General features: G+C 47.1%; 2 protein-coding genes and 1 pseudogene across 3 annotated transcripts; 1 reads left to right on the top strand and 2 right to left on the bottom strand.

Moving 5' to 3' along the window:
* Window positions 1–7,719: 7,719 nt before the first annotated feature.
* On the top strand, window positions 7,720–26,060 carry LOC129630741 (V-set and transmembrane domain-containing protein 1-like). The gene is made up of 8 exons (XM_055551234.1): window positions 7,720–7,911; window positions 14,324–14,359; window positions 17,574–17,612; window positions 22,218–22,310; window positions 22,416–22,443; window positions 22,591–22,628; window positions 22,734–22,765; window positions 25,608–26,060. The coding sequence occupies exons 1-8, from the start codon at window positions 7,878–7,880 to the stop codon at window positions 25,725–25,727; spliced, it is 420 nt and encodes a 139-aa protein (XP_055407209.1). The 5' UTR covers window positions 7,720–7,877; the 3' UTR covers window positions 25,728–26,060.
* Window positions 10,055–12,458, bottom strand: LOC129632076 (NADH dehydrogenase [ubiquinone] 1 beta subcomplex subunit 4-like; annotated as a pseudogene).
* Window positions 26,061–49,885: 23,825 nt separating the features above from the next.
* On the bottom strand, window positions 49,886–65,073 carry CACNG6 (calcium voltage-gated channel auxiliary subunit gamma 6). 2 transcript variants are annotated; one of them, XM_055553117.1, is made up of 4 exons: window positions 64,736–65,073; window positions 60,420–60,494; window positions 58,614–58,751; window positions 49,920–51,363 (listed from the first exon to the last, which is right to left on the bottom strand). In XM_055553117.1, exons 1-4 carry the CDS (start codon window positions 65,067–65,069, stop codon window positions 51,125–51,127), a joined length of 786 nt encoding a protein of 261 aa, XP_055409092.1. In that variant the 5' UTR covers window positions 65,070–65,073; the 3' UTR covers window positions 49,920–51,124. The 2 variants fall into 2 exon arrangements, with proteins under 2 accessions (XP_055409093.1, XP_055409092.1); XM_055553118.1 differs by lacking the exon at window positions 58,614–58,751 and having other exon boundaries at window positions 49,886–51,363.
* Between the last annotated feature and the right edge of the window lie 3,766 nt (window positions 65,074–68,839).

The raw sequence follows: 68,839 nt of genomic DNA, 5'->3' as shown, positions 1-68,839 counted from the left end.
GCCCGTGGAAAGACACTGAACATCAGTAATTATGAAAGAAATGAAAATTAAAACTAGGTTGAGGTATTATCCTACACGGCTTAGAACGGCCATCCTCAAGAGATTTTCAAAGATTAAACACTCCCGAGGGCGAGGGGAACGGAACCCTCCTACACCGTGGACGAGGTTGTAAATGGGTGGGTGTAGCCAGGAAGGAAAATATTTGGAGGCTCCTTAAAACACAAAATAGAGAGTTACCACTTTTCGGGCAACCCCACTCCTTGCTTTTATCTGGGAAAAGTCCTAATTCAAAAGGGCACGTGCACCCCTATTTTCAGGGCAGCAGTAGTCGCAACAGCCAAGACAGAGCATTAAGGGAGTCTGTACACTGGAACACACTCATAAATCAAAAAAAAAAAAATGAGAGAGAGAAGGAAAAATACCATGGGCAGCAGCATGGATGGACCAAGAGATTATCATACTAAGTGAGGTAAGGGACAGACAAATATCTTAAAATATCACTTAAAGGTGGAAGCCAGAAATTCATGCAAATGAAATAACTTGCAAATAAAACAGACTCAGTTAAAAAAAAACAACTCATGATTTTTAAAAAAATGTTGTAGGAGCGATACACTAAGAGGTTAGGATTAAAATGTATGAATTACTACACGTCAAATAGATAATCTGAAAGGACCTACCGTTAGCACAGGGACGTCTATGGAACACACTGTGATAACCTATATGGGAAAGACTCCGAAGAATAGATACACGTTTGAGTATAACTGAATCAAGTTCCTGTTCACCTAAAACAAGCCCAACTTCAGAAATCAAATCTACTTCAACAGGAAATGTAAATTAAGTTACAAGGGAAAAAAAAAAACCAAACTGGAGCACGAGGAAATGCTGCCGCCTTGTGGCCGCTTTTGGTACAACAACGGAAAAACCTGTCCTGATGGGCACTTAATATTCACCAGGTCTGTGAGGACATTGGGAGGAAACAGCCGTCCTCCACAAACGTCCTGGGATCGGTCCGGAGGAAACTCAAAACAGGGCAGACCGTCAAGAGGACACTCTCGAGGGGTCAGTTTACAGTTTTTTTTTTTTTTTTTAATCATATGGAAACCTTTCAACATGGAGTTATTTTAGAGAAATGTGAATCAAAACTACAACTAGGTATGAGCTCACACTAGTCAGAATGACTTTTGTCAAAAACTCTACAAACAGGAAATGGTGACGTTTTGGAGAAAAAGCAATTCTCCTACTCTAATACTCCAGTGTAACTTGTTAACAGCCAGAACAGAGGACAGCATGGAGGTTCCTTAAACAAGTGAAAAGTGAACCTAATTATGTCCCTCCCTAACCCCGTACAGAAAAAAACACTCCAAACTGATTAAAGAGCTAAATGGAGGGATGCATACTCTAAACTTGAGGAACATATGGGCAGAATAGGATTTGAAATAAACCACAACAAATTCTTCTTGGTTTCACTCAGAATAATAAAAAATAAAACAGAACTCCACAAAAGTAACCTCATTAACCTCAAAATCTTTTGCACGGCAAGGGAAACTCTAAACAAAAGAAAAAGACAATCCTCAAAATGGGAAAAAATGGTTACAATCCAATTTAAAAACAATTTATTCATCTCCAACACATGCAAACAGTTCATTCAGCTCGATATCAAAAACAATCAACTCAAGAGAAAAACAGGCCAAAGATCTAAATAGACCTTCATCTTAAGAAGGCATCCAGATGGCCATAAAGCACATGAAAAGATGCTCAGTATCACTGTTAGAGAAATGTCAATCAAAACTGCAATGAGGTATCATCTCACACTGCTCAGAATAGCCATCCTCCTACGTTTCATTTCATCCTACGAAGATGAAACTCTGCGGAGGCCTAGGGGAACAGGGACTCCTACTCTGGGGCTCAGTTCGGTTCAGTTCAGTCGCTCAGTCGTGTCCGACTCTTTCGACCCCATGAATCGCAGCACGCCAGGCCTCCCTGTCCATCACCAACTCCCGGAGTCCACCCAAAGTCATGTCCATCGAGTCGGTGATGCCATCCAAGCATCTCATTCTCTGTCGTCCCCTTCTCCTCCTGCCCTCAATCTTTCCCAGCATCAGGGTCTTTTCCAATGAGTCAGCTCTTCGCGTCAGGTGGCTAAAGTATTGGAGCTTCAGCTTCAGCATCAGTCCTTCCAATGAATATTCAGGACTGATTTCCTTCAGGATGAACTGGTTGGATCTCCTTGCTGTCCAAGGGACTCTCGAGAGTCTTGTCCAACACCACTGTGGGCGGGGATGTAAAGGGGTGGGTGCAGCCACGAATGAAAACAGTATGGAGCTTCCTTAGGACGGTAAATACAGACTGACCACCTGGTCCAGCAAGCCCACCCCTTGCCTTAGATCTGGAGAAAATCTTAATTTAAAATGAAACATGCACCCCTACTTTCAAGGCAGAACTGTTGACAATATTTAATAGTCTACTGAATACACTGAAAGAACCTACATGGGAAAACCCCCCAAAAGAACAGATATAGGTCTATGTATGACTGATCAAGTCCCCGTAAACCTGAAACAAACACAACAACGGAAATCAACTCTACTCCAGCAGAAAATAAAAATTAAATTAGCCAAAACAAAGCAATCAAAACAGAGGCGCATGAAGAAATGCTGCCGCCTTGTGGCCGCTTTTGGTAACAACAACAGAAAAACCCATGCCGATGGACACTTGATTTTCACCAGGCCCGAGGGGCTGTAAGGAAAACAAACCAGTCAATAAATGTCCCGGGTAGGCCCGGGAAAAAGAAGTCGAAACAGGGCAGACGATGAAGAGGCCAATCTTGAGAGCACAGTTTTACTCGCACTGTGTTTAAAAATATCACATGAAAAGCTTTCAATATCATGAAATGTTATAGAAATGCAAATCAAAGCTACAGTGAGATGAATCAGTTCACACCAGTCAGTACAAACAATAAAGTCTGGAAAGGTTGTGGAGAAATGCGATCCTCCTGCACTGATGCTGGGAATGTGAGTTGTTAAAAGCCACGATGGAGGCCGAGGTGGAGGTTCCTTAAACAGTGAAAAGTGAAAGAATTTACACCTTTCCCTAACCGCTTACAGAAAAAGAAACTCCAAATCGATTAAAGAGTCAAATAGAGGCACGATTCCTCTAAACCACTTGAAAATATACACAGAACAAGGTTTGACATAAATCACATCAAGTTCTTTTTGGATCTATGCTCAGAATAATTCAAAATAAAAGAAAACTGAAAAGAAAAGCACCTCATTTACCTGAAAAGCTTTTGCACAGAAAGGGCAACCCGAAAGGAAAGAAAAAGACGACCCTCAGAATGGGAAAATGTTTGCAATCGAAGTTAAAGACAGGGATTCATCTCCAAACATGCAAACTGCTCATACAGCTCAAGATCAGAAAAACAGTCAACCCAGTAGAAAAACGGGCCAAGATCTAAATGGACACTTGTCCAAGGAAGGCATCCAGATGACCAAAAAGCACAGGAAAAGATGCTGAGCGTCACTACTAGAGAAATGCAAATCAAATCCACAAGCGATATCACCGCACACCGGTCAGAATGGCCTGTGTCACAAAGTCTACAAACAGTAAATCCTGGAGAGGGTGAGGGGAAGCGGGAACCCTCCGACCCTGATGCTGGCAATGCCAGTTGTTAACAGCCAGGTGGAGGTTCCTTAAACAAGTGCAAAGGGAATGAAATTACGTCTCTCCGTAACCACTGACAGAAAGAGAAAACTCCAGATCAATTAAAGAGCTAAATGGAAGGACAATTACTCTAAACTTCTTGAGGAAAATATACGCAGAACACGATTTGATAAAAATTGCAGCAAGTTGATTTTAGATCACTTCTTACAAAACAAAAAATGAAATAAAACTCAACAAAAGGGACCTCATTAACCTCAAAAGCTTTTCAACAGCACAGAAAACCCTAAAGGAAAGAAAAAGACAAACATCAAAATGAGAAAAAAAGGTTTGCAACCGAATTTTAAAACAAGGAATTCCTCTCCAAAACATGCAAACAGCTTATGCTACTCAATATGGAAAAAAACAATCAACCCAATGGAAAATCAGGCCAAAGATCTAAATGGATATTTGTCCAAAGAGGGCATGCAGATGGCCATGAAGCACATGAAAAGACGCTCAGCATCACTGTTAGAGAAATGCCACTCCAAGCTAGAGCAAGGTATCAGCTCAGACCTCACAGAATGACCATCCTCCATAAGATTAAATCCTGCTGAGGGTGAGGGGAGCAGGGAAACCTCCTACACTGTGGGCAGGGAGGTAAATGGGGGCGGGGGGTGCAGCCACGAAGGCAAACGGTATAGACAGTCCTTAAAACACTAAATATAGAGGTTCCACCTGTCCCGGCAAGCCCAGGACCCCTTGCCTGAGATCTGGAGAAAATCGTAATTTAAAATACCTGCTCTCCTATTTTCAGGGCAGCACTACTGACAACATTCAATACCGAGTCTCAGCCTATTTCAGCTGAAAATGATGCCTAAAAGTTGAATAATCAAAAGCTCCGGGACATAGTGAAGGACAGGGAAGCCTGGTGTGCTGCAGTTCGTGTGGCTTCAAAGAGTCGGACACGACTCAGTAACTGAACAACAGCAACAATAAATGAAGGTGTTTTGTAAATCATTAAATTCAAAATAAAATCTTCAGCTGTGCCCTAAGAGTACTGGTAGTGTTTGCTTGTTGAGTAACAGGATAAAAACCAACCTTGGTGTGAGGGAAAGGGAGAGAAAATGACCATCTTGTAAGTTCCCACTCTTCATATACTTTTCACGCACGACACTGTCAATGTCGCGTCACATCCTAGGCGGGGTCCACGGTCCTCAGCATCCCAGGTCTGTGGATTACGCTTTGGGTATACACACAGCCTGGGATCTTTCACAAGCAGCAGCAAAGGCTGAAACTAGGTCTATCTGCATATTAAGAATCAGCCTACTCCTTCCCCCAGGAGTTTGGAATAGACACGCACATGCTGCTGTATTTAAAACGGATAAGCAGCAAGGCCCTACTGCCACAGCCTTTGACTGTGTGGATCACAATAAACTGTAGAAAATTCTGAAAGAGATGGGAATACCAGACCACCTGACCTGCCTCTTGAGAAACCTGTATGCAGGTCAGGAAGCAACAGTTAGAACTGGACATGGAACAACAGACTGGTTCCAAATAGGAAAAGGAGTACGTCAAGGCTGTATATTGTCACCCTGCTTATTTAACTTATATGCAGAGTACATCATGAGAAACGCTGGGCTGGAGGAAGCACAGGCTAGAATCAAGATTGCCAGGAGAAATATCAGTAACCTCAGATATGCAGATGACACCACCCTTATGGTAGAAAGTGAGGAAGAACTAAAGAGCCTCTTGATGAAGGTGAAAGAGGAGAGTGAAAAAGTTGGCTTAAAGCTCAACATTCAGAAAACTAAGATTATGACATCCGGTTCCATCACTTCATGGCAAATAGATGGGGAAACAGTGGAAACAGTGGCTGGCTTTATTTTTCTGGGCTCCAAAATCACTGCAGATGGTGATTCCAGCCATGAAATTAAAAGACGTTTACTCCTTGGAAGAAAAATTATGACCAACATAGATAGCATATTAAAAAGCAGAGACATTACTTTGCCAACAAAGGTCCATCTAGTCAAGGCTATGGCTTTTCCAGTGGTCATGTATGGATGTGAGAATTGGACTATAAAGAAGCTGAGCACTGAAGAATTGATGCTTTTGAACTGTGGTGTTGGAGAAGACTCTTGCGAGTCCCTTGGACTGCAAGGAGATGCAACCAGTCCATCCTAAAGGAAATTAGTTCTGAGTTCATTGGAAGGACTGATGCTGAAGCTGAAACTCCAATACTTTGGCCATGTGATGTGAAGAGCTGACTCATTTGAAAAGACCCTGATGCTGGGAAAGATTGAGGGCAGGAGGAGAAGGGGACGACAGAGGATGAGATTGTTGGATGGCATCACCAACTCGATGGACATGGGTTTGGGTGAACTCTGGGAGTTGGTGATGGACAGGGAGGCCTGGTGTGCTGTGATTCATGGGGTCGCAAAGAGTCAGACACAACTGAGTGACTGAACTGAACTGTGGAACGTAAAAATGAAATCTCAGTGTTTGAAGACGGTATGATAATTTATAAACTAATAAAAGAACCAAAAATAAAAAATCACGTTGGGGAAACAACTTATAACTATGTTGTGGGGAAATATTCATGGGCATGAAACACTTTAAATTGTATAGGTCAGTGACCAAATAAGATAGCAGTTATATATATATATATAGGCTTCCCAGGTGGCTCAGTGGTAAAGAACCTGCCTGCAATGCAGGAGACACCCGAGATAGGTGTTCAATCCCTGAGTCAGGAAGATCCCCTGGAGGAGGGCACGGCAACCCCCTCCAGTATTCTTGCCTGGAGAATCCCATGGACAGAGGAGCCTGGCGGGCTACAGTCCATGGGGTCACAAAGAGTCGGACATGACTATAATAGATAAGCAATAGGCTGTAGAGCATAGGGGATATAGCCATTATCTTGTAATAACATTTTTTAAAGATTTATTTATTTGGTTTTGGCTGTGCTGGGTCTCCGTTGCTGCCTGGGGTTTCTCTAGCTGCGGAGAGCGGGGGCTCCTCTCTAGTGATGGTGCGTGGGCTTCTCTCGTTGTGGACCACAGGCTCTAGGGTGCACAGGCTTCAGTGGTTGTGGTCCGTGGGCTCAGTAGCTGTGGTACACAGGCTTAGTTGTCCCACGGCCTGTGGGATCTTCCCGGACCAGGGATTGAACCCACGTCCTTGCGTTGGCTGGCGGATTCTTTACCACTGAGCCACCAAGGACACCCTATCTTGTAATAACTTTAAGAAAATCTATTTATTTAGACTGCTGGGTCTTTATTGCAGTACATGGGCATCTGTAATTGTGGTACACGGATTCTCCAGTTGAGGCAAGCAGGCCTGGTTGCCCTATGTGGGATCTTAGTTCCCTTACCAGGGATGGGACCTATGTACCCTGCATTGGAAGGCAGATTTTTTACCACTGAAAGTCCCAGTAGTAAGTTTTAATAGAGTATAATTTATAAGAATACCGAATCACTATGTGGTACACCTGAAACTAATATAAGTCATTTATACTTCAATTTAAAAATTAAAGTAAAGCTATTTAAAAGACAAAACATTTTTTTTTTTTCAAAAAAGCTCTTTAGTTTGTATTGGGGTAGAGCCGATTAACAATGTTGAGATAGTCTCAGGTGAACAGTGAAGGGTCTCAGCTGTACATATACATGTATCCATTCTCTCCCAAGTTCCCATATAACACTAAGCAGAGTTCCCTGTGCTCTACAGTAGGACCTCATTGGTTATCCATTTAAAATATAGCAGTGTGTACATGCCCATCCCAAATTCCCTAACTATCCCTTCCCCTCATCCTTCCCCCAGCCCACCACCACAAGTTCATTCTCCAAGTCTCTTTCTGTTTTGTAAGTTCATTTGTATCATTTCTTTTTAGAGTCCACATAGAAAGGATCTCACAAGGTATTCTTCCTTCTCTGAAAAGACCAACTATTTTAAAGGAAAACGTCTTGGGCCGGACTTCAGACAAGATAGGAGGGATCTCAGGGTGGGTGGAGCCACACACACTAGATTTACGAGGAAGATGCTGTCATTGGTGGCTTCTGGCTTCCTGAGTCAGCTGTGGGAAGGAAACTGTACACCAGATGGTGGAGGAGCCAAGGGTCAGGGCTAAACCTCCGGCCACACATCCCCGGGACCAAGAGGGCAGGAGGGGGCTGTGGTCGCCCAGTCCCATGTCTTCCTTTGAACCGCAGAACTGAAGGTGGGATCTTGGTCCGGACAGAAGGGACACCATGATCACGGAATTCCTGTTCCTGCTTTGCCTCAGTGAGTCTCCGGGGCTGGGACAGACGGGTTTGAGGGTGAGAATATTCACCAGGTAGTGGAGGTTACCATGGGGAACGTGGCAAGTACAGAAATGATGGCTTCCATGTACTGGGTACAAGCGACCTGTCAGAGTTTTGCAGGCTGTGGTATCTACATGCCCTGGTTTTGGTGCCTGCACATAAGGGATGAGGAAGCGGAGACATGTGGTAACAGCCTCAGTGTACTCAGCTCAATAATGCAGAGCTCAAGTGGGACCTCCAAGTCTGTATCATCTACATACCACCATCTCGCCTTGAATGTCCCATTGGCATATGGGAGGCAGGGTCTACAGGGTGTGAAAGTCTGAGTTTGGTTATGAACAAGGAATACAGAAAAGACATGTTATTACTGAGTCCAAGCTTGTACTGCTCACTGCATGATGGGCCAATAACTTGAAAGATGAGTTGTTGGAGTGAAAAATAGCACCAGCAGACCAAGAAGATGGTAGACTAATGTCCCAAAGAACCCTCTTGCCAAGGGTCTGGATGCTCCTTACATAAAACAAAGAGGGGGAAGTGAGAAGGTGAAATAAAAAAGGCAACAAATTGCTGCAAATATTTCATACTTCTGGCCAGAATCCAGAAGGGATATGTTAATTTCTTCTTTCCTGCAGCCATTCACACATGGGCCTGGTCAGGATATTTCCCGTGAGCTTAAGCAAAGGTATTCTAGCTCAAGACTCAGGCATGAGAAGCAGGGTTCATGGAGAAGAGCCAGTATGTATACTTTAAGTGTGCAGGCAACATCCCTTTAGTGATCAACTTGTAGCAAAAACAACAGAATACAAAGGTTAAAGTAAAAGAAACAGATCCAACATGGAGTCAGATTTGGATGCTAAAGCTGAAACTCCAGTACTTTGGCCACCTCATGCGAAGGGTTGACTCATTGGAAAAGACTCTGATGCTGGGAGGGATTGGGGGCAGGAGGAGAAGGGGATGACAGAGGATGAGATGGCTGGATGGCATCACCGACTCGATGGACGTGAGTCTGAGTGAACTCTGGGAGTTTGTGATGGACAGGGAGGTCTGGCGTGCTGCGATTCATGGGGTCGCAAAGAGTCGGACACGACTGAGCGGCTGAACTGAACTGATGACACTAAGGTGGGGCTTCCCTGGTGACTCAGATGGTGAAGAACCCGCCTGCAATGCAGGAGACTTGGATTCGATCCCTGGGTTGGGAAGATCCCCTGGAGAAGAGAATGGCCACCCTTTCTAGTATTCTTGCCTGGAGAATCCCATGGACAGAGGAGCCTGGCGGGCTATAGTCCATGGGGTCACAAAGAGTCAGACATGACTGACCAAATTACACTTCACTTCATGATACAAAGGCAGGGAGCAGTGGATAAGAACATTTTCTGACCAGCCGTATCCTGAGCTTGATTTTAAGCTGATGTTCAACTTGAACATAAGGTGATCAAACAGACCTCAGCTTGTAGGAAGGAAGCCCTAGACTATAATCTTGGCCTGGTCTCTCCAGACTTTGCAAAGGCAGCCCCACCCGACTGAGTGCCCAGTTCCTCCTTTGTGAGTGGAGCCAGATTCAGGAGGGGGGCAGTGTGGAGGACCTCAGGGCTTGCCATCTGCCCCCCTCCCACCCCTGGGTTCCTTCCTCCTTCTTCTGGGCTAAGCCCTTCCCTTTGAGGTCACTCTCATCCCACACACACACACACGTAAGCATGAGAGGTGGCTGCCAGTCACCATACCCCAAACCTCCAGTTGCAGGACAGAATAAATGGGGCAGTCAAGAAACAGACTTCATCCTCTCTACACTTATTTCCTTGGGCTGCTGCAACAGATGATGGCAAATCAGGTGGCTTAAGACATCTATTCTCCCACCATTTTGGAGACCAGAAGTCCAAAACCAGGGTGTCGGCAGGGTTGATTCCTCCTCGGGGCTCTGAGGGAGGGTCTGTTCCATACCTCCCTCCTCAACTCTGGCTGGGAGATGACTCAGAATCCTTAGCACCCCTCGGCTTGTAGATCCTCACATAGCCACATGGCCATCTTCCCTCTGCATGTTCTGTCTCCAGGTCTCTTCCCAACCTCTTATTATTATTTTTCTTTAATGATTAATAGATTCATTTAAACAACAGTACATACAGTCATCATTGCCAGAAGTAATATGAGATGTTAAATGTTCGATCCAACTTTCCTTCCTGGATCAGTTTTTCTTTCCTATGTCTGTCAGTTTTGAAAACATAAAACCAGAAGTGGGGGGGGGGGCCCAATCCCAAGCAGAGCTCCTGAGAGCAGGCTCTGGGGGTGGGCCTGAAACTGGGATAGACATTTGCTGACCTTGCTCAGGTCCAGCAAACCAAGGCAGGATCCTCAATAACCCCTCGGCGGCGAGGGTCGTTGCACTGAAGCTGGCACTCCCATTTAAACCGGGATCTTATGGCCAACAGGCTGGCTTGCGCCTTCTGGGTTTTGAGAGATATATCCTATTCAGCTGGGTGGAGGGTAATAGGCAGGGTGGCCAGGCTCATGGCTTGTACTTGGGGAACAGCGTCTTGGCAACCCGGTGCACAACAGTGCCTGCCCGTCCAACTTCCTAGGAGGACATCGGTCATATTGGGTTAGGGTTCCAGCCGACTCCTGTAGGGCCTTGTGTAAACTGTCAGCTGAAAAAAAAATCACACAACATAAAAGTTGAGAGCTGTGTTTTATTCAGTGGATATTCTTAGGACTTCCAGCCCCAGAGACAGCAGCACAAGTAATTCTGAAAGAACTGCTTCAAGGAGGCGAGGGAAGAGCCAGGATGGATAGGGATTTTGCAACTAAGGGCAGGGGGTCTGAACGTCAAAACACTACTACTAATAAAAGAAAACCAGATATCTCAAACTAAGGAATTTAGCGCTTTTCTATGTATGGGAAGACACAAGAGTCTGGGCTGACTGAAATCATTCCTGGGTGTACACCTCAGCTGTCTGGGGCCAGCATCCTGTGTTTTCGCATCCTGAGCTCCCTCGGGGCTCGCCACGGGCAGCGGCTGCAGTCTAATGGCTGCTGGATGGTAGGCGTTCTTTGCTTCCCGCGTTGCCTCAGAGCTCACCAGCTCACTGTCAGAGGTGTGTGCAATCACTGATGGCGGTGACACCTTTTGTTTACTGATGTGGCAGGCAGTGTTTTACTTCTCAGATGTCAGTCAGGACTCTGCACCCAGTTCCGATGTGTGTGAATATGGAGGGGGTGGTTCTTCACACCACCAAGCAGCTGACTCAGCTGTTTGTCCTGCAATTCAATTCCATCATGACATGAGCTACCTGGAGACACCGTCAGATCCCACAGACTAAGGGCTCCGTCCTAGAAGATGACCTCCCTCCCACTTCAGGTGGCAGTCACGAGCCCTATGGCCACCTGTGTTTCTGTCCGACTGGCTACAGATGGAAGGTTCTAAAGAACCACTCCTTGGGTCCATCAATTTGCTAGAACTCAAATTTGTGAGAACATGGAACTCAGAGAAACATTTACTCACTAGATTACCGATTTATTATAGAAGAATTTGGGCTTCCTGGGTAGCTCAGAGGGTAAAGAATCTGCCTTCAATTCAGGTAACCCCAGTTCGATTCCTGGGTCAGGAAGTTCCCCTGGAGAAGGGTTAGGCTACTCACTCCAGTGTTCTTGGGCTTCCCTCATGGCTCAGTTGGTAAAGAATCCACCTACAATGTGGGAAACCTGGGTTTGATCCCTGGGTTGGGAAGATGCCCCAGAGGAGTGCATGGCAACCCACTCCAGTATTCTCGCCTAGAGAATCTCAAGGACAGAGGAGCCTGGTGGGCTACAGTCCATGGGGTCACAAAGAGCTGGACACAACTGAGTGACTAAGCACAGTACATAGAAGGATTTAAGTCAGGAACAGCCAAATGGAAGAGGTGCACAGAGCCAAGTATGAGGAAAAGGCCTTCTGAGCACATCACGCTCGAAAAATCTCCACGGTCCAACATGGAAGCTCTCTGAACCCATCCTTTTGAGTTTCTATGGAGGCTTCACTACATAGATGAGAAATGGAATATTTCCTGCCATATCAGTAAACAAAGAATGTTGCAGTCATCAGTGACTGAAGACACTTGAGGGTGAGCCCCGAGGGAGCTCAAGAAGGAAATAACACCTGCCATCTAGCAGCCATCAAACTGCAGCCACTCCCCACGGGGAGCCCTGAGGGAACTCAGGGATGAGAAAACAGGGATACTGGCCACAGGCAGCTGAGGTCCATATCAAAGGGAGGACTGCCGTGAGCCCAGACGCTTGCATCTTCCCATACTGAGAAATGCGCTAAATTCTTTAACTTGAAACATCTGATTTTCTTTTATTAACAGTAACGTTTTGTTCTGACCTCCTGCCCTTTGTTGCAAAACTCATATATATCCTTCCCACACCACACCCCGCAGCAATTCTCTCAAGGTTACTTGAGATGCTGCCTCCTGGACTTGAAGTCCTAAGAATATCTGATGAATAAAACATAACTCTCAACTTTTAGGTTGTGCATACTTTTTTAGTTGACATAGGCATGATTGATCGAATCACTGGCAATTGGTAATCTCCAGCCCTTCTTCCCTTCCTGGAGGTCGGGGTTGGGGGTGGGATTGGGGATAGGGGGTAGGTAAGACTGACAGTTCCAACCCTTTAATCACTTGGTTGTTTCCCTGGCAACCGGCCACCATCCTTAGGTTACCTAGAGACTTTTCCAAAAGTTATCTTAACATAATAAAAGACACTTTCACCTCTCATAACACTCAGGGAATTTCAAGAGTTTGAGGAGCTCTGGACCTGGACCAGGGACAAAGATCCAGTGTGTTTCTTATTATGTCACAACATCAAAGTAATTTTTCCTCTTCTCTGGGGAACTATAGATTCTAGTGTCACTCTCCTCCTCCCTTTCTAGCTTGGAAGTTGAGCAGCTCTCCACGTGGTGTATTTAAAGGCCATTGTTGCTGTTTAGCTACTCAGTCATGTCTGACTCTTTGCAACCCCGTGGACTGCAGCCTTCCAGGTTCCTCTGTCCGTGAGATTCTCCAGGCAAGGATCCAGGAGCAGGTTGCTATTTCATTCTCCAGAGCCCATACTAAATGTTAAATGGATGATGGCTGGCTGAGTCAGGCAGAGAGGGTAGCTGTATGGTAAATGTCAGTTGTCATAAAGGACCCGCTAGATAATATAAGTGGGTACATGGCTGACATATGTGAAGAGTCCATCAAATGATAGATTCTCACTGATTGGCAGTTATTCACTGCAATTATTTCCAGGTAAATATGCTTACTTGTGTTGCCTACAGCTCTCTACCTCAGAATTCTACTAAGACTTCAAGGTGCTATCCTTTTATCCTTTGCTTTTTCAAGCTACCCTACACGCCAGGGCGTCTCTTCTCCTTAGTGGCAGGTGTCTCCACTGCAGCCAGGTCTCTGCCTATGTCAGCTGTGGTCCTTTATTAAGAAAGATAGGGCTTCCTTGGTGGCCCAGCAGCTAAGCCTCCGCAGTCCCAGTCCAGGGGGCCCGGGCTTGATCCCTGGTCATGGAATTAGATCCCATATACTGCAACTAAGACCTAGCACAGCCAAATAAACAAATACAAAATAAATAGACATTTTTTTAAAAAAGATAAGTTCTGAGGATCTAATGACCAGCATGGTGATGATAGTTAATAACATTGAAATCCGCTCAGAGAATGGATCTTAAACATTCTCCCCCCCACCCCCACCCCCACCCCCACACACATACAAGGTAACTATGTGAGCTGACATTTGTTAATTAGCTTCATGGCGGTGGTCATTGCACAATGCATACGTACATCTAGTCATCACATGTACACATTAATACAATCTTATTTGTCAAAAACAGAGAACCCCTCTGTCAATTTTCACCTACTCCTCAGAAAGGTTTCATGATGGAAAGCGAATCTAAGGCAATCGTGTGCTTATTTAAAAAAAAAAAGAAAGGAAGAATGGGAGTCACTATTGGAGCAGAAGACTGGCTGATAACAGAGCTGAGATGACTTTAGACCAAAAGCAGAGGAGAGAGGGACTCAAAAGAGACCACGAGACCTGGGGACACCCCTACCCCCTGACCCAGAAACCAGTTTCCTGCCTGATGGTGCAGCCGTTGCAGCCAGAGCTAACGGGGGCTCTGTCCACGGCCAGGCTCCCACGTCCCTGCTTCCTGGTGAAGCTTGGGGGCTCGTGTTTTGCGCCCACTATTGAGTGGGAACAAGGGCCAGATCTCCTGAGTCACTCTCATGTCTAGAGGTACATCTGTAGATCTAGATATATAACTGGATCACTTTTCTGTATGCTGAAACTAACACAACAAATCAACTATACTTCAATTAAAAAGAAAAAGACAAGCATATAATTCATCTCTCATGAGTGTTTCTCTTCCAGGGCTTTGTCTGGGCAATGAAGATGAGGAAAATAATGGTGAGTCATCTCCCACCTAGACTCTGTTCCCGCACCCCGAGTTTCATGACCTTTTCCCTTTCATCCTCTGAATTCTAGGAGGGTTTTGGTAGTCACCAAGATGAAGAGTCTAACTCCATATTCTTTCCAGAGAAACTTCCCAAACCCCTCCTCCATGCCTTGCCCAGGTCAGAGGTTGCATGCGGCAGCAACGTGACCCTCATGTGCCAGGGTGATGTCAGGAATGCGACATTCATGCTGGGGAAGTCACAGGACTCTGGGTACAATAAAGGGCAGAACTCAACAGGAAGATGGCTGAATTCCTTCTCACTCACCTGGAGCCTGGGCTTCCCTGGTGGCTCGATGGTAAAGAATCCACCTGCCAATGCAGAAGATGCAGATTCGATACCTGGGTCAGGAAGATCCCCTGGAGGAGGGCATGGCAACCCGCTCCAGTATTCTTGCCTGGAGAATCCCATGGGCAGAGGAGCCTGGCGGGCTGCAGTCCATGGGGTCAGAAAGAGTCGGACGTGACTGAGCCACTAACCCACCTAAGGTGGTCATGGGCTCCTTGACAGGTGGTCTGGGCATATTTTCTCTCTGTCCTTCACCTCGGACAATCCCCCTCTTTATTTCTCAAACAGGTTAGTCTTGTTTGGCAAACAGAGCTCCCTCCGGCCATAAAATCCTCGGGTGCAGTCAGAGAGCCAGTGCCTTTGAACAGGTGATGTCACTGACCCTGGGCACCTCACTCTAAGATGGACCCACGAAACCTGCTGCTGAGAAGCTGCCTTCCCCATCCCAGAGCATAACTGAAAATCTGCTCTGCAAATCGCGCTTTCCTATCCCCGGAGGAGGAAGTGGCAGCCCACTCCAGTATTCTTGCCTGGGAAATCCCACAGACAGAGGAGCCTGGCGGGCTACAGTCCACAGCGTTGCAAAGAGGCTGACATGACTGAAGTGACTTCGCACGTAGTGACTGAACACCACCACCACCTATGGAGTACAGAAAGGGGTCTACGTGGCAGATTAACCGGTGGTCCTCTGGGGGAAGGAGGGGGTCCCTGTGACAGATGACCTCACTGGGGCTGAGCTAAAAATTCCCGACTGACTATTTAAGACAACATTTATGGGCATGGGATTCAAAGCTTCAATTAGATTAGGCATTGATCCCTAGCACAGTCTACACAAATGATTCCATTTTGAGGCTGTGATTTAAAAAAAATAATAACCAAGCAATTAATTTTTGGCTGTGCTGAGTCTTTGCTGCTACACACGGGCTTTCTCTAGTTGGGGTGAATGGGGGCTATCCTTTGCTGTGGTGTGCGGGCTTCTCATTGTGGGGGCTTCTCTTGTAGCAGAGCATGGCTCTACGTGTGAGGGCTTCAGTGGTTGCAGCTCATGGGCTCAGCAGCTGTGACTCTCGGGGCTAGCTTCTCCATAGCATGTGGACTCTTCCTGGACCAGGGATCGAACCCATGTCCCCTGCATTGGCAGGTGGATTCTTACCCACTGCACCAACAGGGAGGTCTGCCATTCTTTATTTTTGTACCCTCACTCCAACAACTAAAATTTGGCACCCATTCGTGAGCAAAAGTGCCTCGTGGGAGCTGTGGGATCCACCACCAGACACCAAAGGGCCCAGGAGGAGCCTCACCCACCTGGGCATTGGATAGCGGGCAGACAGGCCTCAGTACCAGCCATGGGACCAGCAGGAGACTGGGACCTGATTCCAGCCCCTCTTGGCCGTCATCTGGGAGAACTCGGACCTGGTGGTACCTACAGACGGGAGAACGTTTGCAGACATTTACAAACCAATGCTGAAGTATGGAGAAGCGGGAAACTGGAACAGATAAATAACAGATCAAGAGACTGAACCAGCAATCAAAACCTCCCGACAAAGAAAAGCCCAGGACCAGATGGCTTCACTGGTGAATTCCACCAAACATTTAAGGCAGAAATAACACCCGTCATTCCCAGCCTCTTCCCAAAAAGCAGAGGAAGGAACATTCCTGTGTTCATTTTACAATGCCATCATCCCCCTTGACGTCAGAACCAGATAAGGACACTGAAAGAAGAGAAAACTAGAGACCGATATCCCTAATGAATACAGATGTGAAAGTTCTCAACAAAATGTTGGCAAATCAATTTTAACATTACATTAAAAGACTCACACACCATGATCAAGTGAGATTTCTCCTTTGTACCCAATGATGGTTCACTATACAAGTCGATAAGTGTGATACACGCATTAATGGGATGAAGGATAAAAATCATATGTTCATCGTATATGTAAAAAATTTTGATAAAATAGATCATTTCAATATAAAAACTCTCAATAAATTGGCTCTAGAAGGAACATACTTCAACACAATTAAGGCCAATATAACAAGCCCACAGCTAAGGCCATACTTAATGGTGAAAAGTTGAAAGCTTTTCCTCTGGTATCAGGAATGAGACAAAGATTCCCACTGCTTCAATTCAACATAATACTGGAAGTCCTCTCTGGAACAATTGGGCAAGACAGAAAAAAAAAAAAAAAAAGGCATTCAAATCGAAAAGGAAGACGTAAAACTGCCTTCATTTGCAGATATGATCTTATCTACAGAAAATTAGCAAAAATAAATACTTTAGCTACCTGATGCGAAAAGCCAATTCATTATAAAAGACCCTGATGCTGGGACAGATTGAAGGCAAAAAGAGAAGGGGACGACAGAGCATGAGATGTTTAGATAGCATCACTGACTCAATGGACATGAATTTGACCAAACTGAGATAGGGGAGCCTGGCGGGCTGCAGTCCATGGGGTCACCAAGAGGTGGACATGACTTACCAACTGAACAACAATGGTATATCAAACAAAAAAGCTTCTGCACAGCGAAATAAACAACCATCAACACGAAACGGCAGTCTACCCAATGGGAGAGAGTACTTCAAAATGTTGGTGCTCTTTCCTGGGATATGATTGGAAGGTGGGGAATTAGTGGTGTCATTCATAAATATTTTTGTTATTAAAATAATACCAAGCTCCAGCAGTACTAAAAAGACTCACCTAGTGCTCTGGCCTGGGTTTGGGGACCCAGTGGGCACCTGGAGAAAAGAAAAAAAAAAAAAAACCATTCTCCTCTCTGCTTCCCAAAGAGGGCACGAAGTCTGTAAATAGAACATGAGGGTTTATCTCCCCAAGGTTCTCATACAAACACTGTGATTCCTTTTCTCCTTTCCTGTTTTCTAGGGAACCAAGAGGAAAGCAAACCCAGCCCTGCAAAGACAGGTAATATAATTAGAAGGGACTTGTTTCCCCCAATTATATCCACCTCTGAAAACACTGGTGAATAAAGCAGAACAAGGTACATCGCCTGCTGTTTTACATGATGAAAAGCTACGGTGGGGTTTCGGGAAGAAGTGGGGAATCAGTGTGACTGGTTTGGGGAATGGGACCAGGACCTGTGGAGCCTATACTTTGGGATGATGTATGATCAAAGACTTGCTAAAACTTTCAAGTTCTCAAAAACAGTGAATATTATTTTTTTTTTCCTGATACTGGTTTTCTGTGAAGAATTGACTAAGATTCTACCCTCAGAAATTCTCATAAAAACTAGGGCTTTCAGAAGGTTTAGACTGAAACGGGCTTATCCATCCAGGATTCATTTTTGCTGTGCCATGCAGCTTGGGGGATTTTAATTCCCCGACCTGCGCTTCCCAGGTGGCTCAGTGGTAAAGAATGCACCTGCCAATGTAGAAGACTCAGATTCAATCTCTGGGTTGGGAAGGTCCCCTGGAGGAGGAAATGGCAACCCACTCCAGTATTCTTTTCCTGGGAAATTCCATGGACAGACAAGCCTAGTGGGCTACAGTCCACGGGGTTGCAAAGAGTCAGACGCAACTCGGTGACTGAGCACAAACACACAATTCCCCGACCAGGGATCGAACCCAGGCCTCTGGCAGTGGAAGCTGGAAGTCCTAACCACAGGACGAACGGGGAATTTACCTAGCTGCTTGATCGCTTTTTCTTTCAGCAACTCATAACCTTCCTGTAATCTGCTCCAAAGGATCAAAATTGTTCAAGGTTGTCATTAGAGCCTGTGCAAGTATAATAGAAATAGTTTTTAAAAAGACATCCTTGGAAATTCTCTGGTGGCCCAGTGATTGGGACCCCGCACTTCCATTGCAGGGGGCACAGGTTGCATCCCACATGGCGTGGCATGGCCAAAAAAAAAAAAGATTTCCTGCATCCTGTCCTTGCAAAATATGTATTTGTCTTCGAAACATTTTTATTCAGTATTAGCAGGCTAATGACTGCTAGTCTGGCTCTGTGAACACAATGCATGCCCCGGTGTCTTGGAGAGATCTGAAATCTGATAGAGTCGGAGAGCTTGGAAGTGTCAGAAACGGGAGATGGGAAGTTGAAGCGTTTGTGTTTTTAGCTCTTCTGTCACATCTTTTCTTTTTTAGTTGGTATGTTATTCACATCCCATAAATTCACCCTTTTAAAGTATACAAGGCAGAGGCGTTTGGCACACTCACAGGGCTGTACCATCACCGCTATGCTGATTCCCCAAATGAAGTTCCCTTAAGCGTCGGTCTTTGCTCCCTGCTCCCCCGACACGCCCTGCCAATCTGTTTTCTGGCTCTACGGTTTCGCCTCTTGTGGACATTTCATATAAAACGCAGTTCCGCACTGTGAGGTCTGGAGACTGGCTTCTTTCACTTAGCATGGTGTTACCAAGGTTCACCCGTGTTGTAACATGTATCAGTACTTCCATTCTTTTCATGGCTGAATAATATTCCATCATGTGGACAGACCACATTTTGTTTATCCATTCATCAGTTGATGGACATTTGGGTGGTTTGTACCTTTTGGCTATTGTGAGTAATGCTGCCATGAATATAGGTGTACATGTATCTGAACCTCTGCTTTCAATCGGGTATTTGAAAGGAGAACATATTAGTCACTCAGTCACGTCCGACTCTTTGTGACCTTATGGACTGTAGTTCACCATGGGATTCTGTTCATGGGATTCCCCAGGCAAGAATACTGGAGTGGATTGTCATTTCCTACTCCAGGGGATCTTCCCAACCCAGGGGTTGACCCTGGGTCTCCTGCATTGCAGGCAGATTCTTCACCATCTGAGCCACCAGGGAAGCCCCTAATCAGGTATCTAGGAGTAAAACCGCTGGGACACATGGCAAGTTTGTGTTTTCCTTTTTGAGCAACTGCCAAACTGTTTTCCAACGTGACTGTACCCATTTCACATGCCTGTCAGTAATTTATGTAGGCGCCGATGTCTCCACCTCCTTGCCAACACTTGTTGCTTTCCTTTTATTTTATTATAGCCAACATGGTGGGCGTGTATATCACTTCTTTCCTGTTTTTTGGCCACAAGCGGCACTGTGACCTTAGCTCCCCAATCAAGGGTCGACCTGGTGCCCTCTGCTTTGGGAGCCCTGAGTCTCAACCACTGGACCGCCTGAGAAGTCCCTGTATATTGTTTCTTAAAATGCACTATCAGAGTTCACATTTACACCACCACAATGCTGAACAGAGTAAGACATCTTTAAGCACAGACATGCTATCTCTGGAGAAGGAAATGGCAACCCACTCCAGTATTCCTGCCTGGGAAATCCCGTGGACAGAGGAGCCTGGTGGGCTACAGTCCATGGGAGTTGCAAGAGTCAGATACAACTTAGCAACTAAACGGGGACAACAAGAGGCTGTCTCCAGCCTACATACACACGCCTCCGGGCTACTAGAAAGGAACCCTCTACTCTAATTCTGGGCAGAGCCAACAATGACGTTCATCCCCTAACTTTGCCACAAGGCCAGGCTTCCTTTCTGGGACTTCATGCCCTGTGTCACGCTGTATCCCACTGCTCAGTCAGATGCCTTAGATCAGTATCACAGACCTTCTGCAAGTTAATTTTGCCAATATGTGAATAGCTGATGTGAAATTTGGCCAGGATATGTGGCCATCTCAGGGCAACCCAGTTCAGTGGGCGGTGGGCAGTCTCGCAATCCTTTACTTCTCATTTCTAGTGAACTGCACCATGAGATAAACTGTAGGGCCATCAAGAGGAGGGTTGAGAGCATAAGGCAAAGCTGATGTTCCTTTGTTGCCATCCAGGAACGGGTGTTTCTGCCCCACTTTTCCAAGTCCATGGGGATGCGTGGCTCCCACAAATGTCAGCTGTTGGAAAAGGAGTGTCCCCGGGCCCCTTAGATTCCCAAGGCATTTTCCAGGCAGTACCCCCCCCCACCACCGCCAACAAAGACACCAAAGTGCTCACGTTGGGAAGGGGGAGAAACCGTGATTGAGCACGCCTAAGAATGGCAAAGGAATCTGGGGGACCGCGGGCGGAGGAGCGCTGACAGCATCTGTTACAGAGGGAGGTGGGTGGCAGTGGGGTGCTGTGAGAGAACGAGCCTGATCACTGCAATCTCCTAGGCCGACACGTGAGTCAGAGTCTACACTGAGAGCTTCCGAGTCAGGGTTTTTCATCATCACTGCTCTCTTCAAGGGAGCGCTCCTCACCTCCCTTTCCCACACCTCCTTCCCCTCCCCACCAGTTTCATGAAGCTATCACTGACAAAGCGGTAAGATACTTCAAGTGTACAATGGGATGATTTGATACAGGATAGGGGCTTCCCTGGTAGCTCAGTGGTAAAGAATCTGCCTGAAATGCAGGAGACGCAGGAGACTCAGGTTTGATCCCTGGGTAGGGAAGATCCCCTGGAGAAGGAAATGACAACCCACTCCAGTATTCCTGCTTGGGAAATCCCATGAACAGAGGAGCCTGGCGGGCTACAGCCCAAGGTGTCTGTTTTACTCTCTGTTTTTATGAGTTTCTTTTTGTTTTTTAAAATATTTATTTATTTGGCTGCCCCAGATCTTAGTTGCAGCTTGTGGGATCTGGTTCCCTGGCCGGGGATTGAACTCAGACCCCCAGCATCGGGAGTGCACGTGTATATATACCACACCTTCATTATCTGTTCATCTATTGATGGACGCTTAGGTTGCTTCCTTACCTTAAGAAAATGATTCTTGGACTTTGATTCATCTGTTGCTGGACTTGTCTTCACTTCCATAGCATCACAGTTAGTCTGGGTAAATGTGTTTCTCACCGGATTATGACTTCTCTGGAAAAGGTTCAGAATGTCACTTCTCTTGAACGTCCCCACCTGGGGTCAGCACAGAGCTACCCCGACCTTGGGGCAGACTGGCCAGAAAGGTTAGACATAGCAGCATCCAAAGCCCATCCTGGCCATGTGACTCTGGGGAACTCAGTTTAATTCCAGGTACTTGGTTTATGTTTGAATGAAATGGGGATGGCAAACTTACCTTGTGTACTTATTGTCAAGGTGAGAAAGAACAGGGAACTCCCTGGTAGTCCAGTATTAGGACTCCAGGCTTTCATGCTAAAGACCTGGGTTCAGTCCCTGGTTGGGGAACCAAGCTCCTGCAAGCTTCATTGCAAAAAAAAAATAAAATAAAATAAATAATACAAAAAAAGGTTTTAATGAGAAAACACTTATGAGTGCTAACGGCTCACAGTTAATAAGTATTATTCCTGGGGATGAAACGTTTATTGGGTGTTTGCCATCTGCCGGGCACCGTGCTAGCCCTCTCTGTACGCACTGACCCACTCCTTCTCTCGACCAACCAGTAAAGCAGCCACAATTGCTATCCTTGCTTTGATCGGGAAAACAAAAGCTCAAGGAGATGACGCAAATTCCCTCAAGCGATTGGACATTCCAGCTGGGGAATGGTAGCTCCAAGTCTTGAAGCCAGGCTGTCTGGCTCCTTGTAACTCTTCTGCGAAGCGGCTCAGTGCGTTCCTGGAGCCAGCCTGACTCTTGGCTCCGTTCTTCTCCCTCCAGACACCAGGATCATCTTCGTGGCCACCTTCAGCTGCCTCTCCCTCTTTTTCCTCTTCCTCGCCATCTTCTTCATCTACAGGTGCACTCAGCAAGGTGAGTTCAGAGCATCATGGGTTTCACACTCTGAGGAAGGGGACTAAAGTGAAGGATTCTTTAGGGAGATACATTCCTCCTTGTTTTTTTTTTTTTTTTTAATAGATTCATCAGAGGAAGAATCCATCAAGAGGTAGATACACTTGACAGACCTCACGCCCTGCGTTAACTCCCACTCCACTGCACATCAGTGACTCGTAGGCCCAGCCCCACCTCTGTCAGCCCTATCCCCTTTCCCAGATCTCCAGATCCCAGACTTTAACATGTTTTTCTTTCTCAGAACCTGCCATTCCGAAGTGTACAAGCAGAGGGATGCAGGTAAGTGATCAGGGACGAAACCACAAGGAACCTTGGGATGGAAAGACTACAATCTGACTCTTGCCATCTGAGAACTGAGTTTTGTCTCCTTGTACTCACATGCAGATGTACCCACGCTGGAAAGGATATCTGAATCGGTGAGTTCTCCCCCTATGAAATAACCCAAGAGCTCACGTACCACCAGAGGCTGGTCTCTCTGCCTCTTGGCTTAGCTCAAACGCTGGTTATATTCATGCAGCCATTTGATATTGAGTTTAAAAACATCTGAGGAACCCGTTAAAAGAGAGTAGATAGGAGGTTAACAGGGGCTGGGGGTGCAGGCGGGTAGGGTACCTGGGAAGATGACATTTAAGGGAACAAACTTGCAACTTGTAGATGAATAAGTCCTGGGAATCTAACGCACAGCTTGGGGATTATAGTCAGCAATACTGTATCATATACGTCAAAGATGCTAGGAGGCTAGATCATAATTGTTCTCATCATGAAAAAGAAATGATAATTATGTGACAGGATGGAGGTGTTACCAAGGTGGTACACTATATCAATGTATCACATCAACATGCTGCTGCTGCTGCTAAGTCGCTTCAGTCGTGTCCGACTCTGTGCAACCCCATAGACGGCAGCCCACCAGGCTCCGCCGTCCCTGGGATTCTCCAGGCAAGAACACTGGAGTGGGTTGCCATTTCCTTCTCCAATGCATGAAAGTGAAAAGTGAAAGTGAAGTCGCTCCATCGTGTCCGACTCTTAGCGACCCCATGGGCTGCAGCCTCCAAGGCTCCTCCGTCCCTGGGATTTTCCAGGCAAGAGTACTGGAGTGGGGTGCCGTTGCCTTTTCCACATGAACATGAGTACACCTTAAAGTTGCACCGGGTTATATATCAGTTACATCTCAAACAAATAAACAAACAAACAAAAAAACAGGTGCTTTGAATTTCACAGTAGCTGGATTCCAGCTCCCAATAGCTACTATTTATTACTATGTGCTCTGAGACAAATCACAAAACCCCCATGAGAGGGGATACACGTGTTGTACAACTGACTGAGTTTCCTGTGTACCTGAAACTAACACAGCACTGTAAGTCACCTGTACTCCAATAAGAATTCAACAAACAAGACACAAGCCCACAGAACTTGGACCCTTCCTTCCCTGGTGGCTCGGGTGGTAAAGAATCTGCCTGCAATGCAGGAGACCCGGGTTCAATCCCTGGGTCAGGAAGATGCCCTGGAGAAGGGAAAGGCAACCCACTCCTCTCCATAGACAGAGGGGCCTGGTGGGCTACAGCCCGTGGGGTCACAGAGAGTCGGACGTGACTGAGCGACTAACACTTCTTCGCTTCTTTCCTCCTATATCTAAGGGGAATCCAAATCCCCAGTTAAAAGGCTATGAGAGTCTAATGATGTCATAAACGTAAAGGGTTTATTGGTGTTTCTGGCAAATTTTAAGTGTCAAATGGGTGGCATGAAAGCATCATTTAACAAGTGTTAATCAATTTACACCCATCAATTTCTTCTGCTTAAAATACTGCTTGTTGGGTGCATACTCAGTCTGTCAGGCATGTCCAGCTCTTTATGACCCCATGGACTGTAGCCCACCAGGTTCCTCTCTCCATGGGATTTCCCAGGCAAAGAATACTGGAGGGGGTTGTCATTTCCTCCTCCAGGGGATCTTCCCGACCCTGGGATCAAACTGGCGTCTCCTGTGCCACCTGCATTGCAGGCGGATTCTTTACCACTGAGTCACTGGGAAGCCCCCTAAAATACTGCTTATTTGTGATTTAATATTAATAAGCATTATAGCATCTAAAAGCAATAGCAAGCAAAATTCACACCTTTTCCCATAGGTCACAGAGGTTCACTGGCTCATTCTTGAAGCCAAAGCAAGTTAAATAAGAGCATTAGCAGGGAATTCCTTGGTTGTCCAGTGGTTAAGACTTGGTGCTTTCACTGTTGAGGGCCTAGGTTCAATACCTGGTCAGGCAAGTAAGATTCTGCAAGCTACTGGCCAAAAAAAAAAAGCATTAGTAAAAGATTTAAACATTGTTGCGTTTAAAGCAATATTTAGGTACATTGCATTCATTTAGATACATAGAAATATTAAGTTATGGAAAGGCATAGTTTATCACAAAGTAAGTGCCAGTGATTAAATCTGGGCTATTTTAAGTGTTGGCTTGATTAGCACACGGTTGATAATTATAATATTATGATAATATCATGCTGTGATGGAATACCTCCATAAATAGAATACTATTCAGCAGTAAAAGAAAGAAGTTACAGATATAGGTGAGAAGTGACTGCACCTCAAAAACAGTTTGCTAGGTGAAAAAAGTCAGATACAAAAAACTATATATAAAATTGTTCTGTTTACATAAAATTTCCAGGAAAGGCAAATTAGTAGCTGCTTATGGCTGGGGTGGGGGTGGAGGGCAGGGAGGGCAAGGCTTAACTGCAAACAAGCCCAGGGAACTTTTGGGGGGCGATGGATATTCTCCCGCTCTACAGTGGTGATGGTTGCATCGTTCTACAAATTCACTAAAAGCCATAGAACTGTACACTTATCCCAGGGGAATTCTATGGTATATACATTATATCTCAGCAAAATTAGTTTTTAAAATACAATACTATGTCATCAGTAGGTATGCATGTAGGAGGGCAGTTCTTATTCTGAAAACCACACGTTTGCACTGATTTTTAATAAGCACAAGTTACCACTGACGGATGGTATCCTGTTATGAGAGTCGAAAGCACGGCCATCCTAGAACGTGCTGTGCAACAGAACTTCCCGCGATGAGGGCAACGGTCTATAGCTGTGCTGTCCCATACATGTCACAGCCTCCCGAGGCATCTGAATGCATCTGGTGAGACTGAGGACCTCAGTTTGAATTTAGTTGGCATTTGTCTGAAGTGCAATAGCCATGTGTGGCTCGTGGCTACCCTACTGCACAGCTCAGCTCTACAAGCCTGTCTCTCTTCTCCCCAAAGCCTGACGAGCCTGAGGGGGTGACCTACGCCCAGCTAAACACCACCGTGCTGTCCGGGGCAGCTTCTGTCCCCACCGAGGAGACCCCAAGTTCTTGTGACTACACAATGGTGAAGGTGTAGGACTGAGAGAAGAGCTTCGCTCTGGGAGGCAGAGTATGGATTAACACGGCCGGGGTGACCCGACTTGGGAGAATCCAGGTGACTCTGTGTCCTGGGCTCATTCGTTCATAATAATAGAATTACGTCTCCCTTCTTGCTTCCCCTCCTCTCAAAAATCACAGGGTGAGTTTTCACAAGACTTGGAGTGCACCTTTATTATGAAAGTGTTAGTTGCTCAGTTGTGTCCGACTCTTTGTGACCCCATGGACTGTAGCCCTCCAGGATCCTCTGTCCATGGGATTTCCCAGGCAAGAATACTGGAGTAGGTTGCCATTGCCTTCTCCAAGGGATCTTCCGGACCGACCCAGGGATTGAACCTGGGTCTCTTGCATTGCACGTGGATTCTTTACCCTCTGAGCCACCAGGGAGGGTTTGAATGAAATCATAGGCTAAGAATACGTACTGTATCTATAGGCTGGTGGGACTGGGAATAGTCACTTAGGGAGTTCAGGACGACATCATGCAAATAGAAAATGTTACTCAGAGAAGACTAGGTGACCCCACAGACACAGGGATTTCACAAAAGGAGCAGAAAAAATACAGGCCGTGAAGGGAGACACTCGTGAATTAACAAACAGCATCCCTAAGTAGCACACACCTAGGAAAGTAGCTGAAAGTGTTTGGTTCCTGATTCTTTCAAGCCCTCTAGTCTCAAGACCAGTTTCCTCTCAGATAAGAACAAAAGCGTTTTCTTACCGCCATCATATTTCTGTTTTTACTCTTATTATTAAAATCAAAGGCTGCAATAAAGTTAGACTTACAGAATCTACGTGGATTCTGTCACTTGGCACCCATAACTTAATTAATTCACGTGAACACAGCATTTTAAGGGTATTTTTCTGAATGTGGACTTTTTTGCGTAGGTGATAGAGGTACTGAACGACTGCTTCGGTATAAGCACGGGGATGTGAGCTTTGCTTCCAAAGTTATGTCACTCAGTCAGGTTTGCAAGTCATTTTAAAATATATGAATGGATGAAAGTGTAAATATTTGGAATGCATATACAAATATTCTTCACTCAGTGGCATACACTGGATAACTCTTTTTTTTTTTTTTGGACGTGCCTGCAGCTTGCAGGATCTTAGCCCCTCTCCCAGGGATTGAACCCAGGCCCTCAGCAGAGAAAGCCTGGAGTCCTAACCACTGGACTGCCAGGGAATTCCCTAGATAACTTTTTTTCCCAAGTTTTTAATTATGAAGTATTTCTGTCATAAAGAAAAACACCCCAAAATATAAGTGGAAATAAGCACACTGACCTTATTTTCAAACCATGAACACTTTGCTGTATTTTTATTCTGCCCCTCCCAGTCTATTTCCCTCCCTCTTTTTCTAGGCAACATTACTCAGAGTAGTATGTATTATACTGATGGATTTTTTCATGCTTTTACTCCTCAAGCATCTATCAACAGTCAATATATTATATTTTACTGTTATTACATTCTACAAACATAAGGAATCATCATTACAATTCTGTCACCTTTTTTTATTGCCATCAAGATTATGCTTTTGAAATTCATCCAGGTGATTTTTGAAGATTTATTTCCTTGTTTGCTGCACAGAATTCAGTTGTTAACCATACCATGGAACATTACTCAGCCCCCAAAAAGAATGAAGCGCTGGTACATGCCATGACCTGAATGAAACTTGGAAACATTATGCTAAGACACAGAAAGCTGTGCATCATAGCATTTTATTTATAAGAAATATCCAGAAAGGACAGATCCTGAGAAAGTGGATTAATGGCTGCCGTTAATGGTTGCCATTAACTGGGGAGAAGGAGAAATGGGGAGTGACTAGAAACAGGTATGGGTATCTTCTTGGGTTGATGACAATGTGGTGGAATTAGTCAGTGGTGATGGTTGCTCAGCCTTGTGAATAAAGACCACTGAACTGCACACCTTAGAAGTGTAGATTTTATGGTATGTGATTACATGTCAATAAAAGAAAAATTTAAAAAGCACTTGGTTGTATGCACAAGCCATGGTTTCTCTTTGTTCTTTCCTGGACTGCTAGGTATTTGGGTTGTTTTCCTGCTTTGCTGTCAGCAAAATGCTGCAGTTAAACATCTTTGGAACCTGCCTTCTTGCTCACATGTATGATCTCTCGATGTTTATATTTAGGAGTAAAATCTGTCTTCTGTGATGTCCACAACTTTCATCCCACTGGAAAAGGCAAATTGATAACTCAGGTGGTTTCCCCCATTTATTCTTCCACCAAGGATGTATAAGCTTCCAATTCCTTGAGTCATTACCAATTCGCACACACACACACATACACATAACTTTGTTATTTTTGCTGATTAAAATATGTGAACTGGTAACCTATACTTTGGCCACCTGATGCAAAGAACTGACTCATTGGAAAAGATCCTGATGCTGGGAAAGACTGAGGCCAGGAGGAGAAGGGGACGACAGCAGATGAGATGGTTGGATGGCATCACCGCCTCAATGAACATGAGTTTGAGCAAGCTCTAGGAGATAGTGAAGAACAGGGAAGCCTGGCATGCTGCAGTCCACAGGGTCACAGAGAGTCAAACATGACTGAGCGACTGAACAACAACAAACCTATTTTAAGCTGCTTATTTAAAGATACCTCATTGTTGCTTTAATGTGCATTTTCCTGATTATGAATGAGGAATATTGACCATTTGGGGTTTCTTTGCTGTGAATTGATGGTATCTAGCCATTATTCACTTTTCTATTGAATAGCTGGTATTAATATTTTCCTCACTGACTTAAAGGGCATAATTACACAGTTGGCACACCTGTCCTCGATAAGCTACACATTGCAAATACTCTCCTTTAAATCTGACTCATATTTTCATTCTTCTTTGTATTTTTTAATATTAGTTACTGTAAGTAATTCATCTTTTTATTTATATTTTGAGAGACTTCTTTGTGTCTGGAAGCTTCATTCGAGAATATACTCTCTTATGGTGGTGGTGGTTTAGTCACTAAGTCGTGTCCGACTTTCACGACTGCATAGACTGTAGCCCACCAGGCTCCTCTGTCTGTGGGATTTCCCAGGCAAGAATACTGGAGTGGGTTGCCATTTCCTTTTCCAATACTCTCTTATATGTTCTTCTAAATTTAAATTTTCAAAAGTTTGTTTCTCATATTTAATCCATCTGAAATTAACTTTTGCCAAGGACTGGGGTAAAGGTCTAATTTTTCCATCTGGATAATCAACTGTCCTGGTACGTCTTGTTATTTATTCATTTATTTTAGATTTTTGATGCACCGCACAGCATGTAGGATCTTAGCTCCCCTCCACCCCCAGGAATCAAACGAGCTCATCCAGCAGTGAAAGTGCAGAGTCTTAACCCCTGGACTGCGAGGGAAATCCCCCAGGATCATTTATTAAAAGTAGTGATGTGGCCTCCAGGACCCCTTATTGAAAAGCTTGTTCCTTTTCGTTCTAGCTGTGCTTTCAATTTGATGAAATATGACCGTTTCTGTTTCATCTGCACCACCTTCCATTGCCAGCATAGCTCAGAGACTCGGATGGAAATGACAAAATGAAAAACCTAACTTGAAAAGACTTTAAAACAATAAAGAGAGGAGGAAGGAAGGAAGGAGGAAAGGAAGGCAGGAAGGAAAGAGGGAGGGAAGAAACTGAGTCACGTAACCAAACTAAGGGAAAGACAGCTAGAGATATCCTCAGACAACTATATCCACATACCCAAATGCTATTTTTTCCCTTACGTCTCTCATCTATTCTATTTCTGTGTTATCATTATTATTCATACCAGCTGTCCCTATGCGTCTGGAATTGATAGTGACGAGTCTAGGCTCACAGCCTTGCAGACTCTCAGCCAAAGAGGTAAGGGCTGGTGGTGGGGGCGGGGAAAGGGCTCCTACTTACTGGATCAATTTAGAAAAAGATAATACCGGCTATCTTTGGAAGATGCTAGAAACACAACTTAAAAATTTTTTTAAATGCCAAAGAAAGAAAGCAAGCATTTCTCCTGCCTTTCATTTATAACCTGTACCTCAGGAAAAGCAAACAGATGAAGAAGCCAAGATTCTGCTCATGCAGTTACTACAGCTAATACATAACGGAGAAAACCCCCAAGCCTTATCTTTGCTTAGTGCATGGCCAGTTATCAGGAATAATAAGAGGGTGTAGTTAGTATCTTTCTGTCCAGAAACGGTAGCTATGTGATAGACAGAATATCCAGAGATGGAGCAGAAGGGACATCAGATGGTCAGAATCAAAGGGATGTGTCTTTTTCAAAGAAGCACTGATAGCAGGGGCAGCTCTGGTTTAAAGTTGCCACCGCTGGAGACGTAAGAAACATGGTATTCCCCTGGGGGGAATATCCCTGGAAGACGGCACAACAACCCACTCCAGTATTCTTGCCTGGAGAATCCTAAGGACAGAGGACCCTGGTGGGCTATGGTCTATAGGGTGACAAAGAGTTGGACATGACTCAAGCAACTTAGGAAGCATGCATGCACCGATCTCTAATAATTAACTGAAATACAGATGGATTAGAAAGTACTGAACTGTAATCACCTACAGTATTTTGATGTTATTGTTGTTTAGTGGCTAAGTCATGTCCGACTCTCTGTGACCCATGGACTGCAGCACACCAGGCTTCCCTGTCCTTCACTGTCTCCCAGAGTTTGCTCAAACTCACATCCATTGAGTCAGTGATGCCATCCGAACATAGCATCCCTTGTCGTCCCCTTCTCCTCTTGCCCTCCATTTTCCCCAGCATCAGAGTCTTTTCCAATGAGTTGGCTCTTCGCATCAGGTGGACCAAGTATTAGAGCTTCAGCATCAGTCAAATTACATCTGATGTTATAATTGTCGCCATATAAAAATAACAACAGCAGGCATAACAATACTGCTTGCCAAAGGGCTTCATTAAGAAAAATTCAAACACGGGGCTTTCATAAATTACAAATAAAAGACTTTTTCTGTATGGACTTGCCCTGTTAACTATATCTAAACTATGACTTTGCTTTTGAAAAGGAAAGAAATAAACAAAAAGCCTGTTGCCACATTGGTTTACGTTCTCTGTAAGACAGAAGGGAGAAACATAAAAAATAGAGCTTTCCAAACACACTCTTCTATATAGACCTCCACCGGGCGAGCTACACAGAGCCTCTACACATACACAATCACACACCAGAGCACACTGTCACGGGCTGAATTTTGTCTACCCCCCGAACCCACATCTTTAAGTCCCAAAGCCCCAGTAGCTCAGATGTGGCCTTACTTGCAGAGGGGTCACTGCAGATCAATAAGAGGATGAGGTCATGCTGGAGTAGGGTGAGCCTTCAACCTGTATGACCATGTCCTTGTCAAAGGGGAACCCGGGGCACATATGCACACCTGGAGAGACCGCCATGCGACGATGAAGGCAGAGGTCGCGGTGATGTGTCTAGCAGCCAAGAAACGCCAACGCTCCCCCCGGGACCCACCAGACGCGAGAGAGGCGCGCAGAACACGAGGAACCAACCCTGCCCACATCTTGACTTCGGACTTTTGTCCTTAGAACTGTGAGAGAACAGACGTCTGTTGTTTCAGCCTCCCCACTCTGCGGCATTTTGCTAAAGCAGCCCGAACAGATGAATACGGGGAAGCGAGGAGGCAGCGGAGGCTAGGGGATGCAGACGCTCTCAGCATATGCTCCACAGTCCCGTCAGAACCCGCCAACAAAGCACAGTGACGTATGATTAAGAACTTCACCATCGGACTCCTCTGGTGGTCCCGTGGTTAAGAATCAGCTTTGCAATTCAGACGACGACGGTTCGATCCCGGGTGTTGGAACTAAGATCCCACATGCTAGCGAAGCAGCTAAGCCCTCGAGCTGCAACTCCTGAGCCCACACGCCACAACTAGAGAGTCCCTGTGCCAGAGCAGAAGATCCCGTGGTGAGGATCCCACGGGCCACAGCTAAGACCCAACACAGCCAAACAGATAAATACACGTGCAGTTCAGTTCAGTTCAGCCGCTCAGTCGTGTCCGACTCTTTGCGACTCCATGAACTGCCTCACGGCAGGGCTCTCTGTCCTTCACCAGCTCCTGGAACTTGCTCAAACTCATATCCATTGAGTCAGTGATGCTATCCAACCATCTCATCCTCTGTCATCCCCTTCTCCTCCTGTCTTCAATTTTCCCCAGAATCAGGGTCTTTTCCAATGAGTCATCTCTTCGCATCAGGTGGCCAAAGTATTGGAGCTTCAGCTTCAGCATCAGTTCTTCCAGTGAATATTCTGGGTTGGTTTCCTTTAGGATTGACTAGTATATATATTTTGGAGAAGACAATGGCACCCCACTCCAGGGCTCTTGCCTGGAAAATCCCATGGGAGGAGGAGCCTGGTAGGCTGCAGCCCATGGGGTCGCCAAGAGTCTGACACGACTGAGTGACTTCACTTTTACTTTTCACTTTCATGCATTGGAGAAGGAAATGGCAACCCACTCCAGTGTTCTTGCCTGGAGAGTCCCATTGACAGTGGAGCCTGGTGGGCTGCAGTCTGTGGGGTCGCACAGAGTTGGACACGACTGAAGCGACTTAACAGCAGTAGCAGCAGCAGTATATATATATATTAAAAAAAAAAAAAAAGGCAGCATAAGAAGAAGAACTTCACGATGGCTGGGACTTCGCTAGTGGTCCAGTGGCTAAGACTCTATGCTCCCACTGCAGGGGGTCAGGGTTTGACCTCTGGTCAGAGAATAAGGACCCAAGTTCTATCCCAGGGTTGGAAAGATCCCCTGGAGGAGGGCATGGCAACCCACTCCAGTATTCTTGCCCAGGAAATCCCATGGATAGAGGAGCCAGGTGAGCTACAGTCTATGGGGTCACAAAAAATCGGACATGATTGAGTGACTAACACTTTCAGGGAACTAAATCCCACATGCTGTCACCAAGACCTGGTACAGCCAAATAAATAAATATTTAAAATATTAAAAAAGAAGAAGAAGAAGAAGAACATGATTGCGACTGCAGAGTGTCAGGACCCAAGCGCGGGTCACCTTCTGAACTCGAGGTCCCCTTTGCCCTGAAAGCTGGCCCTGTGAGCATCTCAGTTTCAACCTCCATGGATGGTTCATCTGAAGAACTCACTCAGCTCCCCTCCCCGCCAAGCCACCCAGCCCCGGGGTGCCAAGGTGCTGAAGTCACAGCGGGGATGATCAGGATGGAGGTGGGGAGCGCCTCCCCGTTCCTCTTGCCCCAAAAGTCATCCTCTTTGAAACCTGGGAGCTCTGGGAGACCATCTGTCTCACCATGTGGAGGAAGCCCGTCTCTAACAAGAAACATGAGGATGACTCATAGAACTTCGGAAAAAGGAAACGGAGTGATTGTGCCTTCAATTATGTATCTGGCTTCGGATGGCTTTCAAAACTCAACATTTCTTCCCACCTTACTGCTTTCTTGGTCAACCATTCCGGGAGCCTTCTGAGCCAACACCAAAACCAAGAAAAACCCAAACAACCCAGAACAGTCCTTTGCATCTAAGCGAGTCTGAGAAGGGACTGTTGTTCTGATCAAAGAATCTTGACAAATATAATTAGAATCAGTGACCCCGGAGCAGGGCGTGGGAGGCAGGTTGCAGGGGGAGGGGATATATGCACACTTGTGGCTGATTCACTTTGCTGGGCAGCAGAAACCAGCACAACATTGTAAACCAATTACCCTCCAATTAAAAAAAAGAAATCAGTGACCCTAATAGATATCTTTTATGGACATCTGCTCTGGTATTTATCCTCCTTAAATTTCCACGTGTGTTTAGTCATTCAGTCGTGTCTGACTCTTTACAACCCAGACCCTTTGGACTGTGGCCTGCTAGTCTCCTCTGTTCATGGGGTTCTCCAGGCCAGAATACTGGAGTGGGTGGCCATTCCCTTCTCCAGGGAATCTTCCCAACCCAGGGATTGAATCCGAGTCTCCTGCACAGCAGGCGGATTCTTTACTGTCCGAGCCGCCAGTCTTTAATTTAAATGGAGTGATTCTTGACCTTTTATTTTCCGGGATCACAAATGCCGTAGCAAGTGCAGTCCAGTTTTGTTTTCTTAACTCGTGTCTTCCATGTGGGACACGCTGGAGAAGAGGCCAAGATACAGGGGGCACAGGTTCCATCTGTGGTCGGGGAGCTAAGATACCACGTGCCTCGGTGCCAAAAATCCAAAACATAAAATAGAAGCCATATTGTAACAAAGTCAGTAAAGGTTTTAAAAATGGTCCACATAAAAAAATAAGCTACTATACACAAAATTGATAAGCAACAAGGATTTCCTGTATAACACAGGGAACTGTGAGGCTTTCCAGGTGGTGCTGGCAGTAAAGAATCTGACTGCCAAGGTAGAAGAGGTAAGAGGGATGCGAGTTCGATCCATGGGTAGGGAAGATCCCTTGGAGGAGGGCATAGGAACCCACTCCAGTATTCCTGCCTGGAGAAGCCTGGCAGGCTATAGTCCATAGGGTAGCAGAGTTGGACAGGACTGAAGTGACTTAGCATGCACGCACAGACAATTATACTCAATATTTTATAATAAACTACAATGGAATATGGGCTTCCCTGGTGGCTCAGATGGTAAAGAATCTGCCTGCAGTGCAGGAGACTTTGGTTCAATCCCTGGGTTGGGAAGACCCCCTGAAGAAGGGAAAGGCAACTCATTCCAGTATTCTTGCCTGGAAAATCCCGTGGACAGAGGAGCCTGGTGGGTTACAGTCCATGGGGTCGCAGAGTCAGACCTGACTGAGCACACACTCAGGAATGGAGGAACAATTAAATATAATCTGAGAAAAAAATAACTGAATCACTTTCCTGTATTCCTGAACCTAACACAATATTGTAAATCAACTATGCGTGCATGCTCAGTCACTTCAGTCGTGTCCGACTCTGCAACCCATGGACTGTAGCCTGCCAGGCTCCTCTGTGCATGGGATTCTCCAGGCAAGAATACTGGAGGGGGTTGCCGTGCCGTCCTCCAGATCTTCCTGAGTCAGAGATGGAACCCATGTCTCTTATGTCTCCTGTGTTGGCAGGTGGGTTCTTTCCCACTAGGGGCCACCTGGGAAGCCCAAATTTACTTCAATTAAAAAAATAAAAAATCTGACACTCACCCTCTACGATGGCCCATACTCTGTGTATGGAGTGTGCTTCTCTCTGTATCTGAATAAATCCACTTCTTATCTATTAAAAATAGAAAAGTAAAAATCTGAGTCAGAATTTAAAAAAAAAAGTCTCCAGGGCTCTGTGACCTCATCATAGAGACAAAGAGTTGAAAATAGCAGGACTAGCCAAGCCAGTTTTCCTGGAACAGGTTGGGGGGCGGGGTGGGTGGAGGAGTCGGGGTTGGGAATGAGAAGTTTCCTAGGACATGAAAATTTCAGGGTTAAAACTGAGAAATTCCCGGGCAAATCGGAGTTGGTCACCCTGGTTGTAAGTATGCAAGTGAAAGTCGCTCAGTCGTATCTGACTCTTTGTCACCCCATGGACTGTATAGTCCATGGGATTCTCCAGGCCGGAAATCTAGAGTGGGAAGCCGTTCCCGTCAACAGGGGATCTTTCCAACCCAGGGATCAAAGCCGGGTCTCCTGCCTTGCAGGCGGATTCTTTACCAACCAAGCTATCAGGGAACAGTTGTGAGTACACGGCCTTGTAAAGACATAGGTGTGACAATCACAAGACTCAGAGAACAACTTTCCCCTCTTCCTCTTGTTCCCCTACAGCACCCACCTCACCGGTCTAATTTTCTTATCTGTGTCCTTGCTGCTGCTGCTGCTAAGTCACTTCAGTCGTGTCCAACTCTGTGCAACCGCATAGACGGCAGTCCACCAGGCTCCTCTGTCCCTGGGATTCTCCAGGCAGGAATATGGAGTGGGTTGCCATTGAGGGACACATAAAACAAATCTCATGACTTTTACAGTCATCTTAGACGATAAAGACTTTCAGTCCTTTTTTTTTTTTAACTCACATGCAAGGAAAAAATTGGTGTCAGTTCAGTCATTGCAATGCATTTGGCAAGTTGCCTGCAGCTCCCGCGGGCATGGTCAGCTTTTTATTTACGTCCCTACCTGGAGCTTCTGCTCCTCTTCCTCCTCGCTCTCGAGGCTGCAGTTTCCTCGTCTGACGTCTGTAGGTGCATCTCCTCCAGGGAGGAAACCCTCGGTCTTGGCGGGGGCGGGGGGCCGACCGTCGTTGCATTTCCAGCCTGTCTCTGGAGACTTCACGTCTCACCTCCAGGTGGCGCTCCTGTAAAGGTTATAAGACCTCTAGTTTATATTCTCTCTCCTTCCCCTTGCCTCCTCTTCCCTTCCCTTCCCTCTTCTCCAGGCGGCTGTTCCCCCTGAACGCTTTCCAGGCCATTAGCACACTCTGGAACTCCTGAGATAGTTCGGACATGAGCGAGATCCTATTCTTCTCTGGGTTCTGAGCCTCTTCCCGTATTCAGTGCTCTGAATGATCCAGGTGAAGCTTTTCCCCTCTTGAAGCTTGAAATGAGTAACCATCAACCTCACCACACTCCTATGCTGAAGAGAGAATGGGACCCACAGCTCTGCCAAGAGCTCCTGTAAAGGAATGCGTGAAAACAAGACAAGGCAACTCTTCTAGGGACTTCCCTGGTGGTCCAGGGGTTAAGACTATGGGCTCCCAATGTGGGAAGCGTGGCTTCCATAGTCAGAAACTAAGAGCCCACAAAACAACTCTTCTAGGAATTTCCCTGGTGGTCCAGGGGTTAAGACTCTGAGCTCCCAGTATGGGGAGGGTAGCTTCCGTGCCCAGTCAGGAACTAAGAGCCCATATGCCCCTGGTGCATGCGTGCTCAATCTCTTCGGTCAGAAAAAAAAAAGTCTCTTATAATTTTACCACCAGGTGGACAAGGAACCAAGGATGAGGAAATCGGCTTTCTAGCTTAAGTCATAAATGGATGGTCCTACTTTGGATTCTGGCCTCACTGACACCTGTAGTCTTTGAGCAGAAACTGAGTTTATAATGATTCTACTAGAAGGTTCTGTTATGCTGTTGTTGTTGTGTGCAAACACCTTGCAAATATTGCACAAGGACTACACACACACGAATTCATGAATTGGGACTTCCCTGGTGGTCCAGTGGCTAAGACTCCTTCCTTTCAATGAAAGGGGTGCAGGTTCGATCTCTGGTTGGGGAGCTAAGACCCCACATGTCTCACAGTCAGAAACCCGAAGTATAAAACTGAAACAATGCGGTTCCAACAACAAAAGAAATTTAATAAAAACTTTAAAACTGAAAAAAAAAGTTTCTTAAAAAAATGAATTCATGAATAAATGCGCATGAAAATGTAAGGCAAACTCCATCAAAATGGTAACAAAGGCGGGGAACTTGAGTAATTTCTTCTTTTAATTGTGTGGGTGTGCTGTTTCTTTTTTAAAATAATTAATTAATTAATTAATTTTATATCTGGCTGCACTGGCTTTTCCTTGCTGCTCATTGGGTTCTTCTAGTTGCGAGCGGGGGCTACCAGGGAAGTTCAAGGAGGGCTTTGAAGGAAATCTGTTTTGACTGAGAATTAAAGGCCATGAACTGGGACTTCCCCGGTGCTCCAGGGGTTAAGAATCCGCCTGCCAATGTAGGGGATGTGGGTTTTGTTCCTGGTCTGGGAATTAAGGTCTCACGTGCCATGGGGTATAAATCTGCATGCTGCAACTATTGAGCCCGTGCGCTCTGGAGCCTACACATCACAACGGAGACCCAACACGGCAAAAAAAAAAAGCCCGTGAACTATCTAGCCGTGAGAAATGTAAGTGGGATGACATCTCAGGCAGAAGATACAGTCAGTGCAAAGCCCTGAGGCAGAGGTGAGCCTGGCACATTCTAGTCCTAAACTTCTAGTTCTTGGCACATTCTAGTTCTAAACTTCTAGTTCTTGGTACATTCCAGTTCCAGCCAATGTGGCTGGAGCAGAGAAGGCTGCTGAGAACCTAGCACAAGAGAAGAAGGGATATGTGTATGTGTGTGTGCTAAGTTGCCTCCAGTCATGTCTGACTCTTTGCGACCCTATGAACCATAATCCACCAGGCTCTTCTGTCCATGGGGTTCTCCAGACAAGAGTACTGGAGTGGATTGCCATTTTCTCCTCCAGGGGATCTTCTTGACCCAGGGATCAAACCTGCTTCTCTCACATCTCCTGCACTGGTAGGAAGGTTCTTTACCACTAGCACCACCTGAGAAGCCCATGTATATGTATGGCTGATTCACGAAGGAGGAAACAGATAGAGCTGGACTACATCTTAGGCCAGGCTGCGAACTTCAGGCTACACGCATGGTCACCCTCCCAATGGACTCTGAACTTTGTGCCCGGCGTCTATAGAAGCGGCATACCAATGGGAAACCAGACCCCCTGGATGAAAGAGCCCCAGGACTTGTACTTGGACTCTCCGTTGCCTAAAACAATATGCTAATTATCTCTGTAACAGAACAAAGGGGTAAATTCCATTATGTTTATTGGGATATGACCACAGTCCTATTGATAAATGTCCACTGTTTATCTAGTCTTGTGACACATGAATCATGGGTTAACTTTGATCATGTGTCTCTTTTACCTTGTCCAGACTAGTTTCAGGGAACTTGGGGAGGTGGGTTTGAGCATGTACACTTAGGGTATATAAGACTTTCACAAAAACTGGTGGGGGTCTTTGGCTAAGAGGAGACTCTGCCTTGGGCCCGCCGGTGTAATAAACTGCACTCCACTATCTGCATTGGCTTTCTGAGTGAGTTTGTTTCCTGGAACGCGTGGCTACATCATAGAAACTGACACAACATGGTAAATCAACTACAACAAAAATATTTTTTTAAAAAAGGAGCTTAGCCCGAGAAGAGGGCCAGGGCAAGCCACGCTAAGAAATTTGCATTTTTATCTAAGCGGAAAAAGAAGTGCAGTGTGAGAAATGCATCTTAACAGCAATACGGGAGCCATGCAAATTCCCAAGCCCAGCTTATCTTGTGACTTTTTATGTCTCACATTTCAGTGTTTTTCCTTGCACGTGAAAATGAGTGGGCAGGGAACATTTCTTTTTCCAGCTGCCCTTGTTGGATCCTGCAGTGTATTTCCTCCTCTTCACTAAGACTGTGCAACAGCCATTAAAGCAAGGGGAAGGGCAGGGCTGGGCGGGGTGGGGGTAGGGTGGTCTTCAGCCTCTACAGGTATCCTCCAGCCTGAGCCACCGAAATTCCTCACCCAGATTATCATGATGGCCTCCGAAATGATTTCCCTGTTTCTGCCTCACTCACCACCTCAACCACGTGGTCTCAACACAGCAGAGAGAGTCTTTAAAAATAGAGTTGCCAGATTTAGCAAATTAAAACTCAGAATATCCAGTTAAATTTAAATTTCAGATCAACAACAACAAACATTTTTTAGCATAAGTATGTTTCAGGGAGATACTTAATACTAAAAAAAAAAAAATATTCATTTATCTGAAATTCAAAATTAACTGGGAAGCCTGTATTTAATTGGCCAACCCTATTTTTTAAATTTATTTTTGGCTGCAATGGGTCTTAGTTGCAGCAGGGGGGCTTAACTGCCCCCAAAGCAGGTGGGATCTTAGTTCCCTGACTAGAGATTGAACCCTCGTCACCTATGTTGGAAGGTAGATTCTCAACCACTGGACCACCATGGAAGTCCCAGGGCAACTTTATGTTAAAACCTGAGTCAGATCACACCCCGAATTTTGAAACAGCTTCCTATTTTACTCAAAGAAAAAGAGCAGCCCTAAATCCTCAGAATGAATAAAAGGGATCCTAAAAAGCCTCATTCCCCACTTTTTTTTTCTTATAACCTCATCTCCTACTTCTTCTCCAACCACAATGGCTTCCCAGGTTACTCCTCAAACATACAAGGTGCTTTTCTGCCTTAGGTCTTTGAAGTGGCTGTTTCCTCTTTCTAAAATGCCCAGCCTCCAGATAAAGGCATAACTCTTAATAACTTTCTCGCTTCCTTCAAGTCTTTGCTTAGATATTGTAACCAATGAGTGAGCTGTGGGACCTTGTGTGGGGGGAGGTGAGGACAGGTCTTCCCCGGTAACCTCTGCTTCAGCTCCACTCTGAAGTTTCCAGATAACAGTACTTGAGGTACACTTCCTGAGCTGTTTTGCAGATGTGAAAACCCTCCACCGAGTGGAAGATGTTCATTGTTTGATGGCCATGAGCACAGAACTCCAGGCCTCCTGGAGCCCGAGGACTGATAAAGTAAACCCCGGCAACACCGCCCTGTGACCTCACCGTCAGCCAATCAGAGAATTGTGCAGGAGCTGGTCACACACCCTGTGACCCACCCCCCTCACCTGGCTTTTTAAAAAACTTTGCTGAACCCACTCCAGGATTCTTGTCTGGAAAATCCCATGGACAGAGGAGCCTGGTGGGCTACAGTCCCTGGGGTCACAAGGAGTCAGACACAATTGAGCATGCAACATATAATATATAATTTTTACTTCTGTGTAAAGCAACTACAGTTCTGTAGACTGCAGTCCATGGGGTCGCAAGAGTTGGACATGACTTAGCGCCTAAACCACCACCAAAGCAACTAAAGATCTTTCTCAAAGTATTCTATCTTGAATAAACAAAAAGCTTTGCCAAAACCCTTTCCAGAGCTCAGGGCTTTTTAGGACATGAGCCACCCCTTCTCCTTGCCTGACCCTCTAGTTAACCTTTTCCTGCTCTAAACTCCGATGTTCCTGTTTGTTTGGCCTCACTGTGTGCTGTGCACAGGAATTTACACTAACATATTCCCTCCTAATGGGACTCACTCTTCCTACTGGTGGTAGGCAGAAGAAGAGTCCCTCAAAGCTGTCCACTGCCTTGTCGCCAGAGCCTGTGAATACATGACCTTCGCATGGTAAATGAGACTCTGCAGCCGTGATTAGTGAAGACTCCTGAGATGAGACCATTGTTCTGGATGATCCCGAAGTGCCCGTGGCAGTCGCAGCGGTCCTTGTAAGACAGGCAGGTGTGTCGGAGTCAGAGAAGGAGATATGACACCAAGAGATTTCAGAGTGACTTGGTTTTTAGGAGGCAAGGGGTGCCAGCAGTCTCCAGAAAAGCTGAGAAAAGGCAAGGAGTGGATTCTCCGCTTGAGCCTCCAGGAGGGATCACAGCCTGCCAACACTGTGATCTTGGCCCAGCAGGACCCACTTTGGACTGATGCCCTCTAACTGGAAGATGGTAAATCTGCGCTGCTTTGAGTCACTGAGGATGTCGCTGTCTGTATAGGCCGACTGCTGTCATTTCAGGGGGGCTTCAAAGAGCTCTGGTACCATAGTTCTTCATGTCTCAGTGCAGAGAAGAATTCAGTGAGAGCTAAGAGGTAGATAAGAAGAGATTCATTAGACTAGGATGATTGTGGGGCTTTCAAACAGCCAGACAAAGGGGTGTTGCCCCCAAGAACTTTATGGGCTTCAGTTTTATAATCAAAGGGAAAGTGGGGAGGGGGAGAAGACCTTTCTTGTCTTTCTTGAGTAGGTGTGACGTTTCCATCATCAGCCTACTCCAGGTTGAGCAGGGGAATATTCTTGTTCCTACATGGTGAAGCTGCTGCTGCTGCTGCTGCTGCTAAGTCACTTCAGTCGTGTCCGACTCTGTGCAACCCCATAGACGGCAGCCCACCAGGCTCCCTCGTCCCTGGAATTCTCCAGGCAAGAACACTGGAGTGGGTTGCCATTTCCTTCTCCGATGCATGAAAATGAAAAGTGAAAGGGAAGTCGCTCAGTCATGTCCGACTCTTTGCGACCCCATGGACCGCAGCCTTCCAGGCTCCTCCATCCATGGGATTTTCCAAGCAAGAGTACTGGAGTGGGGTGCCATTGCCTTCTCCAACATGGTGAAGCTAGGTCCACAAATTATTGTTTGTTGTTTGCTTATGTGTGCAGAGAGCATGTCCCACAGATCATTAAGTTCCCGAGCTCACAGGGCAGGATGTGGGGCTCATGCCACCACTGTTTTATTGGGAGGGGCAGGTCTCCTCCTTCTGTTGAATGGCTTTGACCTGCTTGGTTAAGCGAACCTGCTTTCTGGAGTCATCATTAACTTCCAGGGGTCTCCCATATCTTTCCTACCTACAATCCCCTAGTGGGATAAACTATTTAATTGCCTATTTTGTTTCTTCATTCTGTCCCTATCAGTTAGCAATCAGAAGTTTATACACTATCCTATTGAAATTTGCCACACACTCCAGTAATTCTGATCTTCCCTTCTTTGCATTTTTTCTTTTTCTGCCACACTGCTGAGCTTGAGGAACTTCCCCTACCAAGGATTGAACTTGTGCCCTCTGCAGTGGAAGTGCAAAGTCCTAGCCACTGGACTGCCAGGGAAGGGCCTGCAGCTTTCCTAATCCTTGTCTTACTTGCACTTTCTAGCTTCTACAATAGAGAACTATCAAGGAGATAAGAGCTGTGGATGGGGGTTGAGCTGACCTACAGGTTCTGCTAAGGATGGCGCTGGGGACACTTCCATCACCGATCTTCCCTCCAGGTGCTGAGCCAGGGAGTGGCACCCACTGAGGGTCTACAGTCAGACAGGAAGTAAAGAAACAAGATATTCACTTGCTCCTGTGTCATCATCTCGGGGCTCATCTGAGGAGACAAGGAGAGTGTGGTGAGGAATGCTGGAAGGAAACCGGCACCTGGGGAGATGAGGAGGATATGAAAGCATCTACCTTCTTCCACCTGCAAAAGGTAATTGTTGAGACACATGGTCTCTCCAGCTACGGAGCCCTAGAGAAGACCCTAGTCCCCCAGTCAACTTCTGCCTGTTCAAGTGCCCTGTACTGAAAGGAGACATTTCACACTTTTACCCCTCTCTGAGCCTCTCCCCTCTCTAATAAGACTCTAAGCTATCAAAAGAGGAATGTGGCAAATTAAAGAGTCTTCTCAGAGGCATCCTCTTCACCTGTAGTCATGGGCTTTGGTTCCTCACCAAGTCCTGTCCCTTGGCAGGATCATTCCATCAGCTAAGATAAGCTCAGGTGCAAGGAACTGATTACCTAACGCTGGCTTAAGCAACGAAGATCTTTAATCATCTTGACCAACAGGAAGGTTTTGTACCAACACTCGAGTGTGCCAATGAGGACCAAGCCCTTTCTGTTTTACCGCCCTGACGTCCTCAATGTTTGGCTTGCAGCCTCCAGATGGCATTATGTCTGGGGCAGCTCCAAGCATCTTGTCCTGGCACAAACACACTCAAGAATAAAATACCATCCCAACTTGCCTTCTGTGTTCTCATCAGGGAGTGATGTGCACCCCAGAACCCCAGCTGGCTTCTTTCTATCTCACTCTGGCCATACTGCCCTTTGCCTATCCTCAGACGTTATTCTTATTGTGGTAGAATCACTCATAAAATCCACCACTTCAGGCATTTAAAAACCTACAAGCCAGTGATGCTAGAAGAACATTCGCAATGCTGTGCAGCCATCACCGCTATCTAGCCCCAGATATTTTTCATCACCGCAAAAGGAAACCGCAGAACCATTAAGTGAGCATGCCCGATTCTCCCCTTTCCCCAGCTCTGGCAACAACTCTGGGTTTTTGTCTCTGTGGATCTACTTATTCTGGGTATTTCATCTAACTGGAACCATATGGGGGACTTCCCCACTGGCCCAGTGGTTAAGAATCAGCCTTTCCATGCAGGTGGCTTGGGTTTGACCCCTGGTCAGGGAACTAAGACCCCACATGCTACAGGGCAACTGAGCCCGCTCTCTGCAACTAGGGAAGCCAGCATGATGCAACAAAGACCCAGTAGAGCCAAAAACATAAACAAATAAATAAATGGAACCATAGGCTACGGGTCCCTTTGTGTCTGCTGCTTTCTCCGAGCATCATGTGTCTGTAGACCATATGGTAGCATGTATGAGTACCTCAGTCTTTTTACAACTGTATAATATCCCACTCTATGCCCAGACCACATTCGGTCTACCCATTCATTAGTCGATGGGTGTTAGGGGTGTTTCCACCTTTGGCTATTGTGAATGGTGCTGCTATGAACATGTGTGTACGTGTGTTCGTTTGAGCCACTCCTAGACATTGAAAAGGAAATGGAAGCTGTGATGACTGGTTCAGGTGAATCATTCATGCCTGGGCCACTGGGGCTTATCAGCAAGCAGAGGGAAAGGCTACAGAGTAGGGGATACTTAAGGGTAGGGGATACTTAAGGGTAGGGAATACCGGCTCTCATAATTGTCCAGAATCATCAGGCAGTTGAACTGGCTCTGGTTCTTGTACAGCCTCACTCTTGCAAGGTCCAGAGGTTCTCTTCCCCCTCAGACCAGGAATTACATTGTGCAGAAGTGGCAGCAACTTGGGGTCCTGTGACACCAGGAGTGCTGGGCCAGGCAGGGCGGGGCCCCACAGGAGGTTCCTGAAGGTCAGACTCTCCAGTTAGGGTTAGCATTCATGCCAGGGCTCCAGCAACGCCCGCTCGAGACGACAAGAATCTCTGGATAACCGTGAGGTGTGGTTCTGACCATTTTCAGCTGGGCTCCCTTGAACTGGCTGTGCCTTGGTTTTCCTCATCTGCTCAGTGGGATAATAGGAGGAGCATCTCCCAGGGTGGTGAGGCTCAGATGCTTTCATGCAGAACGCTGGGGACAGTGCCTGGTGCGGGCGAGGCACTCAGCGCATGTTTAGCTGGTATTATTTTCAGTGATAATAGTAAGAGAAGAGGCAGAAGGAGGAGGAAGAGGGAAGGAGGAGGGAGGAGGAAAGAAAGGGAGAAGCAGGGAGGGTGAGAAGCAGAAGAGAGGAGAGCGTGATGGGCCTGGTCCAGGAGCTCTGGGAGCAGGACTGCGACGTTCCTCAGAAGCCGACACTCTGGGTGGCCCTTGTCAATCTCCTCCTGTTTTGCCTCAAATAGATTCAATCCTGCCTACGTTCCTCCTCTTAGGGAACCACTCAGGGATTTGCTGCTGTCCACCTAAACTCCTCTGTTGCTAGGAAACCTTCTACTACATCTGCAGCGCTCAGCTCTCATGGATCAGTGGGCCTCCGTCCAATTGTGGCTAAAGTTAGAGTCTGGTGCCTGCCAGAACCCTCAGAGGACGAGGTACGGAGAGATTAAATGATGGACTATGACACGAAAAAAGCTACCGCTTACACACTTATTATATACAGCACTATGCATTACCACCGTCAACGGTTAACACTTATTGGGACTTCCCTAGTGGTCCAGCGGTTAGGACTCTGTGCTTCCACTGTGAGGGATGCAGGTTCGATACCCAGTCAGGGAACTGAGATCCTATCTGTTGTGCATCGTGGCCAAAATACTAAAAAAAGAAAAAAGTTAACAATTATTGAGCACTTACTATCTGAGAGGTCTTCTACTAAAAACTTTACAAGGAAGGGATTCCCAGGAGGGCGGTCCAGTGGGTAGGATTCCACACTTTCACTTCCGAGAGTGCGGGTTCCATCCTTTGCCAGAGAACTAAGATCCCACAAGCCATGTGACCAAAAACAACAACAATAACTTTACATGGATTAACTCACTAATTTTGCCAACAGCCCCATGAAGTAGGTAGTAACACTATTAGCCCTTCTTATCAGATGAGAAGACTGGGCACAGTGAAGCGAAGCGACTTGCCTGAGCATGCACAGCCAGGAAGCCAGGCTGCTTCACGAGACTGGGGCGGGGTCTTCCTCTTTTCTCACCACTGTCTGAGAGGGCCTGGACCCACCACAGACACCGGACACCAAAGCGCATGGGAGCGCAAGTCTCTCATTCAAATGGTACGGGATTCACACATAACCTACACAAATCCTCCGTTATCCTTTAAATAATCCTTAGATTACTTATTATTACCTGATGCCGTGTAAATACTATGTAAAGAGTTGTAAATACAATGTAAATGGTATGTAAATACTTGCCTGCCTTGGCAAATGCAAGTCTTGCTTTTTGGAACTCTGGAATTGTTTTCCCCTCTGAGTGTTTTGCAACTGTGTTGCTGCTGCTAAGTCACTTCAGTGTGTCCGACTCTGTGCAACCCCATGGACGGCAGCCCACCAGGCTCCCCTGTCCCTGGGATTCTCCAGGCAAGAACACTGGAGTGGGTTGCCATTTCCTTCTCCAATGCATGAAAGTGAAAAGTGAAAGTGAAGTCGCTCAGTTGTGTCCAACTGTAGTTGGTTGTAAATAAAAAACTTCGTAAACATTCTGAAGGCTAAATAAAATGCTTCTGTGGGGCTTATCAAGCCTTCTGGCCATGAGTTTGAATCCTCTTCTTTGGGCCTAAAAAAAAAAAAAAAAAAAAACCAGACAATTACACAGAGAAATACATATAAAATGATTCTATTTACATAATGAAACAACACCTTTTAAAAAATAATAGAATTTTGGCTTGTTAAACTATAAAGAAAAGTCAAGAAATGATTTAGTCAAAATTCAAGTTGTGCTTGTTTACCTATGAGGCTTGTGCCTTGAATGGGGGATGTTAGTGAGGAAATACTAGCAGTTTCCAAGAGACTAGCTCTTTTTCTCAGCCTGGGTTCTGAGATTAGCAGTTCCTTGCTGCTGCTGCTGCTGCTAAGTCACTTCAGTTGTGTCCGACTCTGTGCGACCTCATAGACGGCAGCCCACCAGTCTCCCCCGTCCCTGGGATTTTCCAGGCAAGAACACTGGAGTGGGTTGCCATTTCCTTCTCCAATGTGTGAAAGTGAAGACGCTCAGTCGTGTCCGACTCTTAGCGACCCCATATATTGCAGCCTATCAGGCTCCTTCGTCCATGGGATTTTCCAGGCAAGAGTACTGGAGTGGGTTGCCATTGCCTTTTCCAGCAGTTCCTTGACCAGGGATCAAACCTGTGCCCTCTGGTGTGGGAGCACAGAGTTCTAACCACTGGACTGCCAGGGAAGTCCCCTAGTAGGCATTTTTTAAATTTTAATTCTTTCTATGTAATATTAAGTCTGCATTTAAGAGAATCAAACTCAGACTTTTCATTCACTTGTATTCATAAGTCAGCACATATATGGTGCATTTCACATTTAAAAATAAATGCTTGCTGAATAAAAAAAAATCACACCCCCCCAACACACACAAACCCCACACATTTGGACGTAGGGTAAAATGTTAGCAATAGGCGAATCTGAGTAAAGACTATATGTCTCTAGGGGTCTTCCCAGGTGGTATAGTGGTAAAGAATCCATTTGCTAAAGCAGGAGATGCAAGAGATGCAGGTTCAATCCCTGGGTCGAGGAGATCCCCTGGAGGAGAAAATGGTAACTTACTCCAGTGTTCTTGCCTGGAGAATCCCATGGACAGAAGACCCTGGTGGGCTATGGTCCGTGGGGTCCCAAAGAGTCACACATGACCGAACACACACACATGCACTATTTTGATTCTTGCAACATCTCTGGAAGCTTGAAATTGTGTTCCAAAAAGTCAATACAAACAACATGTAAACAAAAAGGACGGAAAAGGTGGTAGACTTCAAGAAACTTCTATTTTCCTTCACTTCAAAGCATATGAGGTGATGAGATGCAAGTGAACAGTTTGATAAATTATCCCATAGTATAATGTGATTCCAGGTATTTGTCTATTTCCTTCTCTCACTTTGGAAAAGCCACAAAGACCCCAGGTGGGAAGAGGGTACAGGGTGCAGAGCCCACTGGACAGAGTCATTCCCCACGGAGACCTGAAGACCCCGCCCTCAGGGCAGACTTCTCTGGGCTTCCCTGAACTCTCTGGGCACATCATCAAGTAGGGGGGGAAAAAAAACCAACACAACAACTATTCATGATCTCTTTTCCCAGTACTTATCTCAGTTTATAATTACACATTCATTAGCGTGATTACGTGATTAATATCTGTTTCCATCGCTGGACTGTCAGCCCAACAGGGGTCCCTTTTTACTCTCCACTGTACGCCCGGCCAAAGTGCCACTCGATAGATAGTAGTAACGGCAAGACTGATGGAGTTGGGACTCCGAGCCAGGCGGTCTTCCAGGGGCTTTGCAGGGATGACTGCGGCGTTCCCTCCTCACAGGGACTCTAGGAGACACGCACGGACATGAGCGTGCGGGAGCTGAGACACGGAGGGTGAGCAAGCCGTTCCAGCCGTGAAAGGGGGGGCCAGGTACCACACCGGACAGTCGGGGCCCAGCGCCCCCACTCTCGGCCACAGCCCAGCGCTTCTGCTGCTCCTCCAACAAGAAGGGGCAGCACCTGCCCGGCTCTGCACCCAGTACCCTTTGCACGATGCTGAGTTCAGTGCATAAGGAATGCGGAGACCTATCCCCGAGCAGGGCGCAGCCGCAGTTAGTCCAGAAAGGGTTACCCCGCCCCTCCCGGATGACAAGCGATCTCCTTGAAGAAGCGGGTTCCAACCCTGGGGCAAGTCATAACCACATTATGAACATTATAAGACTTATGCAGTATAATTATCATGGTACCTATATGTGTTATATGTGTATAGACTACATCGTATACATATCATGTCATATATATAGGTATTATATGTATATAGGTTATATTGTATCAATAACATTACAAATATAAGTAATATATTCATATAAGTTACATGTTATATATTACATTATTTATATAATACATTATGTTGTAGAAATATTGTTACATATATGTATCTTCTGAATGCTCTATTTATATGACAGAATATTAATATATTTATATAAAACTATAATGTTATAATTATGTATGATTATATAACATAATTGTATTTATAATCTATAATTATAGAAACATTTATATGAATATAAAATATGTCATGATATCCATAATATTAATATAACAATCTGCTTATTATGATATAATATATATAATACCGGTATATATTGTATATAATTTTATATTATGTTAGAATTTTATATTATATTATTTTTCTTTTTATATTAAATATATTTAAATTACAATGTTTCTGTAATTATATATATTTATCAACCCAGTCCAGTCCATTCTGAAGGAGATCAGCCCTGGGATTTCTTTGGAGGGAATGATGCTGAAGCTGAAACTCCAGTACTTTGGCCACCTCATGCAAAGAGCTGACTCATTGGAAAAGACTCTGATGCTGGGAGGGATTGGGGGCAGGAAGAGAAGGGGATGACAGAGGATGAGATGGCTGGATGGCATCACTGACTCGATGGACTTGAGTCTGAGTGAACTCTGGGAGTTTGTGATGGACAGGGAGGCCTGGTGTGTTGCGATTCATGGGGTCACAAAGAGTCGAACACGACTGAGAGACTGAACTGAACTGACTGATCAACCCACTCCAGTACTCTTGCCTGGAAAATCTCATGGACGGAGGAGCCTGGTAGGCTGCAGTACATGGGGTCGCTGAGGCTCAGACATGACTGAGCGACTTCACTTTCACTTTTCACTTTCATGCATTGGAGAAGGAAATGGCAACCCACTCCAGTGTTCTTGCCTGGAGAATCCCAGGGACAGGGGAGCCTGGTGGGCTGCTGTCTGTGGGGTCGCGTAGAGTCGGACACGACTGAAGCGACTTAGCAGTAGGAGTAGCATACATATAAAATATATACTGTTAATATATTTAACTGAACTTATAGTAAATAAATTATATGTAATGTTTTATGTATTACATATATTATATATAATCACATTATAATTTATTCTTAAATATAGAAGCACTTAAGAGACTCACACTCACAATATTTAAACATTTGTAGTCATAAGCCAGCACATATTCCATATTTAAATATTTTTAAACTTAAATTTAAGAGACTTTGGCCTCTGAGCTCAGCTTCAGCGATTCCTACCTAACTGAAGAATTCATTCTTCTTTCGAGTTGAGATTTCTGAGTTGAAAGGTGCACAGTGGTCCTCCCGGGAAGAGGCTGGGCCCTCGGGCTGAAGGGCTTGAACGTGATGCCCTGGCCTGCTCCCTGAGAGCTGTGGGGGACCGTCTTCCACCAACATACCGCTCATGATGATCCGAGTGTTCTCTGAGATGGTGGACGCTTTCTCCACAGCTCTCTTCCCCTCTTCCCGAGTCCGCCTCAGAATTCCTTTCACGTCGTATTCCTACCAATGGTCTCGTCGAGGCAATCTAGGCTGATTCTAGAATGCACCTCAAAGCACCTCCAGCTGCTGCCCATCCCCACTTCCAAAGTCACTTGTACATTTGTAGGCATTTGTTACAGCTGAAGCCCCCTGCCAGGCACTGACAAGTGTGCCAGCTTGCTGGGGTGGCCCTGACAAAGCCCCCACACTGGGGGCTTAGACCCTGAAATGCTCTGTCTCAGGGTGCTGGAGACTAGAGGCCCGAGGTTAGGGCGTCTGCAGGGCTGAGGCGGGAGTCTCTTACAGGCAGCTCTCCTAGGCTTGGAGATGGTCATCTTCTCCCTGCGTCTCTTCACCTCGCCTGCCCGCTGTCCGCCCTCAGTCTTAGTCTCCTCTCCACATGAGGACACCAGGAGACTTTCTGGGAGGCTCAGTGGTAAAGAACCTGCCTGCAATGCGGGAGAATTGGGTTCAATCCTGTGTCAGCAAGAGCCCCTGGAGGAGGGCATGGCCACCCGCTCCAGTATTCTTGCCTGGAGAAGCCCATGGATGGAGGAGCCTGGCGGGCTATGGGCCACGGGTTCGCAGAGAGTCAGACAGCACTGAGTGACTGAGCGCAAGCACCTACAGGACTAGGGCTCGGACTAATGACCCCCTTTTCACTGGATCACCTCTGCAAAGGCTCCATGTCCAAACGAGGTCACATTCTGAGGTCCTGGAGGTTCGGACCCCAACACATACTTCCCGCAGGGACCCCATTCAACCCGTAACAATGTCTGTGTTCCATACTGGGTTTTCCATCACTCACTATGGGTTCATTGACACGTGACTTTGGGGCTGACGAGTAGCAGGCAGAGGTTTTCTGAAGAGAACGGTGACCCCTTTTCCCTGCCCTGGAATACACAACTCACATCACAACGGACTCCAAAGCTGTTAAATTTCCAAACCTTTAATCCCAAATCAGACCACAGCCAGGTCAGACCCAGATTCTCCCCTCCCTGCTCTCCCCAGAAGAAGTCTCTCCCACAGCTGAATACAACCCAATCTGGGCAACAAGAAGGTCCAACTCCCTCCTAGCACCCCCTGACCTTGCCCATCCACCCTCACCCGCTAGTTACCCCATCAGGTCCCCAGCAGTCTTCCCTGGGGACCCTCGTTTGCAAAAAAATCCTCTCCCCGCCCCACTCCCAAGCAACCCAAATCCAGCCATAGAGAAAAAAGAAAAACATATTTACAGAGGAAAAAGGTATTTACGAGAGGGAGGGGCAGGTTTGTGCAAACAGCGTGGGCCCCAGAGTCCAGAGAACACAGTCTCTCTGGGGCACGGGGTGATAGATGCAAAGGGGATGGTGGGGAGGGTGGAGGGGCGTTGGGAAGTTGCTGAGAGAACGCACGGGATGGTGACGGTGGCGCTAGGGGGCCCTCTGGCCCCACTTGGGACAGAGGGGACTCCAGGGTCCAGGAGGCAGGGCGAGCAGCAGAAAGCAGCCACCTCCCAGCATCAGGATCAGGCCGGCCCCCACGCCACAGCCCAGGGACCAGGAGTACTCGTAGGTCAGGGCCGGGGCCACGGGGGGCTCGGGGCTGACCCTTTGCATTAAGGCTCGCACGGAATGCCGGAAGACCTCCAGGCTGACCAGGACCAGCAGGCCTGCGGGGAGAGAACAGATGTGGTCTTTAGGCCCTGGGGGGTCCCCCGCTGAGGTCTGAGCACCTACCCCAATATAGCCCCCCCAAACATGCTTCCTCAAGCCGGAAACCTGTGAGGCCCCTCCTAGTGACAGAGCGAAGGGACAAAGGAGGTGATTAAATAGATAATCCTGCCAAGGGGTCAGGAGTAAAGGAAAATGTTCGGGAGACCCCTGTAAGTTAACGACCATTCAAGAAGATGTGCCAGGGAATTCCTTGGCGAGCCAGTGGTTAGGACTCCATGTTGCCACTGCAGGGAGCTGGGGTTCAATCCCTGGTTAGGGAATTAAGATCCTTGGGTGCTGTATGGCACGCCCAAAAAAAAAAAAGCAAGTTTGCTTAACCACAGAACCAAAACCAAACAGGCTTGCTTAGCAATCAACCCATGCAGCTGAGACATGCCCTCACACAACGAAACAGTGATGGCATGAGACCCACATCCTGGCCAGTGGGCTCAGTAAGCTACTGACCCCTAGGACGCGCTTCTCCGGGCATGTGCACTAAAAACAGAAATATAAGGAAAAGGGGACGTTATGCTGAAACCCAAGAGGATTTACCTTATTTTAGTTATTTTATGTTGCCACCTTTTTGCTCATTTCCATTGCACTGTGACAGTCCTAGTTTGACCGTGTGTGTGTGTGTGTGTGTGTGTGTTAGTCGCTCAGTGTCTGACTCTTTGCAACTCCATGGACTCTAGCCTGCCAGGCTCCTCTGTCCATGGGGTTCTCCAGGAAAGAACATTGAAGAGGGTTGCCATGCCCTCCTCCAGGGGATCATCCCGACCCAGGGTTTGACCATGTATGTAGGGACAGGAAAACTCCCCGCCTGACATGGAGGAGTTGCTGATGATGGAAGCTGGATGTGGACTTAAGAATGAGGGAGAAGGGGATCCTCTTCCCCTCCCCACTTTTCTCTTGTTTATAAAACCGCAGCCCACTAAGTTCTCAGCACAGCACCCTCTCACCTGCCCACTTACAAGCGTGCTATTCTGATAGATCACTTCTTACCCATCACTTTGCCTCTCACTGAATTCCTTCTGTGCTGAGATATCAAGGACTGGAGCCTCCCAGTGCCCCCCAACCCGAGACATATTTCTATGGTTTCACTAGCACCCCTTCAACGATCACTTACTAAGCACTTGCTCAATAGCAAGCACAATTTTGGAAGCCGGAGAGAAAGAACAAGACCCAAATTCACAGAGACAGGGTAAAAGGTGGGTGCCGGGAGAGAGAAAGGGTGAGCAGAGAGTTGGTGTTTAATGGGGAGAGAGTTTTAACTGGAGAAGATGTTAAAGTGCTGGAGATGGGTGGTGGGCATGGTTGCACGACTGTGTGAATGAACTTAACGCCACAGAAAGTGAAAGTGAAGTGAAGTTGCTCAGTCATGTCCGACTCTTTGCCACCCGACTGTAGCCCACCAAGCTCCTCCATCCTTGGGATTCTCCAGGCAAGAATACTGGAGTGGGTTGCCATTTCCTTCTCCACAGAAGGGGGCACTTAAAACGGTGCAGGGTTCCCTGGTAGTTCAATGGTTAAGACTCATGCTTTCAATGCAGGGGGCATGGGTTTGATCCCTCGTCAGAGAAATAAGATCCTGCATGCTACATTGCATGGTCAAATATAAAATAAAGGTATTTTAAAAAAAGGGTTCAAATGGTAACTTTTGTGTCTTTCACTGCTTAAAAAAAAAAAGAATAAAGCAAACCAAGGAATCAAGAATCACAAAAGGCAAATTAAGACTCCATCAAGGGACTTCCCTGGTGGTCCAGTGGTTAAGACTCCAAGCTCCCAGTGCAGGGTGCCTGAAGTTGGATTCCTCGTTAGGAAACTGGATCCCACATGCTGCAGCTAAGACCTGTCACAGCCAATAAATGTCATTGTTGTTCAGCCGCCAAGTCGTGTCCGATTCTTTGCGACCCTGTGGACTGCAGCACACCAGGCTCCCCTGTCCTTCACTATCTCCTGGAGCTTGCTCAAATTCATGTCCATTGAATCGGTGATGCCATCCAACCATCTTATCCTCTACTGCCCCCTTCTCCTTTTGCCAAATAAACGAGTAAAAATAATTTTTAAAAAGAGAAACTCCTGGAGAAGGAAATGGCAACCCACTCCAGTATTCTTGCCTGGGAAATCCCATGGATACAGGAACCTGGCAGGCTACAGTCCATGGGGTCACAAAAGAGTCAGACACGACTTAGCAACTAAATAAACAAAAATAATTTTAAAAAAATAAAAAGAGAGACTCCATCAAGACTTTAGTAAAGAGTGATGATGGAATCTAACTTAGTTGAAGCCACTGACGCAGAGAGCAGAATGGTGGTTGCCAGGGACTGAGGGGACGGGGAAATGAGGAGATGCTAATCAGAGGGTACAGACGTCCAGCTGCAAGAGGAATCAGTTCTGGAGGTCTGCTGTACAGTATGGTGACCACAGGCTTCCCTGGTGGCTCAGATGGTAAAGAATCCGCCTGCAATGCAGGAGACTGAGTTCGATCCCTGGGTTGGGAAGATCTCCCAGAGAAGGGAAAGGCTACCCACTCCAGTATTCTGGCCTGGAAAATTCCAAGGACTGTATAGTCCATGGGGTTGCAAAGAGTCAGACACGACTGAGCGACTAAGCACAGCACATGGTGATTATAGTTAATATACCATATACATAAACTTGCTAAGAGAGTAGATCTTAAATGTTCTTGCTACCAAAAAAAAAAAAAAAAAGGTTAGTATGTGAGGTCATGAATGTGTCAGCTAGTTTGACTGTCATGACCATTTTATGATGTGTATCAAAACATATCAAAACATCGAGTGGTAGGGGAGTTCCTTGGTGGCGTGGTGGTGAGAACTTGGCACTTTCACTGCCGTGGCCCAGGTTCAATCCCTGGTCAGGGAACGGAGAGATCCTGCAAGTCACACAGTGTGGCCAAAAAACAAAATGAACAAACGAAAACCCAACAACATCAAGTGCACACCTTATATACAATAGTATGTATATATATGTATGTGCCGTGTCGTGTGTGCTCAGCCATGTCTGACTCTTTGCGACCCCTTGGACTGTAGCCCACCAGACTCCTCTGTCCGTGGGATTCTCCAGGCAAGACTCCAGTGGGTTGCCATGCCCTCCTCCAGGGGATCTTCCTGACTCAGGGATTGAACCCATGTCTGTGGCATTGCAGGCAGATTCTTTACTGTTTGAGCCATCATGGAAGCCCATATATGTGTATATGTATATATGTAAGTGTGTATATGTATATATGCACACAATTTATACTTGTCACTCATATGCCAATGAAACTGAAAAGAAAAAAGAGTGATGGCAGATTACAAAATGAAAAGACAATCAGGCAAGTTGTAATGCGATTTGATAAAAAAAAGAAAAAAGAAAGGAACAAGACCAACAAAGACCCTCACAGAACCTATGTTCTACTTGGAGAAGACAGATGGTAAACAAATAAACCCAGGCTTGCAAAACTCAGAGGCCTCCAGGGGACAATGAGAAAGTACAAACAGATGAGCAGGCAGGTGTGGTGGGGACAGTGACAAAGGGTGGCCCAGACCCAGCTTCAGCCAAGGGCAGCTCATCAGAAGCAGGGACTTAACGGACTAGATTTTCTGGTTTTCTAAGAACAGCTGGAATTTTGAAAACTGATTATTATTTCTTGGGGGGCATTCACCCAAAATATTGGGTGAGTTTAAATATTGGCTCAGAGAAACCTCTATACACTGCCTGCCAAACAAAGTACATTTATGGGCTGTTGCTGGCCTGTGGGCAGCCAGGCTGTGACTCTCAAAGTAAACACATGAGAAGATGGGGTAATTTCAGACAGTGATGCAGGCTAGGAAGGAGATAAAAACAGAGTGATGGGAAGGGGCGTAGCATCCAGGGGCGGGGGCTGGGACTCGAGATGGCGTCATCAGAACAGCCACTCGAGCTGAGACCCAGATGGACGAAAAGAAGCCAGCCGTGCACAGAACTCAGGGGTAGTGGCTCCAGGCAGAAGCAAGGCCTCTCTCATATGACCTAGAGGGGTCCATGGGACCCAGACCCAGCCTACTTCTTCAACCTCCTCTCGAGCTGCCCTTCCCGCCCTACAGCCGCATGGTGTACGATTTCTTTCAGGACTTGAGTGCACCTAATTTGTTCAAGCCTGGAGACCTTTATGGTGCTTAGAATAACTGCTTCCCCGCCCTAAACCTACATTACACATGCTTATTCTCTACATCCCTACTTAAGTTACATTTCTTGCGAGAAGCCTTCCCTGACCACCACCACTTAAGTCTCTGTTGGGTCTACCCAGTTACAGGTTTCCATTACACACTTTACTTTTCATTTATAGCATTAATCACAATTGGTAATTATTAACATACATTAATTTATATGAGTGTTATTTATTTGCCTGGTTTCTATCTCTCCCAATAGAATATAAACCTGTGAGGGCCAGGAACTTGTTTGTTTCATATCCCTAAAACATAGGAAACCTGACACATATACTTTATGGAGAAAAACAATATAACCTGAACATGTTTGAGGTCTAGGGAGACCTCGAAACCCCCACCTGCCCCGATATCCAGTATAAGAAAAATAATTACCGAGTCAAATCTACCCTTCACTTTCATTTGGTTGTACAATCTGCAGAGCATTTTTGTGCCTGAAACTTTCATAAAACACTTTAATGTCTGCACTTTCATGGCACCCTCAGGAATAACACAGGCATGAGTTCAATAATAACACCAACACCAAATTCCTACCAAGCTAAAAATTCCATGACAGCAGAAATCATCTTAATCTGGTCTTCATTCTGTCCCCAGTAGTACCTAACACAGCACCCAGCACTTACTAGATATTAAAGACACACTGTATCATTGAATGAATGGGTGGATGGACAGATAGATGAATATATGAATGGAAGGAGAAACAGAAAAATGGGGGGAAAAGGAAGGAAGAAAAAGCAGTGGGGAGGGAGCTGATTGATGGATCAGTGTAAAGATGGGTGGATGGATAGGATAAGTACTTGACAAATAGATACTTGAATGCATGAGTTCATAAATATGAAATTTAAACTCAGAGAAGGAGAGCAATTTCCCCAAGATCACTCATCTCTTAATAGTTACTTGCCTGTGCTGGGTCTTCCATTGCGGCATATGGGCTCTTTATTGTGGCATGTGAAGCCTTAGCTGTGGCTCGTGGGATCCAGTTCCCTGACCAGAGATCAGACCCCAGTCCCCTGCATGGGGATTATGGAATCTTAACTACTGGACCACCAGGAAAATCCCTCCTGGTTTGTCTTTTACACCAGTTATCCTCGCTCTCCATGTTCCAACCTCACGGGCTGTCTTTCAGGACCTGAAATTCACCAAGCGTTTTTCTAGCTTGCTTACCCAGAATTTGACATAGTAACTGTCACCTCCTCCAAGAGGCCTTCTCTAACTCTGCTCTAAATCAGCTGCCCTCATTAGGCACTCTCACAGGACTCTACTTTTTCTTGGGCACTTACTGCCATTTATAACTGTGTGATAATTTGTATCATTTCTATGTCCTTAGCCAGATGATAATTTCCTTAACCTTTCTGTCTTCTATAGTCTTACTATGACACACATGTTCACACATATACATAGTGTAATGGGTCTGTGTGCATAGCAGTGATTTAAGTGAACTAGTGGATAAATGAAACAGAGGAAAGGGAGTGACTGACGTTCTCCCCTTTATTTAGGAAGCTCTCTAAGGCAAAAAACAATAATAAGAATGTGATTATTGGGACTTCCCTGGTTGTCTGCCTTGCAATGCAGGGGATATGGATTTGATTCTTGGTTGGGGAACTAAGACCCCATTTGCTGCGGAGCAACTTAGCCTGAACGCCAGAACTAGAGCGTGCATGAGCTGCAGTAAAAGATCCCAGGTGCCACAACTATGACCTGACACAGTCAGTGAGTGAATAAATATTTTTTAAAAGAATGTGATTATTAATCATTTCTATTTGAGTGTGCTCTTGACCATTTGAATCTCACTTGCCTCATTTTTCACCAAGCCTCTACTTCATCTGTGGATTAAGGTTACCTTATACATTTGTGCAAATTTTGCCCTGCTTTATGCTCTGATCTTCATTGTATCCCTCAGACTTGCCAAATATTTCACAGACTCCACACATCCTGTTTATCATCACTGTTACCGTATCACCAGCATCACCAGCGCACAGTCCCACAGTCCCCACCAACATGGCCGCCAGTACTGCCAACACCACACTCTGGGTACTTTCTGTTCCTCATTTGATTATTAGCTTTAATACCACTTTCTCAAACTTTCCCTGACACACCTCCCACCCCAGTGTGTACCCCTTCTATGCTTTATCATAACTCTCATCACAACTATAGTTGAATTGCTGGTTACTGTCTATTTCTGTCAGAATCTAGGCTTTATGAGGGCAGACACAGTGTCTGTCTTATGAATCTTATATCTCCAGCCCCTCGCCTAATGTCTGAAACACAGTAGGTGCTCATTAGATCCATGAAAGATAAATGAAACTTTTATAATGAATGACCTATCTATCCACCTTAGAAACCATCTGATCCAATGAGGGCTACATTTCACAAGATGCAGACTTTTTGGACCGTCAACTCCAAAAATGCAACAGTTCTTACAGACCCCAAGTGCCAATCTAAAAGAGTGTCTAGAGAACCTTCAACTCTTGGCCAACAACGGCGCTTGGAATTTTCTCACATTTAAGACTACTATAGCCCTTGTGCTTCCCAGAATGCAACCAGTGCTTAGAGAACTTCTTCAACCTCCCAGCATGCAACAGCTCATGGGGCTCTCCCTCACCCTGTGAGCAGGCAACAGAGCTTGGAGACCCTAGATTCCAATCTAAAAAAGTGTTTGATTCAGCAGCAGAACTTAGAACTCTCCCATCTCTGAGAGTTCTATAGCACTTGAGCTTCTGCCAACTCCTAGCACACAACAGTGCTTGGAGACCTGATCTCTCAACATGCAACAGTGCTCAGAGACCTCCCTCGACCTCCCAGCATGCAACAGTGCTTGGAAACACAACTTCCCAGCATGCAACAGGGCTTTAAAACCCAACCTCCCAGCATGCAATGGTGCTTGGAGACCCGACTTTCCACCATGCAACAGGGCTTGAAGACCTAACCTCCCAGCATGCAAGAGAGGTTGAAATCCAGATCTCCTAACATGCGGTGTCCTTGGTCTGCAGGCTCTCAACCCTCACCTGAGAGGCCAAAGCAGACGGCTCCAACCCGGAGCAGGAACTCTGCACCTTTGCTGAGCACCATGATGATACAGAGGCACCCCAGGGCCATAAATGCCAAGCCTAGTACCGCTATCACTGCAGCTGCCTGATTCACCTCTGTGAGGAGGGGAAGGGGAAATGGAGAACACTGGATGTAGGAAGTGGAGAGAACTCCCCTATAGGGACTCAGAACCAGGAATATGAAAGATTCAGGACTACAGAAGAATTTTCAAGTAGCAGATCATCCAGTCCAATATTTTACTTATACTGTTCAAGGAACTAAGACTCAGAAAGGGTCAGTTATTTGCCTAAGGTCACAGAGCCAAGAATGGGCAGAGCCAGGATTAGAAGGAGATGGGAACTACCAATTATCATTTATGATCTGGTCACTGTTTGTTTACTAGTGGAGAAACTGAGGCAGTGGGTTGTGTGTGTCTGTGGGAGACAACAGAGAAGGCCGTACACTACAGTGGGATGATCCAAGTTGGAATTCTCCCTAGCTACTTTCTAGCTGGAAGGTTCTGCTAAAGCCACTGAACTTCTCTGAGCCTCACTTTCCTCTTCTAGAAAAATCAAGACAAAAGTCCCTATTTGGTCTGCTGTGAGGATTAGAAATGACACATGTAATGTGCCCAGAGCACAACGTGGTGCACAGCACTTGGTCCATAGCCGTGCCCTGAAGGTATTTTACTATCCTGGGGCGGGGGTGCACAATGACTTGCCCAAGCCCACTTAGCACCAAGGTAAGAAAGAAAGGAGCGGAGAAGACAGGAAACCACTGTTTAATGAGGGCCTACTATATGTCAGGCACCATACTATGTTTTAGCTGCACCGTCTCATTAAATCCTTATAAAGACTAGATAAGGTTGATGACATGACCACAGTTCCTTTACTGGTGAGGATACTGAGGTACTGGGGTGGTGGAGAAGCTGTGTTAGGGTAGAAAGGGTGAAGTCTTAAGAGTTTCATTGTTTAGTATGTAGCCACTACCCACAGATGGTGTTTTCATTTGAAATGGATTTAAACGGAATGAAATTGAAAACTCAGTGTCTTAGTTGCACCAGCCACATCTGGTCAGCGGCTGCCATACTGGTCAGTGCAGATTCAGAAACATTTCCATTTTCACAGCATGGTTTATAGAAGAGCGCTGAGTTGGAGTCGGAATTATTTGGCTTTAAATTATGCCTCTCTGCCACTTCCTGGGGAAAGAGACCATTTATGGGCTTCCGTTTTCTCATCTGGTAGATTAAGATAAAGGCCCTGCCCTGCAGAGTCATGGAAAGGACTGGAAGTCTTATAAATTAAACTCTCAGGGCTGTGCTTAGCATGTGGGAAATGCACACTTGTGAGATGTTATTGTACTACCCACAGAGAGGGGCTGGGACTTGCCCAAAATAACACACCTGAGGCAGGGACACTGGACAGAGGGCCCTGAAGAACCACCTCTCCCCAAAGGTGAGACCTCCCAAGACTTAGGAGCTTGTGCCCATCCTGCAGCAAAGCAGAGAAGAGCATGATGCTATCAAGAACTCCTCGGGTACTAACAGATACAAACTACTGTACATAAAGCAGATAACCAACAGGACTTATTGTCTAGCATGGAGAAGTATGATCAATACCTTCTAATAAATAAGGGAATATCATCAGAAAAAATAATGGAATCGTTTTGCTGTACCCCTGAAACAACACAGCATTGTAAACGAACTCTGTGTCAATTTAAAAAGAAAGAAAAGAATTCCTTTGGCGTGGTCATCCCATCCCCTCTGCCGGGTGAAATGTTCTTACCTTTCTTCGTGGTTCTCTGGAAGATGTGTGCATTCTCTCCCGTGGTGAAGAATTTAAAATAAGTGCAATTTGCTTCTGTAGGAGGAGCAGGGGAGAAAAAAAGAGAGGTAATGACATGGAGATCCCTAGTGTAAGCTCAGGGCTGGACATTTAGCATAGCTCACAATAACCCAGAAATATGACATTAGCATCCCTGATAAACAGAGAGAAATGATGTCCAGAAAAGGAAAACCACCTGCTATCACACAGCTATCCAGGAGCTGGGACTCCAATCCAGAGCTGAGAAGTCCAGATCTGTGGCCGTGAGAGGGCTATTGACCTTTCTGAGCTTCTGACTCTTCCTCTATAAAGTGAGTTAATAGTCTCTTCCCTGACTCTGTCATATGGACTTGTTTAGGGTCAAATGAGATTAGAAACAGATAACAGCTTTATTCAACAGAGCACACCAAGATCCAGGCAGAAGGTTAACACGTTCAGAAGAGATTCTTTATCTCAGAAAGGGCTCCTGTCTACACAAAGAACTCCTGCTGATCATCAAGAAAAGAGAGATAACCCAGTTGAAAAATGGGCAAAGGAGATGAATAGTCAGTTCATAGGAGAAGAAGCCCGGATTACTCACAAGAACATAAAGAGATGCTCCATCTCACCATGGATCAAAGAAATGCAACTTAAATCAGCAGGGAGACACCACTTTAGATCAATTAGATTGGGAAACATTAAAAGGATAATATTAAGCACTTGGAAGGATAAGAGGAAACATCTGGGGGTATAACAGGTACTAGTCTTTTTTGGAAAGCACTCTGGAGTACTTTATGAAATGAAGTATGTTTATACTCTATAACCCAGCAATTTTACTTCTGGGTATACATCCAGAAAAAAACCACATGCAGGAAAACATATGTATTGCCTGATGTTCATTGCAACACTGTTTATAAAAACATGGAGTCAGAATAATCAACCTGGTGCCCATCTCTATGGGAATAGACAAGTAAATGTGATGGATGCTCCCCAAGCAAGCCTCTGCAGCACACAGTAGCCACGAACTAGAATAACAGAAAGTAGACTGGAGAGATTTGAGAAACACAGCATTGAGAAAAAAAAAATCACAAATAGGAAAAAAATCTAGAGCATGATATCATTTATGTAAATTAAAATACATATATAAAAAACACTGTATATTTTCCAGGTTAAAACACATATCCAACGCATTAAAGAGATGAATTAGGAAATTTTTTTTTTAAAGAAGGTAAAATAATGCACAAGAAAGAACCAGCTAAGGCTGGTAATGATTTTGTGACACAAGCTGAAAAGTTATGATTCATCTGACACTGTGTACTTGAAGTTTAAGGAACCCCACACTTCAGGGGGGAGAAAAGATGCTTTATAAACTGCATTTTAAAGCCAGAATTTCCCATAGAACACACCTAGAATCAGCTTTCTCATTCCACAGATGGGGAAACTGAGGATGATGAAAGGGGAGGAGAGAAGTTGCGAACAAGAGGGGGAAAGGAGACAGAAGAGAGGTCAGGTGGTCTTGGGAAGTGGTAAGGAACTTTCCAAAGTGAAGAGGGATGCTGAAGGACAAGAGGTAAGCTCCCGAGTCAGGTGAGGGGATGTGGACACTCCACCTGGTACTCGGAGGGAAGGAGAAGGGCATGACGTATCCCGGCAGGGGCAGTGAGTCCTGATTCTGCAGCAGTAAGAAGCAAACGATGCTTCGTGCAGCAGAGCAAAGGGTGAGGATGCTGTCTGTAGTGGCTGGGGGAGAAACGCGGTCTTCTTCTGAAAGGGAAATGGAAAGTCTCATCTAGAGAGTGAGAGGGGGTGGTACATCTTTCTGAGAGAGTGTGTGGTATCTGGCACCCGATTTTGGCTGCTAATGATTTAGGTTATCTTGTCTCTTATCTCAGAGGATGTGGTACATCTCATTTGGAAAAAGAGTGGGATATGGGTCACCCCCGCTTGGGGATGTCCTTTTATGGGCCATGAGATGGGTGGGATATTTCTGAAACCTTGAAAGCTGGGAGATGCCCTCTGAAGGGTCAGGACTGTGGGCTGATGGGGATGGTCCTTTAAGAAAGTTGAAGCCCTTTCTGATCATTAGAGAGACATCGAGGGATATGAAGGACCCCAGAGTATGCAGTTAGAGGAGACGGGACATCTCGTCCAGTGCAGTGAGGACCTCTGGGGCATATTTATAGACTAATGAGATGCAGTATATTGTAGTTGTTAAGAACTAGATGACCAGGGTTCAAGCCCCATGTGACTAGCCTGGGTGCTTAGACAGAGCCATTCATATTTCTTTCTCTCTCTGTCTTTTAAAAAAACTTCAGTTCTTTTCAAATTGCATATACTTAACTTTAATTTCTTTTTTGGCCGCATTACAGTGGTGTGTGGGATCTTAGTTCCTCAAACAGGAATGGAACCCATGCCCCCTGCATTGGCAGTGTGGATTCTTAACCATTGGACCACCACGGAAGTCCGGATCCATTTATATACACTTCTTGCTTTCTGTTTTGGGGATGATAATAACTACTTACAGGGTTGCTATGAAGATTGATAAGTTATTGCAGACAAAATACTTAGGACTGAGCCAGGCACTACATAAGCATCTAATACATATTTCTGACTTTATCTTTATTAAAATTTTTTATTAGAGCATACTTAATTTACAACATCTAACACTTTTTTTTTTCACCAGAGCATCCCATTTCTCAAAAATTTGGGAACATCTGCTTGAGGCTCTGAGGGGTGAGCATGAGCCCATCTGCACACTGAGTGGGTGGGTATCTCAGATCAAGGGCACATGGCACCCCATTTTGCTATCAAGGGTGTGTGTAAAGAATCTGCCTGCAATGCGGGAGACCTGGGTTCGATCCATGGGTCAGGATTATCCCCTGGAGAAGGGGATGGCAACCCACTCCAGTATTCTGGCCTGGAGAATTCCATGGACAAAGGGGTCTGGCAGGCTACAGTCCATAGGATTGCAAAGAGTTGAACACAACTGAAGCAATGGAACACACATACATAATAAGATAATAAGACATCCTTTGGAGAGGAAAGAGGAGGGTTGGCGATGCCATGCAGGCAATCAAGCATGCGACATCCTAAATGGGCTCTGAGGGGTGTCAGATAGTTTCCTTGGGTCAGTAGAGGTGGAGTGAGATCTCATCTCTGTTCCCAGGGGGTATAGGGTGTCCCACTGGTATAAGTTTAGGGCATGGCATGTCCCGTCTGGGAGAGTGAGAGGTATGGGATAGCTCTCTGGCAGGGCTGGGGGTGAAAGAGCCACTCTGTGGGAAATTGAGGGCTGTGGGGGTGTCTGGAAGAGACAGCGAGGAGGGCTGGAGTGTCCAGTCTCAGGATATGAGGTGAAACGGGGAGGGAAAGAAGATTTCCCAGGAAGCAGGAGGGCTGCCCTGGGATGTGGGAGGTGTCTCCTGAGAGCTCTGTTTTGGTGGACTCGGTAGGAGGGAACAGCAGATTGTACTCTGGGGTAGGCGTCAAGGCGGGCTATCTCCCCAGGGCCTGCAGGGTCGGGCTGCAGGCTGTCTCCAGAGTGGGAAGAGCAAGCTGACACCAGGAACCCAGAGTCTTTCTCTAAGGGAACAGGCTGTCTCAGGGGGGCGGGGGGCGTTTCTGCGGGGACCAGACTGTCTGAGGCACCAACTGTGTCCAGAGTCACCATCTGGGTCTCACGCCCCAGGCTGTGAGCAGAAACACAAGGTTTCTCTAGGGACACGGGCTCTCTGGGACTTCCCTAGTGGATCGGACAGTCAAGAATCTGCCTGTAATCCAGGAGAGCTGGGTTGGATCCCTGGGTGGGGAAGATCCCCTGGAGGAGGGCATGGCAACCCACTCCAGTATTCTTGCCTGGAAAATCCCAGGGACAGAGGAGCCTGGTGGGCTACAGTCCATGGGGTCGCAAAGAGTCAGACACGACTATTATCTACCTTTCTATCTATCTTATGGGTTCTCTGGGGGTACAGACTGGTCCAGGGGCACACAAATGACTGGGATCACGGGTTGTGCTGGGGGTCTGGGGTTTTGGAGGTCCTGGAGTAGTCTGGGGCTGGCCTGGGGACCCAGGCTAGTTTGGGGATACAGACTCCCTCTCTGCACGGTGTGCGCCTGGGGCAGTTATTCCCGGGAGCACAGGCTGAGGTTGGCAGGGTAGGGGGCGCATTCTGAGGGTGCCAGCTCGCTTTCCTGGGGCGGGGGGCAGGCTCTCTCTGGGGCTCGGCTTTCTCAGACAGCCGCCTCTCGGCGGCTTGCGGGGGTCCCAGCCCCCGCGCGGGGGTGGGCGCCGGCCTCACCTCCGGGCAGCTCGGCAGGCCCGCAGGTGTCTCTGCCCGTGGGCACGTCCGCCTGCCACAGTCGTTTGGTGCACATCTTCCAGAGGCCCAGGTGCGCCGCGTCGCAGACGGCGCTGCCGTTGTCCCGGTAGGTGTTGAGCTCCACCCAGAACTCGGTGCCGACGGCCAGCACGGCCAGCGTGGCGCCCACGGAGGTCAGCAGCAGCGCCAGCTTGATCTTGCCCTCGCGCTCCGGGGTCATCTGGGCCTTGGGCTGCCCACGAGCCCGCCGCCGGGCCGCGGCCCCCCGCCGGCGGTTCTCCTCTTGCAGGAAGAAGTTGGACCACATCATCATCGCGCCTGGCGGGTGGTGGGGCTCAGGGGCCGAGAGGGCAGAGCTGAGGCCGGCTCCTGAGGGGGAGGTTGGCGGGGGAGGGGCCCGCCTGCGGTCTGGCAGCAGGGGTGGGAGGGCTACAGAAGGAGGAACTGAGGGTCTGCAGAAGCTCTGAGGGGCTGCTCTGGGGTCCCCACTGGGAGGAATCTGTGTTTCCACAGAGAAACTGTGTTTCCGGGGGCGGGGGGAAGGACCCAAGCTTCCTCCTAAGGCTCAGAGTTTGGGGTCCTCAGGAAGGGGAGCTGAGGTCCTCCTGTGTGTGTGTGTGTGTGTGTGTGTGTGTGTGTAGGGTGGGGGATGCTTCCTGGCTTCTTTTGGGCTAAGAGTCTGAGAAGGAGATGGATCCAGTCTGGGGTTCAGAAGAGGAAAAACTGGGGTGCAGGGGGTTCCGAAGAGGAGGTTAGAATTACTTCTGGGTCTCAGAGAGGCAGTAGGAACCCCCCTAGCTTTAACAGAGAGAGATCAGCAAAGTCCTGACTGGGGTTCAAAGCAAGGAAGCTGGGGACCAGCTGGAATTCCGGAAAGTGGGGGGCGGGGGTGTTCTCCCTGGCCATTCAGAGAAGAGAGCGGAGAAGATCTACCCGGGGCTGCGAGGGGACCGGGGGCTGAGGGGACCGTGGAGCCCAGAGAAGGGGCCTAAGTGATACCTCCCACCCCGAGACTCGGGAGGGGGGCCTGGGGTCCGCACTGGGGCTCAGATGAAGGGGCTGTGGTTCGCACCGCGGCTCAGGATGTGGGGACCACGTCCCGCCGCGGTTCGAAGGGCGGCTGGGGCCCGGAACTGACTGGGTGTCCCTTTGCGACCGCTCGCCTCCCCTCCCCCGGGCTCCCAGGGCTGGCCGGGCCGGGCCCGCTCCAGGCCGGGCGCCTCCCTCGGGCTTCCCACCCTCGGCTCTCGGGCAGGGACCCCGCGGGCTCTCCTGCCTCCGCGCCGCGCCGCCCCCAGCTCCGCGAGGCCTCCGAACCGCCGGCTCCGCGCGCCGCCGCCCGCCGGCCCGGCCGCTCCGCGCACTCCAGGCCTCGCCCCCATCCGCCGCCCCCTGCACCCTCGCCGGCTATTTCGGGCTCGACCCGTAAATAACACCCGCACCTGTCGCCCGCGCCCGTTGCCATAGGGACCCCGGGTATTTTAAGGGGACGAAGGGCGGGAGGAGGAAGGCTGCCCGAGGAGGAGGGCCTGGGGGCGGGTCCCGACCCCAGAGGAGCCCGCAGGGACATCTGATTCCTTAAGGGGTGCAGGAGGGAGCGGAGGGTCTGGTCTCCTGGGGGCTGGCGGGCGGGGAACGGGCGGGGAACCGGGACCGAGCGCGCCCGCCTGGAACCCCGACTGTTGGGTCTGAGGGAGGAGAAAGCTGCGGCCAGGGTTCTCGAGTCTCTGAAAGAGAAGAAACCTGGGGACTTTGACTCCTGAGGCTGAGAGAGGGGGCGGGGGTCTGGACCCCCGGGTCTGAGGGGGGAGGGGCCGGGCCCCCAATCCCTTGCATCTTGAAGGAAGGAAGCACAGCGCCCCACGCTGGGGGCCTCGGCTCCACAGGAGGGAGAAAGGGCAGGCCTCAGGCAGAAGCTGGTGCCTGGGGCACGGGATCCAGAGTCGCAGTCCTCTTCACCGAGTTTATTAGACGGGGCACCCCCGGGGGACCGTCCATGCAGTTCCGGCTCCCCCGGGGACAGGACGGGACAGCCGTGTGGAGTGGCAGCGGGGACGGATCATCACCCCACTCCCCCCCTCAGGCCCTCGGGGACCGCCCAGTGGGACCCACCTCTCCCAAGCTCCTTCGACCCCGGCTGGCCGCTCCCGCCGACCCCGTGCACCCTCACCCTCTCTGTCAACCCTGTGCCGCTTCCGTTGGGGCACCCATCGCCCTGGGATGTGATTCAGATCGTGGGCATGTGTGTCCGAGCCTTGGGCAGGGCTCGAGTGCCAGAGGAACCATCTCACCATCCTCAGCACCGCCCAGCCCAAACTGCAGCCCAAGGGAAGCCTTAGGAAGTGTGCATGGGTGATCTGAATGAATGAATGAGCAGATGGACGGGTGAAGGGAGATAGTGACACACAAACATCCAATCCCAAGCTCGGGAAGCACCCCCCAACTTCAGAGCACACCTCCCCCTGCATTTGATGGATCGCACTGCCTGTCTATGGATCTGAGCTCCCAGCACTGAGATTGTGTGGCCTGCTGCCTGGAAGGCCTCAGGGACTGTTTCTTAAATGAATGAGTGAAGCTTGTTCTTTCCTTCACCTCGCGGGTATTCCCAGGCCTTGGCAGGACCCAGAGGGGAACCTGAGAAGGTGCCCGGTGCTGGCAGCAACGTGAGATGGGAGCTGGGCTGGGTGACACCCACCGGCGTCTCCATTCTGAGAAATCGGACACCCTCCTGCAGCATCTCTGCCCTGCCTCTGCACTCCCCTCCCGGCCCAGGTCTCCCCATCGTTCAGTCTCGCCTGCAGCCATGGCTCCATCCTTTCAGCGTGCATTTGTCTTCCTTCCATCTGCCCCTCTGCCTCCCTTCCTACTTCTCCTTTCATAGAAAGGGTATGAACTTTCTTGGGGGGGAAAGTTCTTGACAGTTTCATACCAAAAGGATGACCTCGCCTCCGATCCCCTCCACCTCCCCTCCGTGAGTCTCTTCCTTCCCCTCGCTCAAGCAAGACTCCAGTCCCCACCACTGCATGGTGATGACTGCGTGTCAAGGTCAAGGTCATGTTATCTAACCCATGGCCACTTTGCTCTACAAATCCTCTCCTGGTTCTCAGTAGCATTTGGCTGGTTGCCAACTTCAAGGTCTCTGCCTACTTCACGATGGCTCTTTGCCTCTTTAAGTACATCCTCCTTCCTCCTACCTCCATGGAGATGTGCCCCCACCCTAAGGTCTTGGCCAGGGTCCTTTCTGTATCCTTCACACTCATCTCCTAGGTCACCTCATCCAGTCCTGGGGCTTTAAACATGCTGTCTCCTCTCTGCTGACATTTCCAAAACTTAGATTTCCAACCACAATTTCTCCCTCAAGCTTCAGTCTCCAATATCCAACTGGCTACCTGATACCTCGGCTTGGATGTCTCATAGGCATCTCACATTGTCTTGTCCCAGGGAGGTTGCTTGGCTCCTCCTGCATAATCCCTTCTCCCCCAGTGACCCCCTTCCAGGCAGCACAGAACAGCACCACCCAGGCTTCACAGATCCAGTTAAAAGAGTTCCCCTCTTTCTCTTTTTCTTTGGTTTTTCTTTCCCTCTTCTGTTACATCCAGTTCACAGCCACCACCATAGACCCTGCCTCCACAATCCCATGCCCTGTTCCTCCGCATTGGTCCAGGCCACCATCAGCCTCAACTGGAAAAGGATGACACCCTCTTAACTCCTTTCTTCCACCTTCACTCCTAAATCTCTTCTCAGCAAGCAATGTGGGTCTGTTACTTCATTTTTAAATAAAAATAGGGGCTGTCATTCTTATGCTCATCCCACTGAATCTAGAGTGAAATTCAGATTTCCTCCCAGAGCTACGAGCCCCCACACAATGGCCTCCAGCCCACACTTCCGAGCTCAGCCTAATTTGCTCACCATTCTTCCTCTGCCCTCCATGGGGTCTCCTTGAAAATGGGTAGCTTTCTCAGAACTCTGAGTCACTGCTTGGCCGGAATGTTTGGCGGGTGCCTTTCCTTCTCACAACCCTTGTTACCTTTGCAGTGGGTTCTTCCTGAGGTTCCTCATCTGAAGTCACCACGTCCTGCTTCA

The sequence above is a fragment of the Bubalus kerabau genome, chromosome 17, assembly GCF_029407905.1.
Source record: "Bubalus kerabau isolate K-KA32 ecotype Philippines breed swamp buffalo chromosome 17, PCC_UOA_SB_1v2, whole genome shotgun sequence".
NCBI classification, from domain to species: domain Eukaryota; kingdom Metazoa; phylum Chordata; class Mammalia; order Artiodactyla; family Bovidae; genus Bubalus; species Bubalus kerabau.
The sequence above is the reverse complement of the archived record's forward strand: the minus strand, read 5'-3'. Positions and strand labels throughout refer to the sequence as shown.

What these genes read in the sequence shown, in the direction of transcription:
- LOC129630741 (XM_055551234.1), top strand. Translation starts at nt 7,878, where the DNA reads ATGATCACGGAATTCCTGTTCCTGCTTTGCCTCA. An exon ending in CCTGTTCCTGCTTTGCCTCA is followed by an intron (nt 7,912 to 14,323) that starts GTGAGTCTCCGG and finishes TTTCTCTTCCAG; the next exon opens with GGCTTTGTCTGGGCAATGAA. An exon ending in TGAAGATGAGGAAAATAATG is followed by an intron (nt 14,360 to 17,573) that starts GTGAGTCATCTC and finishes CCTGTTTTCTAG; the next exon opens with GGAACCAAGAGGAAAGCAAA.
- CACNG6 (XM_055553117.1), bottom strand. Translation starts at nt 65,069, where the DNA reads ATGATGATGTGGTCCAACTTCTTCCTGCAAGAGGAGAACCGCCGGCGG. An exon ending in GCCTGCCGAGCTGCCCGGAG is followed by an intron (nt 60,495 to 64,735) that starts GTGAGGCCGGCG and finishes CTCCTCCTACAG; the next exon opens with AAGCAAATTGCACTTATTTT. An exon ending in CGTCTGCTTTGGCCTCTCAG is followed by an intron (nt 51,364 to 58,613) that starts GTGAGGGTTGAG and finishes CTCTCCCCGCAG; the next exon opens with GCCTGCTGGTCCTGGTCAGC.